Source organism: Citrus sinensis, chromosome 1 (genome assembly GCF_022201045.2).
Source record: "Citrus sinensis cultivar Valencia sweet orange chromosome 1, DVS_A1.0, whole genome shotgun sequence".
In the NCBI taxonomy this organism is placed as follows: domain Eukaryota; kingdom Viridiplantae; phylum Streptophyta; class Magnoliopsida; order Sapindales; family Rutaceae; genus Citrus; species Citrus sinensis.
In genome coordinates, this window is record NC_068556.1 from 12,799,242 (window position 1) to 12,871,330 (window position 72,089).

Here is a 72,089-nt window from a genome sequence, read left to right on the forward strand (position 1 = left end):
GATAGAGGTCCTACTAGAGGAGAGATCAATGACTACTATAGGGATGAGTATGATGAAAGTAAGGACTCAGTGGGTAGCTATAAGAGAGATGGACAGGGTAGGAGAGCTAGGAATAGAGATGATGGATTAAGTGGCATAAAGATAAAGATTCCACTTTTTCAAGGTAATTACAAAGAAATGAAGAGTTGCCATGATTGGAGTAAATATGGAGGAAGATAGAGAAGCTACCATGGCACGATTCTTGAATCGTCTTAATCGGGAGATTGCAAATATGGTTGATTTTTAACATTATGTGGAGATTGAGGAGATAGTCCAAAAGGCCATCAAGATTGAGCAGCAGGAAGCCACAAGCATCTACTGCCCCTAAGTCGAGATCTGAGCTCTCCAACCACAATTCACAAGGTAACATCGTGACTCCCACTACTAGGAATCATAACATTAAGTGTTTTAAATGTCAAGGTAGGGAGCATATAGCAAGTGAATGTGTGAATAAAAGAGTTATGGTATTGTAGGACAATGGTGAGATTGCAACTAAAGATGAAGCGAAAGAAAATGAGATGGCAACATTGGAGGACGTCGAAGATGAAGAGTATACAGCCCCTGGGGAATTGACTTTAGTAGCTATGAGAGTTTTGAGTGTGCAAGTAAAGGAAGATGAAGCAGTGCAACATGAAAACATTTTCAAAACAATGTATGTAGTATGATTATTGATGGAGGAAGTTGTACTAATATTGCTAGTACTATCATGGTAGAGAAGTTAGGGCTTCCGACAATTAAACACCCACGGCCATATAAACTACAATGGTTGGATGACAGTGGTGAGGTGAAAGTGAACAAGCAGGTGCTAGTGACTTTTCAGATTAGCAAGTATGAAGATGAGTTGTTATGTGATGTAGTATCAATGCCAGCTGGACACTTGTTACTTAGGGCACCTTGGCAATTCAACAGACGTGTGAAGCATGGTGGCTTCACCAACAAGTATTCATTTGTGTTTGATCAATGCAACATAATTCTTGTTCCATTGACACCAAAGCAGGTTTATGGAGACCAAGTAAGCCTACAGTGAGAGAGTGAAAGTCAAAAAGAGGCCGAGGAGAAAGTTAGAGAAAAAGCCAAGAAAAATTTAGCCATTGAGAGAAAATCAGAAGGAAAACAAAATAATTTCTACGGGAGACCGAGTAAGATAAAAAAACGTGTTTTTTTCACATTAGCCGATGATTATACTATTTTTACAAAGAGGCATTTTTAAACACTAATGAATTTGATCCTACTTTGCCTAGTTCTATTACTTCTCTCTTGTAGGAATATGAGGATGTCTTTCCCAAGGAAACACCACATGGCTTACCTCCAATCCGAGGGATTGAGCATCAAATTGATTTCATACCCAGTGCAACCATTCTAAATCGACCAGCCTATAGGAGTAACCCGGAGGAGACAAAGGAACTTTAAGGGCAGGTTAATGAATTAATGGAAAAAGGATATGTAAGAGAAAGTATGATCCCATGTTCAGTTCCGGTTTTGTTAGTTCTTAAGAAGGATGGAACATTGAGGATGTGTGTTGACTATCAAGTCATCAACAACATAACAGTAAAGTATTGACATCCCATTCCAAGGCTAGATGATATTCTTGATGAATTGCATGGGTCTTGTGTATTTTCTAAAATTGACTTCAAAAGTGGATATCACCAAATTAGAATGAAAGAAGAAGATGAATGGAAAACTGCCTTTAAAACAAAATATGGTTTGTATGAATGGTTAGTCATGCCTTTTGGTTTGACTAATGCTCTGAGCACCTTTATGAGACTTATAAATCATGTTTTGCGAGCTTTTATTGGCAAGTTTGTTGTTGTTTATTTTGATGATATCCTCATTTACAGCAAAAATATAGACGATCATGTAGAACATTTAAAATTTATTTTAGATGTGCTTAAAAAAGAAGCATAGGCAAGGATTTCACCAGTTGACCGTCACAAAACTGCCTTTTGCATCCCTGATGTCCATTATCAATGGACTGTTATGCCTTTTAGACTTAAAGTCGCTCCCTCCTTATTTCAAAAAGCCATGACAAAAATCTTTAGTCCTATTCTTCATCATGCATTGGTCTATATTGATGATATTTTATTATTTTCCTCTGACCATGAGAGCCACCAGAAGCTCCTTTTGGATTTCTTTCACATTGTGCAGGCACATGGCATCATGCTTTCCGAAAACAAAAGCAGCATAGGCAAGGAATCAATTGAATTTCTTGGCATGGTGATTAAAGATGGCCAATATCAGCCTAGTCCACACATTGTAGTTGAATTATTAAAGTTTTCGGACACACATCTCAACAGAAAGTAGATCCAACAATTTCTCGGGATTGTTAATTATGTCCGTGATTTTATCCCAAAAGTTGCAATTCACACAAGTCAGCTGTCATGCATGCTCAAAAAACAGTGCCCTCCATGGGACCTTACTCAAACAGAAGCTGTCAAGAAGCTAAAGGTGATCGCACAATCCCCTCCTCCCCTCAAGATTCCCACAAATGGACACCGCATCCTCTAGATTGATGCCAGTGATGATTACCGGAGTGCCATTCTTCTCGAAGAAATCAATGGCGTGCGTCATTTCTGTGCACATGCAAGCAGACAATTCAAAGACTCTGAAAAAAACTACTATGTGATCTACAAAGAAATCTTGGCAATCAAGTATGGAATTAAAAAATTTGAATTTCATCTAATTAGCCACACATTTCTTATCAATTCTTCTTTTCCCAGAATCTTTGACTTCAAAAACAAGTTGCTCCCTGACTTCACTGTTCAACACATAAAAGGCAACCAAAACCTCATTCCAGACTTCCTCACACGTCCAGCTATAAATAAACCCTCCCTCATTTCCTCAATCCAAACCATTCCAGTCATAACTATGAATCGCCAACTTCCTTTCAAAGCTCTTAACTAGAGAAACTTTCCCATGAACATCTCTTTCTAATCGGCTTACCAGCTGCAGGATTTTGCAAAGAAATTCCTTTACAGGTTCTTCTTTAATGTTCAAACCAAAAAACCCGACTGTTTTCCTAATCTTTGCATGGAACACCTGTTTCTCACAGGCCTCACTCTCTCCTCTCTGTCCATCTGTGAAGATGAACTTTGGTACATGTGGTGTCTCACCGCCTTGTATGCTACAAAGTTGGTTCTTCCCATCAAACCAGTCCTAACTCACCTTACCACTCCTGAGTTCTCACCAGACATCCTATGGACTCTTCTTGAATGGTATTCCCCACTCACTTGGTGGCGTAAACAACTCCAACATTTGATTACTTTTCATGGATTAGACAAATGCCAGAACAAGAAGCTAACATGTGGACTACAGTCTTCATTGTCCACAGGCCTTACTTCCAGCACCCAGAAACGTGGAACTACTGGACACAAGACATGGCATACGAATGGAGAACTTATCCTCATCCATATACCCTCATTCATGACACATCTATTACTTCTGTTCTCAAAGCCTACCTTATGGAACTAAACAATGTTCCTTCCCCGGCCACAGACATTCACCACACCTCTATTGGACCATCACACACTCTTGAAATGTCTTTATTGGTGTGCTTTGCTTTAGAATCATTCGAGAGGTCCTGTTCTCAATGATTTTCTATAAATAGCACCTTTAGCTTCAGTTGAGGGGGGCTCATCAAGAAATAAAAAATCCAGTTCTATACATTATGTTTCCCTAAAAACTCTCTCTCTCTTCTAGGAATCAAAGCAATTATTTAGATTAATAATGATACGCTCACCTCCAAAATTTCTAAACTGAATATGCTCTGCACTTGCCTTAAGCCTAAGGAATCTGTGCATCAGAAAGGTCCTGATTTTATAAAATGACGGTATTTTCTCACAACGTTCACCCTCTTTGAAGGCCCTGAGTGCCGAGTGTTCGGGTGGTATCATGAAAAATTATTTTCAACTATGATTTCGGATTTGGTATTAAATGGATAAGTGTATATCGGCTAGAAACCAAAACTTGCGGGCTACTGGCCCTAAGAACAGACTTCATTCTATTATAGATCTGGTGTAACAACGCCACGTACAACTAACCACTGGCATCACTAAGAATTCATAGTGTCCATAACGGGTTCTAAATGTTGTTTTAGGAACGTCGACATCTTTAATTCTAAGCTGATGATAACCTGAGCGCAAATCGATCTTAGAAAATACTTTCGCCCCCTGGAGTTGATCAAACAAATCGTCAATATGCGGAAGTGGATACTTATTGCGTACCGTAACTTTGTTCAACTGCCTGTAGTTGATGCAGAGTCTAAAAGTCCCATCTTTTTTCTTAACAAACAAGACTGGAGCTCCCCATGGGGACACACTAGGTCTAATAAACCCTCTCTCCACCAACTCTTGCAATTGAACCTTCAGTTCCTTCAACTCTGCTGGAGCCATCCTGTATGGTGCCATAGATATAGGAGATGTTCCAGGGACTAAGTCAATAGAAAACTCAACTTCCTTGTTAGGTGGCATCCTAGGAAGTTCATCTAGAAATACATCTGGAAATTCTTTTACTACTGCAATAGCCTCCAATCTCAATTCTCGAGCCTCTGTATCTATCACATAAGCTAAATAAGTTGATCATCCTTTTCTTAGCAACCGCCTTGCACTAATGGCAGATATAACACATGAGGGTAGAACTTTGCGCTCCCCATAGGATTTCACTTCAGTTTTCCCTGGCTTTTTAAACACAACTTCCTTTTTAAAACAATCTACTGTAGCATAATGAGATTCAAGCCAATCCATGCCCAAAATAGCATCAAAGTCATGAATGTCTAAGGAAATCAAATTTGCCTCAAATTCATGTTCACCCATACCAATCATACAATCTCGATACACACTCTCAGCAAGTAATGACTCTCCGATAGGTGTACGAACAACTAAACCACAATCTAACAGTTCGGGCTCTCGCCCTATGTGCATAGCAAAAGTACAGGAAATGAAAGAGTGTGTGGATTCAGGATCAATAAGAATATGAGCCTCGCGGCCAAGGATAGATAATATACCCATAATAACTTCTGGTGTAGCACGTGCCTCATGCTGCATCAAAGCAAAAACTCGAGCTTTAGTATGAGGTCGACCAGGCTGACCTCTCTAACCTGGAGCAGTCGTCTGACTCCTAAAGGTAGATGTAGAACCTCCTGTCTGCACTCCCTCTGACCCTGAGTCTGGCCAAAGTAAGGCCGATACCGTGAGGCTGTCTCTCCGGCAGAGCTATCACCTTGAGATAAAGTAGGGCATAATCTCCTGATGTGTCCAGGCTAACCACACAAATAACAAACTTTGTCTCCAACGCGTCACTGCCCCTGATGATTCCTGCCACATGAAAGGCAAGAAGTCTGTTGGACAGTCCTAGAACGATCATCACGATATCCCCTACCACTGCGGTCATACTGTCCCTAATTCCTGGTATTACTCCCCACTGATGGTTGCACTGAGCTATGACTGACAGCCTGTCTCGAGTCTCCCCTGAAGCCTGTACCCTGACTCCTTTGCGTACTATCAGAATAACTCGTAGGAATACCCCTCTCTTGGTTGGCCTACTACTAGAGCCACCCTATGCCCAGCTCTGGCTACGCTTCTGCTTTAGTGCATGAACTCTACGTCCTTCTGAAATATTGTGCTCTACTCTCCTGGCTGCCTCAACTACCTCTCCAAACTCAGTATATCATGACGCAGTCATGATGGTGTGAATCTCAAATCGGAGCATCCTCGAACCATCTGCATCTCTCTCTCTCATCACCAACTACAGATGTAGCAAATCTAGAGAGGTCTAAAAATTTAAACTTGTTGGCCTCCACTAATCAAAACCTCGTGAACTGACTGTGTAGCTGTTGCAAATCACCTAAAACCCACGAGCTTTCCGCCCACTCACTGTTGTGAAATTCTGCCCTTTGCCGTCGGCTGACACCACCATCACATTCCCTTCTAGCCACACATCCCAAACCATCAATCACCACAAATCACTAGCCAAAAACCACCACGAACCACTTAAGCTGTCATTAATTCAAGTCATTTTCTAGCCAAACCACCACGAGTCCGGTAATCTACGCCCACCATCGTGTTCCTCACTACCAAATCCATCAGCCATAACAAATCCAAGAGTTAAGCTTTATTTACAATTTTCCCATTAACTTTAAATTTTTAGTTGAAATATTCGAAGGGCTTCATGCTTTGGAAGCTTGATGGAAATTACAGTCCTGGATATTTTCTTTTGTGGTTGGATAAGGTTGATTAGGAATATATGATTAGATTGCTGAGGTATGATCAAGTACAATTTGTAACCGATTTTCTATTAACAAGAAGTGCTTTAGAATGATGGACAAGAGTGGAAAGGCGTTGATTACTTTTCAAAGGTCTTTTCAAAATTACTTCATGGATGCGTTATGCGTATAAAGCGAATGTTGAAATCAAGATTCACTCCTCATAGATATTGTCTGGCACGACAAGGTACGAGATCAGTTTCTGATTATGCGTTTGAGTTTGGACAATTTTATGGATGCAAATATTATTATGAACCTGAAGAGGATATAGTTATGAGATTTGTGATGGGGCTTTGTTTACAAATTCAACAAAAGATGTCTATTGTTGTGCAAATTTTATTGTATTCACAAGCGCAAGAATCTATTGTAATATAAATTTATGGTGATAATTGTCGATCCACGAGGAAGTAGATTTAATTGTGTGTAGGGTTAATTTTCTAAGGATGTATGTGAATTGGCTAGAGATGATTTTTGAGCAATACTAAGATTTAAAATAAAAATGGCTGGAATAAATTAAGGATGAAAATAATTCAAATAAAAACTCGAGTCTCTATATTCACACTCAACACTTCACCATGGCCTTAATATTCCTTTTTAGTTCTAATTAATTTATGAGGGCTTATTTCCACTCCTCATAAGCCTCACTCTAATAAATATGGTATCAAGCGCTCAGTTTGCCAGCGGGTAATAATCTTCTACTAAGTGTGGTGTCAAGTATATATTATGTTAGATGATAATAATCTTCTATCATAAACATGACAAGACCATCCTCTAAATAACTTAGATGCATTCTCTACCAGCACTGAGTCAAGACCAACCCCCAAATATTAGAGGGGAGTCTCTTTCCAATAAATATTGTGTAAAGTGCTTATTGTGCCGGATAGTAACGATCTTTCACTAACAGTTAGTATACCATGAAAATTCTAGACAAGATACACTATCTGTTAACAATGAGTCAAAACAACCACAAAAATCAAAGAGGAAAAGAAAATAAACTTGCCAAATTAAGCCCATGGATCGTATTGAGGCTTCACCTTAAACCCAAGCTTGAAATAAAACAAGTCACTCATGATTGAACTAGGGGTAAAATAGTAATTTTATTAAAGTACATAGAAAATACAAGATGGAAGGAGACTTATAAAAAATGGAGCTTAGATTTGGATTCAAGGTGCATTTCAGATTGAAATTGAGCAGTTGTAACTTAAAAGTTGCAGCACTAAGGTATTTGGTAAACACTGGCTACTCTAACTTAGAAGCTATGTTGATTTGATTTTTCACTTGTATGATGAAAAATCTATTATATATTTTAATAATTTTGTCAAAATTATTATTTAAAATTTATATTTACTATATATTATTAACTTTTATTTCATAATTACAGTTTTTCTCCACAACAGCTATAACTTTTTAAGTTACAGTACCTCAATCCCAAACATGATCTTAGACCTATTAAATTAGGGGAGGAGCCCCCTATTTATAGTTACAATGACTAATCATGGCCATCAAATGAAAACAATTTATAACAGAAGCTGCAATAATACAATCAATCAAAGGCATCTCACACTTATAAGCTAGATTTCACTCTGAATAGAAAACCACACATGCACAGCTCACACAACTTTCTTCAACAAAATACTAAGCAAGTAAACTACAGTTTGTGTCGTGCATATTATAAGTTTACAAAAGAAAAGGCCATCAAATCATCTCAACAAAGGCATGCAAAAAAGGTGATTTTTACTTTAACTTTAGACTTCCAAGTTCTTTTTCCAACTAAATACTAAGCAAGTAATGGGTGGTTGCGTGATACATTTCGTTACTTGATAGAAAATGAGGACAAGAAATCATCTCATCAAACTGACAAATAAAAAAAATTGAACAACATTTTACGGACTCATGATCAATTTATAATAATCCTTTAAAACTGAAACAAACAATTTGAAGGACGAAAGTTTCACTCACCTCATGCGCGGCTTCATAGCTAATGGCTGGTTGTTAGGTCTTCATCAATATTCACTAACAACAGTCCGTTCAGCAAGATTTCTTGATGATGTGACTGTCGTGCTTGATTGGGATTGGTTCGTTTCCATTTTGCAAATTTCTTCAAAGCACTGGAACGCAAGTATGATAGATGCTTCGATTTTGGTACAGGAAAGAGGAACATAGTTTTGATTTGGAGAAAAAGAACATAAATTTGATAAGCATTCATGCTTTATTACCTAGTGGATATTATTGTGTATCAGATACAAACAGTTTCGAGTTTCCTAAGTGCAAATGCTGAACAAGTTCGAATTTTATATTCATATCGCGTGCAATTACCAACTTGCTCTCCATGGCTAACGATCTACCCAATTGTATACAAACGGCAGGTTTTTAGAAATACGCGGACATTTTCTATTAAATTGGAAATATAATAGAACTTAGAGGACAACAATAAAAGTAAGGGTTTAGTTCTATCGGAGCATCTCTAAAAAAATATATTAAACTGATAGTGTGAAAAAGAACTTATTAAACTTTTAAGAGTGTTTTTACTTGTCATATAAAAAATGAGAATAAAGAATGAAAATGATTGACATTATTTATTTTCTTATTTTGTACTTATGAATGAAAATGAAGTTTGTAGAGCCACTAAATTTGAAAATGAGGAATGAGAATTCTATTCCCCTATGGAAATATGAGAGTTTCACTTTCCTTAAATATATTTTAAATTATCATCATCATCATCATCATTATTAAAAATATTTTTTTTCATAATAATAATTTCAATTATTACAATAAATAATGACAATAATTAATTAAGAATATTTAAATAACTCGAAACAATCTGTTATAAATTTAAGACAAAGTAAATACATCAACGGGTATATAATTCATTTTGATTCCAATTATTTTAGTTTAAGTAAAAAATTTATTTTGATTCTCATTTCTCACACTATTCCACCCCATCACAATTACCAATTAATAAATACACCATAAAACTCAACACAATTTGTGCAAAACAAATAAAATCCTAAATTTCATATCATACTAAGCTGTTGTGAATTACTAAATGATTTTTAAACTTTAGTTAGAGCCACTTGAGTTCGAATCCTAGTAAAAGTAGGGAAATAAAAAACTAATTTAATCTATATCCATCCCACTGCCTTTGGAAAAAAAAAATTTGAAAAAAAATTACTGAATTTAACTTGTCCTCGCATTCTCGAATGTTCAATATGCATATGCCGAAGTTTTGAAGTTTCAAGTCTGTAAATTCACTTAGCATTGGCATGCATTCTAGCAGATCCAATGTTATAAGTAAGCGAGACGAGGTCAATCCAAGATAACCTTATTAATAATGAGCAAATACAGCTAATTAGGTTATAGGAGCGGGGGAAGAAAAGTGAAAAACAAAAAGGAAAACAAAAAACAAAAAACCAAAAAAAAAAAAAAATCAAAGGACTTGAAACGTCCAAGTAAAACACCCAAGGGCAACAGTTGTCATACCCAATCAAGAATTACGGTACAAACAGTCCCAGTATATATCAATCCCAAGCACATTTTTGCATCTTTAGACTTCTTATTTCATACAACGAATATGTCAGAATTCATTAGGTACTTAACGAATGTGATCAAAGTCATACAGTGTACCCAAGGGCATTCAAATTGTTTTGGTGTCTACTGAAGTCTGTCAATCTAACAATAACTCTTCCAAGAGAAAATGTGAATGGATTCATCAGGTCTCAGCTGGCAGCAACTCCTCATTGTAAGCTCATAACTGAGGCAACCTCAGAAATGAAAAAGGCAGAAATTGTTTGAGATCCTTGTGTGAGACAATCAATAAAACCCAATAGTTTGCATGTCAACACCAGTCACCTCCCCTCGGAATCTGAAAGCAGCATTGAATAAACAGCAAAAAGTAAACAATGGATTTGTTCCGTAGTGAGCTAGGGCCAACTAGTAACTTTTTCTTCCAAAACTTTGCAACAACATACAGCTTCAGAGGGGCAACTAAACTTCATGATGATCTGAGAGAAATAAATTTAAGTACTTATCCATATTTAAGTACTAGAAGAAGAAATAAATTACAAAAAGCCAACACTTTAGAGGTTAGGTACATAAGTGAAAACCATAAAAAGTTAAAAACAAAACATGACAATCTAATCTAAGTTCAGTGAATAAGGTAGTGTTTACTTGCTGGAGTGGGAGTGTGGAGTCCTCCCATTCCAGTGTTTACTTACCTTAAAAAATGGGGGAGTGGGATTCCCACTCCCATGGGGGGAGGTGGGAGTGGGAATCCACTCCCCCCTCTTCCCATTTTATACTTATAATTAAAATTAAAATAAATAATATCATATTTATTTTATTAAATTTAATAAAATAAAAATAAATAATTATTTATTTAATTAATAATATAAAACATTAATTTTAATAAATATTAATTATTTATTTAATTAATAATATAAAACATTAATTTTAATAAATATTAATTATTTATTTAATTAATAATAATAAATATTTTATTCTAAAAAAATATTAATTTTGTACTATATTATCAATAATAATATTTCATTTGTGTTGCTATTATTAATAATTTTTATTCACATAATTTAAATTTAAATTAATAAAAAATTATGATTTACATAATTAAGAATATTAGTAATTATTATTAATTTATAAATATAATAAAATATTTATTTTATTTTCCAAATATATTTTTTATTAATTTTTTAATTACAAATTATAATTCTGTACATAAGGATAAAATTATAATTTAAAACAACTTACTCCCAATCCAAGACAAAGTAAACAAATAATTGGGATTCTAATTGACAATTCATACTTTCATTTAGTCTAAGTAAACACCCTACTCTCACTCCCACTCCACACTCCTAATCCAAGGATTCCCACTCCAATCCAAAAAGTAAACGCAGCATAAGAGAATTCTCATGGTTCAACTGCAAAGTTGAGCGCTTGGCAATACTTTAATATGGATCAACAGAAGCCCTAAACAGAACAGTATTTTTGATACAGAAGGATGAAAATATGAAGCCAAAAGAAAGTCAACAAGTGAAATATAGGGAACAGAAAGATAAAAATATGAAGCCGAAAGAAAGTCAACAAGTGAAATATAGGGAATTTTTTTTTTTTTTTCTATACATATTTTCCTTGGTGAAACCTCCGTCCCTTTGTTATCTGTTTGTTGATGTAAATTGAAAATTAGGACTTGGAAGATTCAGAGAGAAAGAATACCATTGTCATTGCCTGACGTTTCACTTTCCTTTTTCTTTCTAACATGTTCTGCCAGGAACTCCTGAATTGATCTCCAATACTGATCACCACCAGCCAACCAAGTATCCATATGCATGCCAGTAGGAAATTCCACAAATTTGCAATGCTTGTTACGAGCAGCTGCTTTAGCATACAGCATTTGCATGTGTGATGGAGGAACCATCTCATCTTGCAACCCAGAGAGAAAAAGGATTGGCTGCTTAATCTGTAGAAATGATGAAGGTAATAGCAGAATAAAAGGAAAATAAGCATCCAGATTGTTTGACATTCTCTAGTGATGCATGGAATATTCAGAAACTAGGTTCACAATTCCACTGGATTATACATCTTAAGACCACATGCACTAGGGTAACCAAATGTCCGACATCACAGCATGCTATTTTATTTATTTGGATATCAAAGTGCAATACAGTTTTGGACAGTTTGTGATACATAACAACAGCATAAAACTAAGAAGTCTCACCTCACCAACAACATCAATTGTACTCCAAGGAGAGCGTACAAGAAAATTAAGAATTCTTGGACCTTTTGAACCACTGCCCCCAATAAACCACTTCAGGAATGGCAGAAGAACTCCAGCCATGTCCAGTATTGATGTGAAAGTATTCTCCAGTATCAGTGCAGCGACCTGCAAATGCAAGCCAAACCACATCATAACAAACTAAAGGATTATTCCCTTACAAGAGTAGAGATTTTTGAAGATCAAACAACAGGGCAGAAGAAAAACTACAGAGGTACCCAAACGAAACAGACATGATTAGTCATAAAAGAGCTACAACCTTCAAAATGATTTTGAAGGCTAGCATCCTCCCTAAATTTCAACTCTCCTTGTAAGCATTGGCTCAGGAAAATTAAATATTGGAGAAGTGATTCAAAGAAAGTTTCCTAATTTTTGTCTCTCTGCTTCTTGGCATGTGATGTGCAATAAAAGTGCAGAAACTTCAAATCATCTCTTTCTTCATTGTTTTGTGGCTTCAAAGTTGTGGCATAAGTTGTGCAAAGAAGCTAATATTTTGAGGGTCATTCCAGGTTCTTCTGATTCTCTACTTATGAGTATTCCTTTGCTTTTGGCAAAGGAACAAAGGCTAAAAGTGCTAGGAAATGTGCAGTGGCAGCTCTGTTTTGGGTAACATAGGAAAGAAATGTTCGTATTTTTTAGGGAAAAAATGCAGATAATGCTGAAAAATCATGGGACAGAGTTTGTCTTCTTGATTCACTTAGGGATTCAGTTTCTAAGGAATTTCAAGATTCATCTTTTTTTTCCCCCCAATTCATCTACACTGCAACAGGGTTTTCAGATAAGGAGTTATGGCTGATATCCTGATTCTAGCCTTGTTTAGAATTTGTTTATATTTTGTAGGGTGTTAATTTTGTGGTTTTTTCTATTTTTATTTTGCTTGATTTTTGTTTATTAATTATTATTTCTGTAAGTTAATTGGAAACGAATCTGGATTTCAATTGATTTGTTATTAATTCTGCATAAACGAATTAAATGAACTGTAGGCGAATCCAAATTCGATTCGGCTTGTTTAATTTTGTATACTAAACAAATTGAATTTGAATCCATCAAATTTTGACAATTCGGTTGCAATTCAATTAGAATCTGATGATTTTGCCACCCCTAACTTTTGTATAGCGCAAATAGTCCTAGTTTTTGTTCTCTTAGTGGACAGCTGGTTCACTATCTGTTTTAAATCTTCTACATTGCTAAATTTTTATGTTCCTTATTAAAAAATAAATAAAAAAAAAATAGCTCCAACTGCCATGAACTCGAAGTATTTAACTGAATCATACATATTGTATCCAGACAGCGGATTTTCGGCTAGAACATATCAAGAAATCATATCAGACGGCACCTAACTAGCTATAGAAACATCAGACTGTTATTTCTTTTTAGCCATATTTGTAGCAATTAGTTCATTAAATTCATAGGAAAACAACCTGATTAAATAAAATCTAGGAGAGGCTTATATACCCTAGAAGTCGAACAGTGTAGTATGGACATTATGTTATATTATAGATACAACATAAAAAATCAATAAATGTGACAGATGAAATCTTACAGTGAAGAAAATTCTTGCTTTGGTTATATCCAGATAAGGGGAATATAGAAAAGAAATAATCAGCTGATGTCTTAGTGGGAAAAGAAATGTGTTATAATACACTCCACAGAAAAGACTGAGTCAAGTAAAAGCAGTTCTTTTGTCATCGCAGTCTCTTCTGGGGAAAGGAATGCAATTAGAACCTATTTCAAAGAAGAGTGTCAACCACTTGGGGACATATAAGTAGATCCCACTTCATTGTTCCATTTTATATCCAGAGTAAAACATTTCTAATATCAAAAGTCGAATAGAAATAAGAGAAATTCATATAGAAATAAGGGAAATGTAGAAAGAAAACAGGATAAGAAATGGGAAAGCTCAAGAGAAGTCTTGTAGAGAAGGATATATTCAGTTCTGTTCATTAATGATATTAAAGATGTCCCATACAATGAGCACCGGGCTCCTAATTATAGGGGAGAAAAGTAAGCCTATCAAACTAAGAAAAGAATGATAATAAATTATAACCCGAAAATATCCTTAAAATCTTAAAAAAATAAAACAGTGACTATTAGAAAGAGGTATTATTAAATTAATAAATAGAATGTTAAGAAGACAAAGTACTCCTTATTATTATAATCTAACTAGGGAATTTCTGCATCTGCATTTATATGCAGGTCTCTAAGTTGTCCTACATAAAAAAACAAATTTTTTAACTTGAATAAATATTGTGGCCAACCCATATAATGAGATCAGAAAACCTGAAAACTTAAACCTTGGGCTTTCCATGTACATGTAATGTATCATCAGAAAAGGTAGGAAAAGAAATGACACCAGCACTCTTTTAATTAAGCAAGTTGATACCTTATCCGGATTATTCTTAGTAAGCACAGCTCCAACGGCACCTCCTAGTGATCTCCCAAATACAACTATTCTAGTCGTGTCTATATCGGTCCTTTGAGAAAGATGCTCCAATGCTGCCTAACCAGAAGAAAGAAAAACATAGTAAATTAGAACATCAATAGAAATTTAGAACAATAGAATTTGAAAGTCAAAACATATGAATCAAAAGATGAGCACACCTGAGCATCCCTTGTAATTCCATGCTGAGAAGGATAGCCATCACTTTCTCCATAACTGCTAATATAAATGAACCATTAGCGTCCATCCACTTAGACGAGCTCAAGTATTCCAGATACTAAAGGTAAAGAAACTTATAGGACAATAACATTTGCATATGATAAAGCAGCACCCACCCACGATATGAAAGCATGAATACATTGCAGTGCAACCTTTGTAACATTATGCGAACCATTTCAAGACGGTGTGCAATATCTACAGGTCAACAGTTAAGGCCAACACAATGAGAAAAAATATAATAAACAGAACCTATCGCCAACTAAAAGTCCATGAAAGATGCAAGCTAAAATTAACAAAAATGTAATGAAAAATCTCAAAATAATGGTGATTAATAGAAGGATACTGCCAGCATTTTCTTGAAAAAACAAAATGGTTGGACCTGCAAAACCGATAGCATTATTTACCCCATGAACACTAGCAATATTTCATAAAGCCTGCTGTCTGCTTTGAGGGAACAAAGAAACAGAAATCAAAACTACATAATTTCATGACAAGAAAGGTTATAAAAAATGAACCAATGCACGGCAACTAGAATGCACAAACAATGATTCCAGAATGCACAAACAATGATTTTCAACCAAATATTATGAATGAAATCCGCCAATGCCTTTTATGACAATTTCTGTCAAACTATTTACCTTGATTTTCAAAAACAACTGAAAATTGAAATGAATTAGCTGAATATGGTAAATGACATAACTGTTGTCATTCATTTGTTAGTCCGCAGCTAATCATCATCAAAAGTCCACCATATATCATTTCCTATTCCAAGTTGCAACCCATTAGTTTCAAAAGTTTTTTGCTGTAACCCGACTGAATAAGAAAAGTTTAGGAAACAAAACCAGTGGGTGAGCATTTTGTATTCACGCCCAGTATATATTAAGCATATTCACATACTATAAACCATATAATATTCAACTAGAGCTACCAATCAACTTCTAAACATTAATTCCAGCAACGATCTTAGAAAAGAAAGATCATATCTAATCCAGAATTGAACTGTACTCGAGTGATTAGGGAGTTAAATTCAAATTCAAATTCAAAACCAAATCGATAAAATAAAGAAACCAAAAAACCACGTCAAATTCCAAAAAACGAACTGCATGTAACCAATAGCTTCGGCTATAAAATTTGATCTCGAAAAAGTAAACCCTAGCTATATTAACCACAAACAAAGAGTAAAGAAAAGCGAATAAAGTATTGGGATCGGACCTCGGCAATCGGGAAAAAGCTTGATGAACCAGGCGTGGAGACGAACGCCATCAGAGGATCGGAGCCAGACATCCTCGTAAATAAGCCGGAGCCGGGACGGGGTAATCGAGTAGGATTTGGTCAGACCCGGCAGAACCGGAACGTAAACAAGCTTCTCTTGGAAAGCCACCAACAGTGCCATCCCGGCCATCACTATGCCACCCACTCCGTACAACAATGCATTCACGAACGACACCATGCTGCCGTCGTTTTTTGCTGTTCAATTTTTATTTATTTATTTACTTTAAGTTTTGTTTACAATTTCTAGTGTCACTGTTGGTTAGTTGGTAACGTAAAGCTCTTGGATTACTTGGGAGAATGGAACGAGAAATGCCAAAGAAATCAGGGGCTGTATTTGTGTTTGTGGGTCCTCTTTTGAGAATGCGGCCATGTGGGTCCAGCATCACGGTTTTTTGCTTAATTTTTATAATAATAAAAGAGTAATGATATAGCCACAAACTCTTATACAAACTTATTTTGTACAAACTGACGTGGCATTAATTCATTGGTTGAATGAAAATATAAATTAATAAAAACAAATCATGTGGGCCAAGTGATATTTAATTCAACCAATCTTATCATGCCACATCAGTTTGTACAAAATAAGTTTGTACAAGAGTTTGTGGCTGTATCATTACTCATAATAAAATTATGACGTTCACAGGCTGGCTCATGAGGTAATGTGTTGGGAGAAGTTTAAGTTTGACTGGGTTAAGTGCAATGTAGACGCTGTTATTTTTGCATCTCGGGGAAAGATTAGTTTTGGTTGTGTGTTTCGAAATTTAGAGGGTTTTTTCTTGGCAGTGAGATGTGTTGGTATGGCAAGAAATTTTGGAGCAAGGGAGGCTGAAGCTCTCGGCATCTGAGAGGCTCTTAGTTTCCTTGTGTTATTATAGAGATGGACTGCCTACAAGTGTTCCAAGCTTTGGTTGAGGAGTTTTCAGGTCCTAATGGCTTTGGTCTAATAATTGAAGAATGTCAAGCTTTAACTATGTCTATAGGAGAAGTGCAATTCTCGTTTGTGCGTCGGTCTGTAAATTTTGCTGCTCACTCTGTTACGAGGGCAGGAGGTTGTATGTCAGATCCCTAAGAGTGAAATTTTGTTCCACCTCTATGGTTATTGAACAGTTTGTAATTTGTTTTACTTAATGAAATTTCTTTCCTTCAAAAAAAAAAAATTATGCTTGACCCTAATAACAAATTATGCTAAATATACAAAGTTTTTGGGTCATTTGTCATCCTAAAAATATTGTTGGATACATAAAATAAACAATTAACAAGTGAATATAGAGCAAAAACAAAAGGACTTAAAGTCTATTAAAGGTCTCCAAAAAAGAAAAAAAGAAAAAAAGAAAAAAAAAAGTCTATTAAGGGTGGCTTTAGTATGCCGGAAAAGAAAATGACATGGTAATATTGGATTATATTTAATATTATCTTCGGTTTAGTACAATACAAGATTAGATATTGGATTGTAATAATAATCTTTTTATTGTTATTATTAAAATTATTTTAAAATAAAATAAATATTTATTTAGTCATAGTTTAATTAAACTATTATGATTTTCAAAACTCAATTAATATAAAATAAAAAATATTTCTAATTATAAAATGTTTTAATATATTTATTTATAATATTATAATTTAAAATTAATTACTATTACTGACTAAAACATTTTGTTTTATTTATTATACAATCAACATCAATGTTAATGATAATAGTTAAATATAGACCATAATTTAAATAAAATTTTATTTTCATTTATTAAATACGTTTCCAATATTTACATCATAACCATTTAGAAATTTATAGCTTATCCAAATTTAATTAAATATTTTGAAAATTAATTTGAAATTATAAAATCATCTGATAATTATATAAGTTAAAGTAGAATTATAATTTAATGCAAAAAAATGAACTATATATTGAAATTTTATGGAAATAACATAAATTAAATTAATAATTTTTCCAAAATATCGATTGTGTTATTAAAAATTAATCATGATATTTATTATAATTTATTTTTTAAATTATTAAAATTAATACTCTTATTACATTTATCACATATCAATATAATTTTCAATAATTATAAATTATTATGTTTAATTGAGTTAATAATATGGTCCTAATCTAACTAATCCATGGCATCCGTGGGATAAATTTTCTTTTGTAATTGAGAACTTTAAGTAAGATCTTCCCACACCTGACAACCACTCTGATGCTCTTGTGGTGTTAGCAGAATCAAACTAAATTCCAACCATCATCCAAATCCCCAGACAGATCCCTCACCATGAACTCATAAAACTCATGCCTCTAGAATGGATTTCAAATTATGAGAAGTTCCATAACAATACAACCTCCATTCAGACATCAGAAAGTATGTTTGAAAGAAGGCCAGATGGTACTATCAAAATGACTTTTCAGCCTCCACCAAGTACCTCTCAGCCAAAACCTAATGCTCCTCAAGAGCCTCCAAGGTTATCATTTACTTATTCTTCAATGATTACAACTGTTCAAACATCCCAAGAAGATCTGCCAATCACAGGATTTAACTTAGAAGGGTACCCAGTATACCCTGCAAAGTTAAATGGACACTTTTTATGGGATGCTCCAGGATCTAGAAGGTGCGACCCAAATTGTCCCTGTTGGGATAATTGGGAAGAGGACGATCAAGATTCCAAAAGGAAAAGAAAACCAAAAAAGAAAATTCATTCTCCTTGTAACCACACAGAAGCAAACCCGCCATATGAACCTCCACCTCCACCAGCTCTGTTACCCATATACAAAAAAGAACTCAAATGGATTGCAAAACATTGCAAACCTGAAACCTTTTCACCAAATCTAAACCAAACCTCTACTCCTCAACTTGTTGTCTGTATGATGTTTTCTTCATCATCTAAAGATTATTCTTTTAATTTCCCATCCTTATAATCCCAATCTGATTCACAAAGAAATGTTGTGACAAAACCTTTCATTCCTTCAGCCATAACCTCTACTGGTCACCTAGAAGAACCTAAACCATTTGAATCAGTCCTCAATTGGCAAACACAGAATGCTAGAGCACAAAATGATATATTGGTGGACATCCACAAAAGGGTTGACAAAATCAATTTACGAACTGACTAGATTGAAACCAAGGTTGACTCAATAACCTTGCAAATGCAGCAAATCTATCAAGATTTACAATCCAGAATCTCCCAACTTGATGCAGACTTAAAAGTCATGCTTAGTCAAAGATACTATGGCCCTGAGTTTGACCAAAAGGAGAGAGAAATCAGACGGCTAAAGGCAGAGCTTGATCAGATTGAATCCGAAAAACACAGGCCTACACTCTTCACCAAATCACCTCTCATACCTACAATCAGTCCAACCTACCATCCTTTCAGTCCCATACTATTTGGAATGACACATACTCATTTCAAAAATATGCCACAACCACCTCAGCCAAAGCCAAAACCTAAGCCCCAACCAAGACCTATCAAAATTCATCAACCAATCTCCACTACCACACAACAACAAGATTCTCCAGAACATACTCCTGTTTTTACCCCACAACCATCTCAATCCAAGGATAAAGAACCCATGCATCAATATGCTTCCCATCACATTGAAGTTTCCACTGATTCCACAGAAACTGATACTTCTGTGATAGAATCGGATACATAATCTTCACCTTCAACCACTGATTCAGAAGGTGCTTATGCAGATATTACTAAACTTTTGATGGCACAACTTGAAGAAACAGAACCAACACAACCATCCCAACCAGAATCATACTTTGAAATACCCTCAAACATTGATGAGCCAACTGAATCCTCCACTCATCAACCACCTCAGCCTCAAGCTCAAAATAGCTACAAACCATCAAACGGTCCATGGTTTACGTTTGATGACATTCCCACAGTCAAATGGAGAGAGAAGTTGTCTGAAATGTCAGCCTGGGTAGATCTCCAGATGATAAGATCAGGTGCAACAATAGAATCAGTCCTCAAGGAGTTTGTCACCCGTTTCACGGGATCTCTGAGACACTGGTTTGACAGTCTTGGCCCCTACAGACAATTACAGTTTGTGCAATTGCCAAACGTCTCTAGTGCTCTTGCTATCCTGCATGAACAATTTATTGGAGAATCATCTACAGTTTTTGAAGCAGCAAGACGAGATTATCTCAACATGAAGTGTTGTTCTTTGAATACTAAAGATCTTGATTTCCATTACAAAAGAATGTCAATTCTGTTCTACAAGCTTAATGGTTTCAACGATCACACTCTGAAGCATGTGTTTCTGGCTTCTTTACCTACGGATTTGCAACAAGAAATCCAACGACAACTTACAGTGCACAACCTTAACCTTGACAACATCTCATTGGGAAAAATCTTTCAGATAGCTAAAGGATGCTTGGAAAAACTCTATGAGCAAAAACAATTCTTCAAAGAACTAGTCAAAGACAAAGAGCCTTTCAGAAGCAGTCATCCACGGAAAAGGTATTTCAAGAAGATCAGGCATCCAACTCCCTTTTCTAAACTAAAATCTAGGAAATGGAAGAAACCATACATATTCTTCAGAAAAAAGATAATTCTCTTCGAAAGAATAGGGCAGGAAAAAATCTAGCAGATGCTTTATTTGCGGGAAAAAGGCCATTATGCAAAAGATTGTCCAAACAAAAAAAGAAAAGGCAATTATATTGGTAAAGCATTTACAAGCTGTTACTGAGTATTCTGCTGAAAAAGAAGAAGTAGAATCTTACTTCTCAGAACAAGAAGACCCTATGATGAAACAGTGTTCACACTGGAAAACTCATCTGATAATTCAGAAAACGATGAGTTTCAATCTATTTTTCATCAACAATCGTTGTCCCTAAACACTACCATTCCAATTCCCTCTATCAAACTCCAAATCCTACCTTCAAAAATTCAACGACCCATACCAGTAATAGGATTTCTAGATACTGGTGCCCAAAAAAGTATGATGAATTCAGACATTCTTCCAGCTCAAAACTGGAAACCTCATACAGAACATTTCAGAGCAGTAGATGGAAAAATGTTCACCACAGAATTGATTACCAAAAAACCCATTGGTATTCATATCTTCCCAAATTATGTTATCTGGACAAAAATCATTGGTTCAAAACTCCCTAATAAGGATATCTTAATCAGGGTCAGATCCATGTTCAAATCTTTCACAGAGATTCTTCAACTCTACAGTCTGTCTGAATCTCCACCATCTTACTAAGATATCTCAACCAAGCTCCAAAAATACTGTCTAGAATTTCATTATGACTTCATCCACCCAAATCCTTTGTGGAAAAACAAGTCTTTCTTTATTAAGTTACCTTTCAAACTGAACGAAGACATCAATCCTACTAAGGCTACTCATCCAGGAATGAGCCCATCTGACTTAGCCTTAGCCCAAAAGGAATGTTCACAACTCTTGGCCCAAGGACTTATCGAACCAACAAATTCTCAATGGGCTTGTCAAGCGTTTTATGTGGAAAAACTTTCGGAACTTGTTAGGGGAAAAAAGTGATTAGTCATTGACTATCAACCCTTAAACATGTTCTTACAAGATGACAAGTTTCATTTACTAAAGAGACAAAGCATCTTTACTTATCTAAAAAATGCCTAGATCTTTTCAAAATTTGACCTCAAGTCAGGTTTTGGCAAATTGGCATTGAACCCTTAGAAAGATACAAAACCGCTTTTTGCATCCTTAATGCTCATTATCAATGGACAGTTTTACCCTTCGGCTTAAAAACTGCCCCCTCCATTTTTCAAAAAGCCATGGTCAAAATCTTTCAACCCATCCTGCATCATGCATTGATTTATATTGATGATATTTTGTTGTTTTCAGGCACACATGAAGAACATCGCCAATTATTAAATCATTTTTTTGATATCATCCAGACTCACGGAATTATGTTATCAGCCAAGAAAAGCACCATTGCAACAGATAATATTGAATTCCTTGGAATGATTATTAAAGACGTTACTACCAGCCAGGAAAGCACATTGCCCAAGAATTGCTCCACTTTCTAGATCAACAACTCACCAAGAAACAGATACAGCAATTCCTTGGCATCATCAATTACATCAGAGACTTTATTCCCCATGTCGATCACCATACCAATCAGCTTTCGGCTTTATTAAAGAAAAAGCCACCAGAATGGAATGACAACCACACACTTGCTGTCACCACTTTAAAAAAGATTGCTCAAAATTCGTCACCATTAAAGCTGATCACAGATGGCAATCAGATACTCCAGACAGCTGCAAGTGACGAATCATGGGGTGTTATTCTTTTTGAAGAAATAAATGGCAAAGAAAGCTTTATTGCTTATGCTAGCGGGCATTTCTCTGACACACAGCAGCACTACCACAGTGTGTACAAAGAAATCTTAGCTGTAAAGAATGGTATCAAGAAATTTCAATACCATCTTATCGGCTATCATTTTCTTATCCGAATGGACATCTCAGCATTTCCCAACATCATGAACTTCAAAGGGAAAACAGTTCCAGAAAAGATGTTGCTTAGACTCAAAGACTAGTTCTCAAAATATGACTTCTCTGTGAAGCATATAAAAGGAACCCAGAACCTCATTCCAGACCTACTCTCAAGACTTGCAAAACCAATATCACCCTTGCATTGCATATCCACAGGATATCATTTTCCCATCATTTTCATGGCTACCTCTCTACCAAACCAAGCCTTAACCCACAAGACTTTCCCTCTCGGAAAAACCTTTTCCACAGTTTTTGACATCCAAGAATTTCCAAAAAGATATGTTTTTAGGTTTTTCATTAAAGCCTACATGTTAACATATTCATTTCCTTTTTCAACTTTCCACCCTGAAAACTTGCTTCTCACATGTTTAAACATTTACCATTCTAGAGATGTGACTGAAGATGAGTTATGGTACATCTGGTGCCTAACTGTTCTTTATGCCATAAAGTTAATTCTCCCTGTCAGAACTACCCTAAATCATCTCATGAATCCTGACAAATCAACCTCATTGACCTGGACCCTTCTTGAGTGGTTCTCTCCACTTCCTTGGTGGAGAAGAAAGTTACAGCAACTATCCACGATCTACAACCTTGATCCAGTGCCTGAATCAGAAGCAAATATGTTCACCTCAGTGTTCATTATCCACAGGCCATATTTCCAGCATCCAAACACCAACTCTTTTTGGACTCAAGATCAAGTGTTTGAATGGTTCACAACACCACACCCAGCAATCCTTGAACAAGACAATAACATCCAGAAAAACCTTCAGAATTTCCTTTGCCACCTCAATCACCAACCTGAACCACAAAAAGACATATTCCATACGTCTTTACATCCACAACATGACATCATTATGATTCCAACTCCTTCGTCCATTTCAAAACCCAAACCCACAGGTATCATCATCAAAGAAGAAAAATCAGATTTCACATATTTCTTATTCCAAGACGCTCAAGACCCTTGGACTGACTTCCTACCCTTAAGCCAGCATCTCCAACAGCTCCAAGATCTATCGCAACTGGAAGAACCTTCATTATCTAGAGCTAGTACCAGCACTTGTCTACCTAAAGTTCAGCCAACCAATCAGATAGTGACATTCCCCTCTCATTGTCCAAAAGCACAATATTGCCCATGGCCACCATGTGGTCCCACGTGCAAGCATCCAAAGAAAACGTTAGCAAAAGACGACACAGATAGCTCCTCTGACGAAGATTACATGAATCTTTCGTCCCCATAGCTATAAGTTTGTCGTGTGTAATTATTAAAGTATGCTGAGTCATGCTTTAATTATTAAAGTTTGCTTTTATTACTTTTACTTTTATAAAGTAAAGTTTGTCGTGTGTAATTATTAAAGTATGCTGAGTCGTGCTTTAATTATTAAAGTTTGCTTTTATAAAGTAAAGTATCTTGATAAGGGTCCTGTCTTATCAAGCTTGTCTCCTCCTCATCCTATATATAGGATGATTTATTCCTTTGTAAATCAGGATCAGAGATTAAGAAATAAAAGTGTGTGTTTCCTAAACATGAAATTCTAAACTTTCTTTCTTCTCTCTGTTAATGAAGTTCTAACATTCTAAGAGAAAACGGGAAGATTTAAATCTGTTCATTTTGATAAGTTCTAACATGAAATTCTAAGAGAAAATAAGGAAGTATGCTCTGCACTTGCCTTTCATAAGGATCCTGTGCATCAGAAAACTTTTAAAGATTTTTATCTGGTTTGGTACCCTATTTTAAAACAAAAGAGTATGTTTTGGGTTGAATAACCTAACATAAATTTTTTTAAAATTTTCTGTTTTTCATCTGAGTATATCGGCTGGAAACCCAAGCATGCGGACTACTGGTCCAAAGGATGATCTTTTCGTCATTGCTTTGGTCTAACAACGCCACGTACTTCGTTGCATATTCTGAGATAAGATAGATTTTGTCTAAAATATATTAAACGTAGAAATTCAATTAGAAATAATAATTTATAATTATTAAAATATATTGATATATTATAAATGTAATAAAAAAATATTAAGTTTTTAGAATTTGGTGTACAACACTAGCATGTACTACAGCCCGTAGAAGTAGATTATATGGTTAATAGTGATGGTAAAATCTGGATTTGAATCCAGATTTGCATTGATATTTTGGGATCCAGGTCCGCATTATTTATTACGGATCCAGATGCGGGTAATATTTATATGGATTTCCTATAGATATTGATATTGATATTGATATTGCATTGATATCCATAACAGTGATTTTGATGATAACAAACTGGATTACAATGTTGGAGTCCTTGAAACTGACTAATTTTTAGGCCATATAATGTTTTTAGACAAGAATAAGATTATGAAAATAAACGGATAACCGTTAATCCTAAGTCGTCAAACCGTTTTTAAAAGGAAGATTTATAATTTAAATTCTTGAAGATAACAATGAACTGTTTATTAGAAAATGGTTAATAAAAAAATTTGAAAGAGTAATTCAACTGAAAATGGCGAACCGATTACTGGAAATGGTTAGTTGATAGGTTACTGGAATTAATCGGCAAACCAATTATTGCAAATGGTAAGCCGACTTCGAACAGATTGGCTTCTGGAATTAAATGGCAAATCGACAATTCGAAACAATAAACTGACTATTCAAATTAATAGTAACTTGCACAAGTTAAAATGGTAATCCGACTTCTAATTATCAACAGTCCGATTATGTTCAAAAGTCAATAACGGCTAGTTTTTTGCTCATAATATAAAAGGGTTCAATCAAATTCAAATTATAATAAAATTCTACAATTGGCATTAAGCTTGTTCTTGCATATTCAAACTATATTGAGTTCAAATTTGTTCATTCTTTCATCAAATCACACATTGGGCTTTCATTTGTAGACATATACTTTGTGTGAGGGAAGAATTGTGTAATCTTTATTTTCAATTCAAGATTGAGTAATTGTGAGAGTGGGAAACACTTGGAATCTTGTTGTAAAGGTTCATTGATACCTTCGAAGTCAATTATAATCTTGTTGAAGCCTTAAGGTTGTAAAGCTTGGATAGTGAAATCCTCAAGCGTGATGAGCTTGTAGGCGTGGATGTAGGTGGGCTTTGCCGAACCACGTAAAAATACTGTGTTTGTTTTTTTTTCTCTTCTCTAATGCGAATCCCACAATGAAACTTTGAAACCCATACTTAATTTGTAGTTTCAACTGTCTAATAAAGTTATACCCAGATTTATGACAAACAAAACCTTGACCCAATGTTTAAGAAATCATGAACCAGAGGTATAAAGAATGATATTGACGCCACACTCAAGATGTAGATGAGAAGGTGAGTGATAAGTCTAGTTTTGGAACCCCACAAGAATGCAAATTCTTGATAAGTTCACTAGTTCTCAAAAGAATCAAAGAAAGAATAATTCTTTCAAATTCAAATAATATTAATCTCTAATTGTTCTTACATAGCAAGGTTGCTGAGTTTAAATAAACTAATAGAAACCCAAGATCCTAAATATACAAGTGAAAACATTGGAACAACCCTCCAAGTAGGTTTGTCAAAGGATGCTTCAAAAGTCTTTACCAACCCATCATAATTAATGCTATCTTTGACAAACTTAATGCTAGCCTACTATAATTAATGTTATCATTGACAAACTTAATGTTAGCCCACCATCATTGATGGTAGACTTACCTTATAGATTGACAAACTTGAATCAAAACAAACAAATGAAGTTGAAAAACAAAAGAGTCGTTGAAAATCCCAAGTCTGAACAAGCTGTAATGAATTGGTCATAACTCCTTCTAGAGAACTCCAAATCTAGCTCTGTAAAATGCATTAGAAAGATAAATTAATTATATTTTCAACGGTATATAGCTTGTACATTACTTATGGCTCAATCAATACCAATGTTATTCCGAATTTGACATTTCTGCATTTGATCCAAATTGTGTATTTGGCTGCCCAATAGCTTGAATAATGCCCACAATGTCTTGTCTTCTCTTCAAGCCCAATTCATGATGTCTTGCATCTTGAATTGCATTTTCAATCTATATTTTCTCAATTAATCCATTTAGAGCAGCTTGCATCTTTTGGCTCTAGCTCTTGTAATTAGGCCTCCATGAATGTGCAAAGGATCACTTGAGGCTTTAATGGTATTCCCTTGATGGTTCTCATCATTCTGTTTTTCCTCAAAAGGATTTGTCCTACATTAATTCGTGCAACCACTCACATTATACTCACCAGGAAGATCCAATTTGTAGGCATTGTCATTGATTCGTGCAACCACTTGAAATGGACCATCTCCCCTTGGAAGCAACTTGGAATGCCTTTGTGCTGGGAACCTCTCCTTTCTCATATGCACCCAAACCCAATCTCCAGACTAAAAAACCACTTGCTTACGTCCTTTGTTGGCTTGAGTAGCATATTGTTCAGTTCTCTTTTCTATGTGTTATCGTGTTCTCTCATGCAATTGCTTGACAAATTCAGTTTTCTTTTTACCATCCATACTAGCACGCTCATCAATAGGTAAAGGTAATAAATCCAAAGGAGTTAATGGAATCTCAAATGGTGAAAATTTAGTAGCTGAATGGACAGTTCTATTGTAAGCAAATTCAACATGTGGCAAACATTCTTCCCAAGTTTTTAAGTTCTTTTAAATAATGACACGCAACAAAGTAGACAAAGTTCTATTTACAACCTCAGCTTTTCCATCAGTTTGTGAATGACAAGTAGTAGAAAACAAAAGTTTAGTACCGAACTTACCCCACAAAGTTTTCCAAAAGTAGCTCAAGAACTTAGCATCTCGATATGAAACTATGCTCTTTGGTACTCCATGCAATCTGACTATTTCCTTGAAAAATAAATTAGCTATGTTTGTTGCATCATCAGTTTTGAAAACCTATCAACAACAAAAACAGAATCATCTCCCATTTTTGACATAGGTAAACCCAAAACAAAGTACATAGAAATATCAACCCAAGGTTCATTAGGTATGGGCAGAGGGTTATACAATCCATAGGGTAAAACTCTAGGCTTAGCATGTTTACAAGTGATACACTTCTCACATATTCTTTCAACATCACGTTTCATGAAATGAAATGTGCCATCTTTGAAAACCTATCAACAACAACAAAAATAGAATCATTTCCCCTTACATAGAAATATCAACCCAAGGTTCACTAGGTATTGGCAGAGGGTTATACAATCCATAGGGTAAAACTCTAGGCTTAGCATGTTTACAAGTGATACACTTCTCACATATTCTTTCAACATCACGTTTCATGGAATGAAATGTGCCATCTTTGAAAACCTATCAACAACAACAAAAACAGAATCATTTCCCCTTACATAGAAATATCAACCCAAGGTTCACTAGGTATGGGCAGAGGGTTATACAATCCATAGGGTAAAACTCTAGGCTTAGCATGTTTACAAGTGATACACTTCTCACATATTTTTTCAATATCACGTTTCATATGTGGCCAAAAGAAGTGTTCTTTTAAAACATCTAAAGTCTTTGCAGTGCCAAAATGTCCCATTAAACCACCCCCATGAGCTTCACGCTCAAGCAATTCACACAAAGAACTATGAGGGGCACACAATTTATTTTCTCTAAATAAAAAGCCATCATGCCTGTAGAACTTACCAAATGAAAATTGCTCACAAGCATTAAACACATTAGCAAAATCAGGATCATTAACATATAATTCTTTAATGTACTCAAATCCTAACAACTTTGCATTTAATGTAGAGATAAGTGCATACCTTCTAGATAATGCATCAGCTACCACATTCTCCTTACCTTTTTTTATATTTGATCACATAAGGAAATGGCTCAATAAATTCAACCCATTTGGCATGTCTCTTATGTAACTTACCTTGCCCTTTCAAATGCTTTAAGGACTCATGATCTGTGTGTATAACAAACTCTTTAGGTAGAAGATAATGTTGCCAAGTTTCCAATGCTCTCACAAATGCATACATCTCCTTGTCATAGGTAGGATAGTTTAGGGCTGCTCCACTCAATTTCTCACTAAAATAAGTAATTGGATGCCCTTCTTGCATCAAAATAGCTCCAATACCTATACCTGAAGCATCACACTCAATTTCAAAAGTTTTAGCAAAATCAAGTAAAGCAAGTAATGGTGCAGAAACCAATTTCTCCTTAAATTAGATTAAATGCCCTTTCTCCCACATGTTTCTTCACAATTTCAGTTAATGGTGCAGCAAGGGTGCTAAAATCTTTCACAAAGCTTCTATAAAAACTAGCCAAACCATGAAAACTTCTTACCTCACTTACACTTTTAGGTGTAGACCACTTCTGCATTTGATCCAAATTGTGTATTTGGCTGCCCAATAGCTTGAATAATGCCTACAATGCCTTGTCTTCTCTTCAAGCCCAATTCATGATGTCTTGCATCTTGAATTGCATTTTCAATCCATATTTTCTCAATTAATCCATTTAGAGCAGCTTGCATCTTTTTGGTTCTAGCTCTTGTAATTGCGCCTCCATGAATGTGCAAAGGATCACTTAAAGCTTTAATGGTATTCCTTTGAATTATTATTATTTATTATTTATTTACTAGTTGTTTAATTTCATTAAAAAATTTGAATTAGTTGTTGTGTTATTTGCTTTTTTTTTTTGAAAACCCAATTGACCTCCCCTTGGGTTACTTAACCATAATTTCATTTAGTATTGTTGCAAGGTTCTCTTATTAGTTGAGTCTAGAGTTAAAGATCCATCACAACCCAAAATAATTCTACCTTTAAGGAAGGTCAATCCACTATTAGACCACTATTGTTTGATGGAAATAATTACCATATTGGAAAACTAGGATGATAATTTACTTGCAAACTTTAAATTATGAAATATGGTAAGTTGTTTGTGATGGTCCATTCATGCCAACGATTTAAAATGAAGAAGGGGAAGAAATCTAAAACCTTTATGTGAATGAAATGAGGGAGAAAAGAGAAAAGCTACCTTAAACTCCAAAGCTATGAATGCCCTATTTTCTGCTTTCGATAAGAAAGAATTTCATAGTCTCAGGTTGTTCTAATGCATATAAGATTTGGAAGAAACTTGAGGTAGTTTATAAAGGTACAAATCAAGTCAAAAAGTCTAAAACCCAGTAGATATAGTAGGCAATACGAATTTGTTCCAAATGAAACAAAATGAGAGTGTTCATTTCATGTATACTAGATTAACAGACATTGTAAACACTCTAGAAGCCCTAGGAAAAACCTTTTCAAATAACGAGAAAGTTAAGAAAATCATTAGGTCATTGCTAAAAGAATTGAGATCTAAGAGAACTGCCATTAAGGAAACCAAAGATTTAAACACTTTATCTATTAATGATCTAAATTGGCTCACTTATTTCTTATGAGAAAGATTTAGCAATTGAAAAAGGTACTGATGACAAGAAGAAGAAGAAGAGCACTGCTCTTAGAGCTTCAAAACCTGAAAGTGATGAAGAAAGTAAATTCAAAGATGAAGATATGGTGATCATTGCCATAAAACCCAGTGAGCGAAGAAAGTTCAGAAACTTTAAAAACCAAAAGGAAAAGAAAGAAGCAATTATATACTTTGATGCAAGAAGCCTAGACACATAAAATTAGAGTGTCCTCTCCTCAACAAGGTAAAAGAGAAAGTTATGGTAGCAACATGGGATGATATCTGCCTAATAAGGACATCTTGTTAGGATTTGATATCATTCACCAGATAAAACACCTCATGAAATGTCACACCTAGCACTTATGGCAATAGGAGAAGAAGATGATGAGGTAAGTGATCTTCATTCTTATGTGAATTGTTTGAAGCATTTATTGAATTGCATAATGACTTAAAGAAGATAGGAATAAAAAAAGTTTCCCTTAAAAAGAAAAATGTAGAACTTTCAAAATGAGAGTAATATTTTAAATGAAAATATTAAGATCCTAGAAGTATCAAACAAAAGTTTGCATGAAGAAATTTCATCTTTATAAAAAAAAGAATATTTCATTTAGGCATGAAGATCTACTTATAAATGATTTGAAAAAGGCCTTTAAAAAAAATGATTTGAAAAAGGAAAATGGAATGCTTAAGAAAAAAAAATGATGAGCTTAATGATATTGTCTTAAAATTTACAAATGAGAAAAATATTTTTGATAACTTGCTTGGTTCTAAAAAATGTGTTTGTGATAAAGGAGGTATATTATAAGAATTACTTTGTTAAGGCGGCCTCCATTAATGATCAAATCACATGCCATTGTGGCAATAGAAATGATCAAATCCTATTAAGAGAAATGCATATTATGAAATCAAATGTGTTTAGATTCCAAAAGGAACCATTGCTAACACTCAAGGACCCAAAAAACTTCGGGTACCTAAAACTTGAGATTTCTTTTGCAAGGATCAAAGAAGAAGAAAAATAAATGGTACTTGGACAGTGGATGCTCAAGACATATAACAGACAATTACTCTTAGTTTTTGAGTTTTACCAAGATCGAAAATGGTGGAAAAATATCTTTTGGAGATAATTCAAAAGGCAAGATTATTGGTATTGATAATGTCGGTAAAGATTCTTAGACACTACTTAGTATTAGTCAATTGTGCGATAAAGATTATAGAGCCATTTTTGATAAAACAAAATGTGTTATTGAGAATGCATGTGATGGTAAAATTTTGTTTGTTGAAAAAGGATGTGTTAATGTATACACAATTGATATAGATTGTGCATCAACTCAAGACAAATATTTTTCTGCATTACATGATGATATTTGGTTATGGCATAGAAGGCTAGGTCATGCAAAACATGGATTTGGTTTCAAAAAATTCAAAAAAATGACCTAGTTAAAGATCTTCCAAAAATTGGTTTTTATAAATATAGGATTTGTGAAGCTTGTCAATTTAAAAAGCAAATCAAAACTTTTTTCAGAAACAAAAATCATATCTCTACTTCAAAACCACTTCAAAATTTTCATATGTATTTATTTGGACCTTTTGGATATGCAAGTTTAAGTGCATGCATTATGCATTTGTAATTATTTATGATTATTCTAGATACACATGGGTATTGTTTGTAGCTAATGAAGATGATGTCTTTGATGCTCTTAAAATATTTTGTAAAAATGCTCAAAATGAAAAAGGTTATTAGGAGTAATCATGGTGGAGAATTTGAAAATCATGATTTCAAAATTTTTTGCAATAACTTTGGCATAGAACATCAATTCTCATCACCAAGGACTCCACAACAAAATGAAGTAGCTGAGAGAAGGAACAGATCTATTCAAGAAATGGCTAAGACCATGTTGAATGAAAATACTTTACCAAAATATTTTCCGAAGCCGTCAACACCGCTTATGTTTTAAATTATGTTGATTGGACCTTATCTCAATAAAACTTCCTATGAACTTTGGAAAGATAGAAAACCCAACATTGGTTATTTTAAAGTTTTCGGATACAAATGTTTATACTGAATACTAAAGACAATCTTAGTAAATTTGATCGAAAATCCAATGTTGGTATCTTTCTTGGATATTAAAAAATACAAGCAAACCTTATAGAGTGTATAATAAAAGAACATTGATTGTTGAAGAATCTATGCATGTTACACTTGATGAATCTAACCCTTCCTCAATGGAGAAAGTTATTGTTAATGATGATGCAGATGAAGAGTTATAAAAGCAAAAGTCTTCAAATGACAAACAAGATAATGCACCATGTGAGAATCAAGAGGAGCGACAAGAAGAACAAACTAATATGTAGCAAAATGAAGGTAATTCTCAAACACTCCCCAAGAAGTGGAGGTATGGTTCTTCTCACCCTAAAGAATTAATCTTAAGAGATCTTTCACGAAGTGTTTGAGGATTGAGTTTAGGTTAGTGTTGAAATGACAATGACTTTCTCAAATTTTAATTCTTTAGTTTTGTTGGAGAAAGGGATGGTCATTAAAAGGAAAATTGGTAATTAGATGAACTATGTAACACTCCATTTAAATTACGTTTTAATATAAATATGAATTCTAAAAAAATAAGTTTTACATAGCAAGCAAAACTTCTTTACAAAAGGTAGGAGACATACAGAGATTCCTTAATATTTTTCTCAAAAACTTTATTATTATTAAAGCTAAGATATTTATTTTTGATTGAAACAAAGTTGAGCCCAGCTTGCTCTACTCATCGTTACTTGCAATGTAAGGACTTTATGAGCATGCCCAGTATAATAACACTTTGATGCATGTATAAATTATTATGCATATAAATGTTACAAAACAACTTTGTTAGGGCCCTAGGTATGTTGCACTACAAGGCTAGCACTTTTATTCTTTAAATAATATGCCTTTGGGCCTGATTAGTTGATCTTTTGGGCATTACGTATCGCCGTCCCCAAAAGATTACCTTTTACTAAGATTACCTTTTCCCAATATCTTGAACTTTAAGCAGAAAGTTGTCCTAGAAAAAACCCTACTTTGGCTTAAAGAATGGTTTTCAAGATATGATTACCATGTCCAGCATATAAAAGGAGATCATAACCTCATTCCAGACTTACTATCCAGACCTCCAAAATCAAAACCTTCCCAGTTCTTTTGTATCACTTCTCAGATTTCCTTCCCGATCATTGCCATGGCTAGTTCACTCCCTAAAACAGCTCTCACCCAAAAGTCTTTCCCACTCAACATTACTTTCCAATCACCTCACTCGATTCAAGACTTTGCCAGGAAATTCCTCTTTAGGTTTTTTATAAACATCTATCATATGAGTAAAGAACCTATGTTTTTTCCCAGTTTTCATCCTGATCATCTTTTCCTCATAGGATTAGTACTTCCACCTCACAGAGATATTACCAAATATGAACTTTGGTATACATGGTGTCTTACTGTTCTGTATGCCACAAAAATGGTTTTTCCTGTTTTACCCCTTCTGAATAGACTCAATAATCCAGAGTTATCCACCTCCCTTACCTGGACTCTTTTTGAATGGTTTTCACCATTACCATGGTGGCGCAAGAAGCTGCCATAGATTGCTGACACACACCACCTTCTCGACCTTCCAGACCAGGAAGGACAACAGTTCACTTCTGTTTTTATCATTCACCGTCCATATTTCCAACATCCTTATACTAGAGATTTTTGGACCCAGAATCAGAGTTATGAATGGATCAACACTTCCTTGAAGAACTTCCTTATGGAACTCAACCATATTCCTCCAGATCAACCAGAAATCCTCCACACATCTCTTGGACTAAAACATGAAATGTTTATGATCCCTACAACATCCTTATATTCCCAACCTCCCAACCATGGAATCATCATAAAAGAAGAAAAGCCAGATTACACTGACTTTTTATTCCAAGATTCCCAAGATCCTTATGAAGATTTCACTCCAGTACCTTCACCATCACCATATGATTTCCCTGGATCATCCTCTTCTCAATATCCGTCGTTTTCAACCCAACCAGAACATTTCCCTCAGCAAACTCCTCTCTCACCAAAAGCCCGAGATTGCCCTTGGCCATGTGTTCCAGGATGTTCTCATCCAGAAAGAATCCTCAAAAAAGACAAGGACCCTGATCGTGACCCTGACAAGACTAAATCCTCATATGAAGATGGAACCATATCTCTTTAAGAGATTTGTCACTTTGTAATAATGTAAAATAAAGTACTTTATGCTTTAGCTTTTTAAAGTTGTTTGTCCTTATGTAATCATGCACTTTACTTTTGTCGGCCACTACTGTACCAGTGAGCCCTACCTACTTTTGTAAAATAAGTGTGCTTGTATGCCAGCTGGAATGATCTTGATCTAGCTTTTGTCTTTGCCCCTCCTTATCTTTATATAAGGAGAAGTTATATAAGGACAATTTAGGTACGTGACTTGTTATCCGACAGTGCAGACCAGACTAGTGCCTATTCAGGATCACCTCTGGAATTTACGTCGTCGGTTTCCCGTCGATATACTCAAATGGGAAATCGAAAAAACCTTTAAAACATTTTTCATCTCGGGTTATACAACTCAAAACAAACTTTCCTTTAGTCTAAAACAGGGTACCAAACCAGATAAGAAAACAATCAAAAGTTTTCTGATGCACAGGATCCTTACTAGAAGGCAAGTGCAGAGCATACTTCCTTAGGTTTCAAAATGAACAAATTTAATTCTTTATTCTTTTTCTTTCTCTAGAGAGCTTCGTTTGCAGAGAGAGGAGAGAGGTTTAGAGATTCATGATAAAAACACACGAGAGTTTATTGCTTCAAACTTCTATATTCTATTTCTTACAAGAGAGGGGAGAATCCTTTATATAGGAGAATTCTCAGAGAAGATAGGACAAGACCCCTATCTTTTTTTCAAAAGTAAAAACAAAAGATACGACAACATGGGTCCTTGAGATCATGACTTCTCAAGTGATCATGACCTGTAGCACACCTTTTTAGAAAGTTAAGCCCATCGATCAAGACTTTTAGACAAATGGACAAAAGATAAAGCAGGCGTACAAAGACTTTTACAACTGGCAAAAGCCAAAGCATAAGGCAAGCCAAGACAAAATCATAAAGTAAAGCATAATTATTACAACAAGACAAACTACTTTATTGAAAGCAACAAGACAAACAACTTTATGGAGAGCGAAGATTCATGTAATCTTCTTTGGATGAGCTTTCGGTTTCATCGGGGTTAGTGTCACGGTTGGATTTTGGGAAAAAAGTCTTGGAGAGCTTTGGATGCTTATAGTGGGGACCACGGCAATGGGGATAAGGACAATCTCGTCGGTATCCTGGCCTTGGCGATGTTTGAGTGGCTTTGTCAACTTTGGAGGGTGTAGCGGTCGTGTCAGCATTGGGAGGTTGGGATGAGGATCCTGGTTCGTTCATGGATGGTTGTGGAAACTGTTGGAGATGTTGGCTGAGGGGAAGGAAATCTTCCCAGGGGTCTTGGGAGTCTTGGAAAAGGAAGTCAGTGTAGTCTGGCTTTTCTTTTTTGATAATGATTCCCGTGGATTTCGGTTTGGATATGGCGGATGGAGTGGGGATCATGAGGAGGTCATGTTGTGGGCCTAAGGAGGTGTGGAAGATATCTTTTAGTGGCGGAGGTTGGTGGTTTAATTGGCAAAGGTAGTTGTGAAGGACATCTTAGATTTCATTTTCAATGACAGCTAGATGTGGTGCAGTGAACCATTCATATACCTGGTCTTGAGTCCAAAAGAGTTTTGTGTCTGGATGTTGAAAGTATGGCCTGTGAATGATAAAGACTGAGGTAAACATTTGTGCTTCCGAGGCAGGCATACGTTCAAGGTTGTAAATTTCTTACAGTTGTTGGAGCTTCTTTCTCCACCATGGTATTGGGGAAAACCATTCAAGTAATGTCCAAGTAAGAGAGGTGGCTTTGTCTGGGTCAAGGAGATGTTCCAATGTGGGAGTAATTGGTAGGACTAACTTAGCGGCATAAAGGACTGTTAGGCACCAGATGTACCATAACACATCTTCAGTGGTTTCTCTGGATGGATCAAGGGTTAAACCTGTAAGGAACAGATTTTCTGGGTGGAAGGAGGAAAATGGAAAGGGTTCGGTTACAAGGTAGGCTTTCATGAAGAAGCGAAAGAGAGCTTTTCTTGTAAACTCTTGGATGGCAAAGACAGAAGAAAAGGTTTTATTAAAGGGAAAAGTTTTCTTGGTGAGAGCTTTTGGGGGTAGTGATGTAGCCATGGAGATGATCGGAAAGTGGTATGTAGTGGAAAACAGGGTGAGAGGTTTTTCTGGTTTTGAGATTCTGGATAGCATATCAAGGATGAGGTTCTGGGATCCCTTTATATGCTTGACCGAAAAGTCATATTTGGAAAACCAATCTTTTAATCTGAGTAACATTTTTTCGGGAATAGTTTTACCTTTGAAATTGAGAATATTGAGGAAGGCTGAACTGTCCATACGGATGAGAAAGTGGTGTCCAATCAGATGATACTCAAATTTTTTGATGCCATTCTTTACCGCTAAGATTTCTTTGAACACGCTATGGTAATGCTTCTGTGTGTCAGAAAATTGTCCACTAGCGTAGGCGATAAAGTATTCTTTTCCATTGATTTCTTCAAGGAGGATGGCACCCCACGATTCATCACTTGCGTCTGTCTGTAATATGCGCTTTCCATCAGTAATCAACTTTAAAGGAGGCAGATCTTGCGCAATCTGCTTGAGAGTAGTGACAACATTTGTGTGGTTAGCATTCCATTCTGGAGGCTTCTTTTTCAGTAAAGCTGAGAGGTGGCGAGTGTAGTGGTTCACATGTGGGATGAAGTCTCTAATGTAATTGATGATGCCAAGAAACTGTTGAACTTGCCTTTTGGAAAGTTGCTGATCTGGAAAGTGAAGCAATTCTTGGGCAATGTGTTTTCCTGGCTGATAATGGCCATCTTTTATGAGCATACCAAGGAATTCAATATTGTCGGTAGCAATGGTGCTTTTCTTGGCCGATAACATAATTCCATGACTTTGGACAATATCATAGAATTGAGTTAACAACTGATGATGGTCATCATGGGATCCTAAAAAAAGTAAAATATCATCAATGTAAATTAATGCATGATGCAGAATAGGCTGAAAGATGTTGACCATGGATTTTTGGAAAATGGATGGGGCAGTCTTGAGGCCAAAGGGTAGGACGGTCCATTGGAAGTGGGCATTTGGAATACAAAAAGCAGTTTTGTAACGTTCAGAGGGTTCAATGCCTAATTGCCAGAAACCTGATTTTAAATCGAATTTTGAAAAGATCTGGGCATTTTTGAGAAAAGTAAACATGCTTTGTCGACGGGGCAAGGGAAACTTGTCATCTTGTAAAAACATGTTTAATGGCTGGTAGTCAATGACTAGGCGTTTCTTTCCTCGGACAATTTCAGAATGCTTTTCAACAAAAAGGCTTGGCAAGCCCATTGAGAAGTCGTGGGCTCAATTAGACCTTGGGCTAACAATTGGGAACATTCTTGTTGGGCTAGGAGTAAGTCAGAAGGACTCATTCCTGGGTGGGTAGCTTTGGTTGGGTTAATATCTTCATTGAGTTTGAAAGGTAACTTAATGAAGAAAGATTTATTTTTCCACAATGGGTTTGGATGGGTGAACTCAGAATGGGACTCTAGACAGAAGCTCAAAAGCTTGTGTGAAATATCCTGATAGGGTTGAGGGGTTTCAGACAGATTGTAGAGTTTTAGAATGTCTGTGAAAGGCTTGAACATGGACTTGACTCGAATTCCATTGGGAAGGATTTGGAGGTGTTTGATCTGGTGAAGGATGTCAAAACCTAACAAGAGATCCTTATTAGGAGGGGTTGAACCGATAACTTTGGTCCAAATGACACAATTTGGGAAGATTTGGATACCAATGGGTTTTTTGGTAATTAAAGAGGTGGTGAAGAGTTTTCCATTGACAACTTTGAAATGTTCTTCATAGTCTGTCCAATATTCTGGTGGAAGAAGATGTGGGTTTAACATGCTGCTTTGGGCATCAGTGTCGATGAGACCAGTTGCTGGAATGGGCCTTTGGAACTTCGAGGGCAAGATTTGGAGTTTGATGGATGGTATAGGAATAGTAGTGTCAAGGGACAGTAACTGTTGGTGGAAAATGAGTTGGGACTGATCACTGTTTGAATCATCAGAGGAGTTCTGCAGTGCAAACACTGTTTCATCATTGGGTTCATCTTGTTCAGAGAAATAGAATTCCAGTTCATCCTTTTCTGGAGAGTAATATGTAGTTGCTTAAAGATGCTCAACTAACCGAATAGATTTTTCTCGCTTGTTGGAACAGTCTTTGGCATAATGACCTTTCTTCTTGCAGATGAAACATCTGCTTGATTTTCTCCGTTTAAAGTCTCTAGAAAAAGATGACTTCTTTCGGAAGAATCTGTAAGGCTTTCTAGATCGGCGAGGTGTGGATGAAAATTCTGCATTTCTGAATTTCTTAAAATGCCTTTTCTTTTTAGGACTACAATCACAATCCTTTTTCTTTTTGCATTTGATCTGCAAATAAGGCTTTTTGCAAGCACTCCGAAATGGTTCTTTGTCTTTCAACAGTTCTTTGAAAAACTGTTTCTGCTCGCAGAGTTTATCGAGACAAGTTTTGGCAAGCTGGAAGATTTTGCCAAGGGAGATGTTGTCAAGGGAAAGATTGGATGCTGTGAGTTGTCGCTGGATGTCGGGTTGGAGTTCATCTGGAAGAGAGGCTAGAAAGACATGCTTTAATGTCGGTTCATTGAATCCATTAAGCTTATAAAATAGCAAAGACATCCGCTTGTAATGGAAGTCAAGATCCTTAGCATTAAGGGAACAACATTTCATGTTAAGATAGTCTCGTCGTGCAGCTTCAAAGACTGCAGAGGGGTCTCCAAGGAATTGCTCATGGATAACGGCAAGGGCACTTGAGACTTCTAGTAATTGAACAAACTGCAATTGTCTGTAGTTGCCTAAAGAATCAAACCAATCTCTTAGAGCACCCATAAAATGAGTAGCAAACTCTCTACGGACTGAATGAGTTGTGACTCCTGGACGTAGCATTTGAAGGTCAATCCAGGCAGACATTTCATTAAGGCGATCACACCATTTATGAGATGGAAGATCATCAAATGTGAACCATGGGCCATTTGAAGATTTTTGACTGGGTGAACTGGTATGGGCTTGAGCTGGAGGGGGTTGGTTTGTGGGAGAGGATTCAGGCATTTCTTCTTCAACTTCTGAGGGAATATCAACATATGGTTCTGTATGGGAAGTTTGGCCTTGAGGAGGTTGATCAGGTTGGGCCATCAAGATTCTGGTGATATCAGCATAGGACTTTTTAGAATCACTAGTGGATACTGAGGATTCTGTGTCAATCTCAGTATGGCTATCAGAAATAACTAGATTTGAATTAGAAGTTTGGTCATCTGTAATAGAAGAGTGGACAACTGTATGGGCACTAAACTGGTGCATTGGTTGTTTATCTTTGGATTGAGATGGTGGTTGGGATTCAATTGGTGGAGGAGGTACTGGTGGCGATGCCGGAGTGTGACCAGGAGAGTGTTGGCCAGGGATGGTAATAGATGACTGATGAAATGTAACGGGTCGTGGTTGTGGTTTAGGCTTTGGTGTAGGCTTAGGTGGTGGTGGTAAGGGATTGTCTCTGAAAAGAGTATGGGTCATGCAAAATAACTTGGAAGGATCATACTGTCTAATGGGTGAAAGCATAGAGGCAAAGGGATGATAAGTTGGGCCTATGGAAGGGATAGGCGGTGACGTGGTAAAAAGGGTAGGTCGTTGTTTGTCAGATTCAATCTGAGCAAGTTCAGCTTTTAAGCGTCTGATTTCCCGTTCCTTTTGGTCAAATTCTGGGCCATAATAGCGCTGGGCAAGCATAGCTCGTAACTTAGAATCGAGTTGGGTAACTCGGGACTGGAGATTTTGGTGGATCTGCTGCATCTGTGCAGAGATGGAGTCAACTTTTGTCTAAAGTTGTTCAGTTCGTAAACTGATGTTCTCAACTTTGGAGTTGATATTCAACAAAGTATCATTCTGTGCTCTGGCATTTTGGGTTTGCCAGTTGAGGACTGATTCAAAAGGTTTGGGAGGTTCTAGGTGGCCAGATGAGGTAATTGGTGAAGGGACAAAGGGTTGGGACACAACACTTCGTTGGGAATCGGTGTGGGTGTCTAAAGGAGGAAAAGAGGAAGAATAGTCTGAAGAAGTGGATGAAAACATCATACAAGCCAGTGGGGGTTTTGGAAGTGAAAGTGGTGATGGAGTCTCAGATTTGCAATGCTTTACAATCCATTTGAGTTCTTTTTGGTAAAAGGGTAATGGAACTGGTGGAGGTGGAGGATCTTGTGGCGGTTTAGGATCATAGTGGTGGCAGGAAACTGGAGGTTTTTTCTTTTTGGGTTTCTTTTTCCTTGTGGTGGCATAATCATCATCCTTGTCCCAATCATCCCAGCAGGGACAATTTGGGTCACACATGCCTGAGCCAGGGGCATCCCATAGGAAATGGCCATGTTGCTTGGCTGGATAAACAGGGTAACCTTCAGAATTGAACCCTGAGATGGGCAGATCTTCTTGGGTTGTCTGAACCTTCGTGCATAACATAGCAAGTTTCAATATTCCACCCTATGGATAACTAAAACCTTCGTTTCTATTCTTTAATCCTAAGATTCTTTAGGTTTAGAACTCTTATCCTTGTTCAATGTCTATCTTCTGCAAGTATGCTCTGCACTTGCCTTGAAAAAGGATCATGTGCATCAGAAAGCTAGTCAGACTCTTATTCTTTCTTTGTTATGAGACAATAGATGGAACCCTGCCTTTAGACTAAGTGACCAAGGAGAGTCTGTGTCTTTTTGGGTTGTCTAGGTTCTTAATTCATCGTAAGATACGGAATGTCTGGTATCTCGCAACCACGTCATTCTCGTTTTCTAGGTATATCAGTTGGAAACCCGAGCATGCGGACTACTGGTCCAAAGGATAACTCTGTTATCATTGCTTTGGTATAACAACGCCATGTACTTAGAATACCCACTTGGTATCCGAGCCTAACACTGTCTGGCGGGTGGGTGGGCAGGTAGTTGTTGTAAATCCCACATCGCTTGGGTGCACTGAGTGAATGATAAGCTCTTATCCCACATCGCTGGCAAGCCAAAGCTCCTGGTCGCTTATAAGTGCTGGGCAGTCCTCACCCTTTGAGAGCTCTTTTGGGGCTGAGTTAGGCCCGGCCCAAGTTGGTATCAGAGCCAAGGCCCGAGGGCGAGGGTAGAGTGAATGATAAGCTCTTATCCTACATCGCTGGCAAGCCAAAGCTCATGTTCACTTATAAGCGCTGGGCAGTCCTCACCCTTTGAGAGCTCTTTTGGGGCTGAGTTAGGCCTGGCCCAAGTTGCTAGGCAGTCCTCAACTCTTGAGACATCCTTTTGGGGCTAAGTTAGGCTTCGACCCAAAATTCAAATTTTTTGATACCATTTTTCACGACTAAGATTTCTTTGTAGACTGTGTGATAATGCTTTTGTGCATCAGGAAATTGTCCACTTGCATAGGCAATAAAGTGTTCTTTTCCATTGCATTCTTCAAGGAGGATGGCCCCCTGTGACTCATCACTGGCGTCGGTTTGCAGGATTCTTTTGCCATCTGTGATAAGTTTCAGAGGTGGAGGATTCTGGGCAATCTGCTTTAGTTGATTTACAGCATCTGAGTGGATTTCTGACCAGGATGGTGGATTCTTTTTTAGAAGGGCAAACAACTTGCTTGTGTGGTGATCGACATGTGGCAGGAAATCACGGATGTAATTGATGATTCCAAGAAATTGTCGGACTTGCTTTTGGGTAAAGTTACTTTCGGGAAAGTGAAGTAACTCTTGTGCAATGTGGGGTCCAGGTTGATAATGGCCATCTTGGATTTTCATGCCAAGAAAGTCAACAGAGGTAGTCGCAATCGTACTTTTCTTGTCAGAGATCATGATCCCATGTTCTTGAATAATCTGAAAAAACTGTTGAAGTAGCTTGTGATGTTCATCATGAGTACCTGAAAAAAGAAGCAAATTGTCAATGTAAACAAGGGTATGGTGGAGGATTGGCTGAAAGATAGTGGTCATGGCCTTTTGAAAAATGGAAGGGGCTGTTTTGAGGCTGAAAGGAAGAACTGTCCATTGGTAATGGACATTTGGGATACAAAAAGCAATTTTGTATCTTTCAGAGGGATGAATGCCAAGTTGACAAAAAGGGTGTGTCTGTTGGGTAGTGGAAATTTTTGATCTTGGAGAAAATTATTGAGTGGCTGATAGTCTATGACCAATCGTTTTTTGCCACAAAGAATTTCAGACATTTTTCAACATAAAAGGCTTGACAAGCCCATTGAGAATTTGTGGGCTCAATGAGGCATTGTTTTAGCAATTGGGCACATTCTTGTTGGGCCAAAATAAGGTCTTGTGGGGTCATTCCTGTATGGGTAGCTTTGGTTGGGTTGCTGTCTTCATTTAGTTTGAAAGGTAAGGATATGAAGAACTTTGGGTTTTTCCACAACGGGTTTGGATGGGTAAAAAGGCTATGGTTTTCGGTAAAATTTGAGAATTTGATCTGTAATGGCCTAGTATGAGGGTGGTGAATTGACTAAAGAATAAATCTTTAGAGTGCTGGTGAAGGGTTTAATCATGGATTTGTAACGGAGACCAGAGGAAGTAATCTTGACATTTTTTGCTTGATGTAGGATATCAAAACCTAGGAGATCTTTGTTTGGCAAAGATGAACCAATTAGTTTTATCCAAACAACACAATTAGGAAATAACTGGATTCCTATTGGATGTTTAGTAACTAATTTAGTTGTAAAGATCTTTCCGTTTGTTGCTTTGAAGTGTTCCTCTTGAGTTTTCCAATACTCAGTAGGAAGAATGGAAGGATCAAGCATGCTTCACTGAGCACCAGTGTCGAGAAACCCAATGGTTGTGATAGGTTTATGATATTTGGAAGGGATAATTTGGATTTTGACAGAAGGTATGGGTATGGTACGATCATGAATGAGAATGGAGGAAGGTTGGATTGTGTAGATAGGTTCAAAATCAGAACTGTCACGATCACTGGATTCTGCTGGTAAGGCAAAAACTGTATCATCATTTGGCTCTTCTTGTTCAGAAAACAAGTGTTCAACTTGGTCTGTGGTTGGGGAAAATTTTGTAGTGGATTCGAGGTGTTGACAGGACAATCTTTGGCAAAATGACCTTTCTTTTTGCAAATGAAACACCTACGTTTCTTTCTTTTAGGAAACCGTTTGGAATGGGATTGCCTTTTTTTGAAAAAGCAAAACTATTTGGTAAGCCGTTTCCTGGATGGAAATGGGAATTTGGATTTCCTGAAGTGAGACTTTTTCTTGGGTGAGCAATCACACTTCTTTGGATCTTTGCATTTGATAGCCAAATAAGGCTTTTTGCAAGCAGATCTGAAAGGTTCTTTGTCTTTGATGAGTTCCTGGAAGAACTTCTTTTGTTCACACAATTTGTCAAGACATCCCAGAGCAATCTGGAATAATTTTCCAATGATAATGTGGCAATGTTGAGCCTGTGAGTAGCTGACTAACGCTGAATTTCTGGTTGTAATTCTTCTGGAAGAGATGCCAGAAATACATGCCTGAGTGTGGGATCATTGAATCCATTCAGCTTATAATAGAGCAAAGACATTCACTTGTAGTGGTAATGAAGATCTTTTGTGTTGAGAGAACAACATTTCATGTTGAGATAATCACGTCTTGTGGCTTCAAAAGTAGCACTTGGTTCTCCAATAAATTGATCATGGAGAACGGTTAAAGCCTGAGAGACATCAGAAATCTGGATGAACTGAAGTTGTCTATACTGTCCAAGACTGTCCAACTAATCTCGAAGAGAACCCATAAACCGAGTACTGAATTCTCTTAGAACAGATTGGGTTGTTGCATCTGGAACTAACATCTGGAGATCAATCCAAGCAGACAACTCTTGTAGTCTTTCTCTCTATTTTGTCAAAGGGATATCATCAAAAGTAAACCATGGACCATTGGAAGGTTTGGAAACTTTTGGCTGAGGTGGAATTGACTAAGAAGATTCACCAATTTCACCAGTTTCTTGGTTTTCTTCATCAGTGTCAACGGGTTCAGTTCTTGGGTCAGGGTCAATGGCACCAGACTGTTCAGTAGGTTCTGCCATGAGGAGTTTGGAAATATCAACTAGATTTGAATCAGACAAATTGGATGATTCAATGGATGATGAATCTTATTGTGAAGGGGAATTTTCAGTAGAGGAATCTAGAGATGGTGAATTGGAAAGTTGTTGAGCATAATACTGGTACATGGGCTGTTTTTCTAGAGAAATAGTAGTTTGGATTGGTGGTGGTTGAGTAGATTCAGGTAAAGAAGTTGGTGATGGAGAGGGTAATGGTTCAAATCTGAATGTCTGAGGATTTTGCTGAGGAATGGGTTTTTGAACTGGAGCTGGTTTTGGTGTCTTCTTTGGTTTTGGTTGAGATCGTGGATGTGGAGGAAACAAAGTATGGGTCATATGTTCGGGAGGAAAAAGATGGCGAGAAGGGATGATAGGTAGGATTAATTACTGGTAATGGAGCAGAACTTGTAAACAGGGTAGACTGGACCCTTTCTGAGTCAAAGCCCTTATCTCAGCTTCTTTTTTATCAAAATCAGGACTATAGACTCGTTGAGCAAGCATAGCCTGAAGTTCAAAGTCAAGTTGAGTAACTCTGTTATGAAGATTTTGATAAATCTGATTTAACTTACTGAGATAGTATCAACCTTTTTTTCAACCTGGTTGGTTTTGTGTGTAATGTGGTCTACCTTATGATGCAAGGTAGTGAGTGCTTGGTTCTGTGCAACAGCATTTTGAGTTTGCCAGTTTAAGACTGCCTCAAAAGAACGAGGTTCTTCCAAATGACCAGCGGGAGTTACTGCAAAGGGGACGTATGGTTTGGAGATGAAATTCTTTTGTTGGTTAGTTTGTTTTTCCAAAGGTGGGAACTGGGCTTGGTATTATGTAGATGTTGATGGGGAAAACATCATACAGGACTGTATTTTGGTAGTGGGACTAACATGGGTAATCTCAATGGGTTGATTGAAGTCTGCAGCTGAGCAAAGCGGGTTCATGTTTTCAGATCTAGGCAAGATCTTTATCATAGATGGGTAAAGGTGCTTGAGAATCAGGCTCAGGTGGATCTTCAGGATGAGCAGCATGATAGCGGCAAGCCGGATAAATGATCTTTTTAGACTTGCACTTGCGTCTTTTTGGTTCGTCATCATCTTATTTAATATCTTCCCAACAAGGACAACCTGCATCACAGTTGCCAGAGGCTGGGACATCCCTAAGAAATGTCCATGGAGTTTTGTTGGGTAGATAGGAAAGCCTTAATAATTAAAGGCTTGAATAGCTAGGTTTTCTTGTTCTGTGTGAACAAAAGTGATCATTAAAGAATAGGTAAAAGATAACTTGGGTGGTTCTGAGGACGAACTGGGTGGTGGTTTGAAAGTAAGAAGAACAGTTCCATCTGAATTTTTCTGAAAATGACTTTCAGAAGTTTGTATAGGTTCGGAATTTTGATGAAATTGTTCATAATTGGACAACCATTCTAAAGGCATGAGTTTGATCAATTCTTGTCGGGGAATTTGCCTTGGGATTTGAATGACGGTTGGGATCTCTTCAGATTCTGCAAGAATCATAAGAGCTTCTGAATTTACAGTTTGTGGAGTTGGCAAATCCAAAGCATGATTTTGTAGTTGATAAACAAGCTGATGGTATAGGGTAGCTATTTTAGCTAAGGTGATTTGTTCAGCTCCTTGAAGCTGGATCTAAAAGGTAAGTAAAGCACTTCCGGCATGGAGGGTGGTTAGGACTGTGCCAATGATGGCATGCTGATATTGCTTAAACCTGGTGTCAAGTAAAGCAATTCTAGCTGTGACAGGTAAGCCTTTTCTCCCATGAAGAGTGAGAATAAGACGAACACCTCCAAGGTAAAGATGTGTATAGCCTTCACGTTTCCATGCAGAGATCAATTCTGAGGGGATCTCAAGAGTGACATATTGTTCAGCTGTAGTAGCTTGCAAAGCACATTGATTGAGTCAGGATGACTGGATATATTCCTTCGAATGGGGTCTGATACAAGTGATAGGGACTGATCACTTGGTGGAAATCAGGGTTTTGATACTTCTGGTAAAGGACGGTTTTTTATACAAGTGATAGGGACTGATGAGAGGTAAAGAGGATTCATTGATTTGAACAGATTCAAGAACATAGGAGTATTCAACAAGATTTTCTATTTTACTGGCTGTTTGTTTAGTACAGGATTTAGAAAAAGAAAGAGTAGAAGAAAGAGTAACTGGAGAAGACGACGAAGCAGGAGTAGTTGAGGATGATGATGAAGTCATGAGATTAAGATTTTCTATTCTTTAAAGCTTTGATTCCTAGGTGGTTAAACTCTTATAACCTATACCAACATCTGAGAATTTCGTGTATGGCTCTGATACCAGCTGGGTATTCTAAGTACGTGGCCTTGTTATATCAAACTAGGGATAGTCCATGAAATGCATGCAATCAATGCAACTTATATCATAACATGTGAAGTTCATAACAACAAAATTAACATAGTAAATAAGAAAATATCATAATATAGGCGGCATAGACGACCATATCACATTATAATAGTTATCACAAGATAAAGGAATTGTTAAAATTGAAGTTAAGAATTTTGTCCCTACGTTGCAGTTGAAGTGTTACTTACCTCTTGACCTTGACTTTTCTAGACTTTTCTAAATTGAGGATTTCTCTACTCTTAATGTTATAACTTAGAATAGAAGAAGGTAAAATTTCTAGGTTACATTGAAAATGAAAGGGGTAGGGGGTATTTATAGGATTTCTTAAGGCTAATGGATTGTTAGGATTTTCCCACCATAACTCTTGATAAATGGTTGAGATTATCCTTCATAAATATCTTACTAAATTCTAGAATTCTTAACTATCTCTATAAACTTCTCTTACATCATCACTCATGTTTGGAATTAAATATTTTATATTATTATTTTTATTGTTATTATTATTATTATTTTAATACTTAACGGAGATTGTTAACTTAAAGTAAATTCTATTATATTTAAGTTAATAAATTTCTATTATATTTAAGTTAATAAATTGTACCTCACAAACTCTGCATCAAAATTGATGAAATGCAATGGTCAAAATAGTTTTGCTTCAATAAGATAACCATTATTTTGTTTCTAGACAATTCCTCAAATATTTAGCAATAGGACTAAGATTACAAGGTAATGGTTCTTCAGAAAGGAGAAGAGGAAAAAAAAAAAAGAAGAGAAAAAGGAAAGTATTGGTAGCATGGGGGAGATCTGGCTCTATATAATAAGATATGTTAGAAGAGCATCATGGTAGGTAGAGATAATGTTTCACCTAGTTGAGTATAAAAATAAAAATAAAAACAATTAGTAAGATATAGTAGTTTCATACTAAAAGATTTCACCTGAAGCAATTAAAACACACTTTTGTTAAAATATAAAATGTTGGTAGGGTGGGGGAGATATGGCTTTATAGAACAAGATATGTTAGAAAAGCATCATTTTATGTAGAGTAAACAGTCAGGGTAATGTAGTAAAAGATTTTAAGTACCCTTCAATATCTATTTCTCTTAGCTACCTATTCATTTTGAGCTCGGTGAAATTATCAATAAATTTACTAGAAGCTACATGGTGCAATTTTTTTCAATGAGTTTAAAGTTGTACAATTAATATCCTATCAAAGAAACGGTCCATAATAATTGAAAAAAAGGAAAAAGGAAAAAAATTAAAAATAATTTTTGGCATAAATATCTCAAATAGGATTAATTATTACACTAGTAAATTAGCATTACACTGTTCATGGGTATTACAACCTAGACACTTTGCTAATTTGTTTTTTTTTTCAAGCATAAATGTGATAAACAGTTAAAACTATCAACATCCAAAACTAAGTAATTTAACATTTATGTTGGCAATATTTGTAAATGATTTTTTGAAGGTGAACTAGGAATTTGTTTTAACAACAACTTACGTTTTCCTTAGAATTATCATTATCAATTCCAATTTTATTCTTATCCACATCAGTACACGTTGTGGACTTGTGGTGTTCTTTTATCTTTTTTGGATAAACTGTGCATCAAAAGTTGATGTTTGATTTTGTTGAGTTTGTTTTATGCTTTTTATAATAGTGACAAATAACATGTTTAGCAAAGCAAAAAGAAGTTTGCTAGCATCTAACTTTATGGAAAATTTTCAATGGCCAGACAGTTGATTTTTTTTATATATCTTTTTATGTTCATTCTACTTCTGTCTTAGATATGGACATGAGAAGAAAATTTGTTTTTTTTTGTCATGTAGCAAATGAAATTAGGGTTCATGCCCATCATACTCAAATAGGTCTAAATCAAATGAAGACATTATTATTGGTATTGGCCAATTAGTTTTAGCATTTTGCTAAGCCAACACTGACATTTTTCAAAATATATTAGGAAGTAGTGAAGACCATGATTACATTGTTAAAGAGCCTACTTCGATTTGACTTTTGGCCTTAAATTTAATGGTAGAGAAGCCTTCAAATTTAAGGGCTTGCAAGACATTACGAAATGATGGTGACTATAAGTTGGCATATGTTAGAATGCTTTTGTGTGAGCATGAGAGGATAGGTGGAGTTTGATTAGGAGTTTGCATTTCTAACTTAACAATGATTTTTACTGTATTTTTGCTTCGCTCACACTATCTCTTGAAGTCACTTTACGATCATTGAAAGTTCATGTCCATGCATTTAAAAAAAAAAACAAGAAAACAAACAGATCCCATGAATTTACAAAACTATCAATGCTATTCAGAATTATAACATTATCATTGAAAATCAGGATAATGCCAGAACACATAAGGTTAGACCTATACAAGCAAATATGGAGAAAATCATCGAAGATATACAATATGATTAGGATGAAATAGAAATTCATCATCCGGACACAATTATACCACCTATCCTAAATTAGATGGACCTATTACAACAAATAATCAAATCAATGGAGTAAACTTGTAAGGAGAATTAGGCATTAAATTCTCTATTATAGTTACTTGAATCACAAGTGCCTTCACATTGAGTTGTTCTAGATGTTGTTCCAAGCCCCGGAGCTACAATGCAAACTAAAGCCAAGATGGACATAGATGAGGAAGATTGAGAGTTCTAAAGAAATACAGAAGGGAAATTAGAAAGTCTTGGAAAAGTCAGGGAAAACTCTCCAGGCAAGGACCACAACAGAAGATGCAATTTTGGTTGTTTAAAAGATTAGCATTAGCCCATTTTCTCAAGAGATTCTTTTAGCAAAAAAATCTTTGAAGCTCAGACTATAAATGATAAAGCAATTTGATAGAAAGATAGACCTAGAAGATCATTTGTACTACTTCCAGGAAAAGATGTCTTTCTAGACAGATGCTAAAGCACTGATATATCCAACTTTCCATTCATGACTTCAAGGATCTATGAACATAGTTCATTGTACAGTATTATCGGAATCGAAAAGAACAGAACCTCTAACCTGTTTTCTCTCAAACATGGGCTTAATGAGAAAATTCAGGATTTTTTTTACCCTAATTTAACAAGGAATTGATCATGATCAGGAAATATGATACGCATGTCGTGCCCAAACATATAGAAAAGTAGTAAGAGTGGACACTGATTATGGAAAATAATTAACCAAGAAGCAATACATATGACGGAGTGAATAAACATCAAGTCAGAGGAATATATATGTCTTGAAGAAGATGAGGCACTATAGCATCACTAAATAGCTATGATAGAGAGTAGTATAGCTTCAATGAACTATCGTCTAGGTAGATCATTCGGGGTAAAATGAGAACTACCACTGCAAAGCTCCAAGAGACTCTAAAAAAAAAAAAAAAAAAAAGAAGTTCGACAACGGTAGCCTACTCTTACTTAACAGGCCAATCTCTTAGTTTTGGCAGGAGAACAGGGTATTAGGACAATTTTGGATGCCAAACTCAATCAAAATGGCAATAGACACTGATCACACCACTAATGAATGCCAGTCATTGAGTATTTAGATCAAGCACATCCTCTGACAGCTTATTTTTAGAAGTAGAAGTTAAACCTAAATCCCAGAATTAGGTTCCATAATCCCCTAGAAACAGAAGACAAGAATTTGAATTCAGAGGACAATGCTACCAAGCCTAGAGTGGTGGCATCAATTAGAGGGCTTTAAAAGATTATGGGTTAGCTGGATACTCATTTGAAGAAGAACTTCCAGACGATCTAGTGAGATCAACTCAGATAATAGTTTATCTCAACCTCCAGATGTAGTCAACCTTATTCATGGATCAATCGAAGATTACCTCAAAGACCCAAAGAATTAAGAACTGGTAAAACTGTCTAGAAATTGATGCAGTTAACTGTTAATGAGCTTGATTCTGTGGTTATTCATGGATGTCCAACAATGAAGGAATTTGGAAACATTGGAGAGCTTAGTACGTTCGAGTTAAGAAGGTATAAAAATTTAAGATTCTAGAGACATCAGCTTCGGCTATTATGTCCTTATTTGAAGACCTTGCCCCAATAACTTTTTCCAAAAAATATCTTGAAGTCATATTCATATGGCCTACATTAGCCTGCTTATTATCAATATGTCAATAGCAGAGATTCATGTCAAAAACATTTTGGTCGATATGGGAAGCTGTGCAAAAATCTTATATTGAGAAGCATTTAAGAATATAAAACTCAGTGGAAGAACCTCGAAACTGTTATGCACCCCTATTCGCCTTTGAAAGGACCTGATTGATTACAAAGGCATCATTAATCTTTTAGTTAAAGCTAGTAACAAAATTAAGAATACTGATTTCTTAGTGGTGGATGCATCCTCTTCTTATAATGCTATCTTAGGACGACACTGGGTCCACTACATGGAAACAGTTCCTTTAACTATACAACAAATGGTTAGGTGAGTTTTAGTAATAGACGAGGCACAATTGACTTCCGAAGAGACTAATGGCAGCTCCAGAATGTTATTCAACAGCGATTTGCCACAGTCGCTATAGCACTTACAATCATTTATGAATAATTCATTGGAGAACCAGCTGCAGCAAATGAGGCATCCATAAAAGAATTTCATCAGATGAAATGTTCTCTCAAGCGCAACCATTTAGAGATGCATTACAAGAGAATGAGCATGCTTTACTACAAGTTAAACGGATTCAATGATCCAACTTTAAAGCATGTTTTCATTGCTTCACTTCCTCCAGAATTTCAGCCCAAACTCCAGAGGCACCTTACAGCCTTCAACCTAGACATAGCCAACATCTCTTTTGGAAAGATCTTCCAGTTGACTATGTTATGTCTTGACAGATTGTGTGAACATAAAGACTTCTTCAAAGATCTCATTGAAAACAGACAACCTTTTGCTTCAGCCTGTAAAAAACCATACCTCAAGATCCAGTGCAAAGATGACAAAAAATGCACTTGTTCCACCAAAAAGAAAAGCCATTTCCACAAGCATTCTCACAGATCCTCCTCTTCCAAGAAAAACAAAAAGCCATACAGATACTTCAAGAAAAAGGATCCATCACAGTTTAGAAAAAAGAAACATAACCGCTATTTCATTTGTAAGAAACGAGGTCATTTTGCCCGAAATTGTCCAAACAAGTCTGCTAAAGTTATTCGCCTTATTCAACATCTACAACAATCCTCAATGCTTTCTGATCATGAAGATATTGAGTCCAATTTCTCTAAACAGACAGATTATGATGATCACACAGCATTCATCCTCACAGAGTCAGCAGATGATTATGAGATAGATGATATTTCTGTTATTTCTACTATTTAAGAAATTAATCAGGTCCACTTTAAACCCTACTGTCCCTTCAGTAAAAATTTCAGTCCTTCCATCCAAGTTTTATAAACCTACCCCTGTTATTGGTTTTCTTGATACTGGTGCACAACGCAGTATGCTAAATCCCACAGTCCTTCATTCTTCCTGTTAGGAAAATCATACTGAATTTTTCAAAGCAGCCAATGGTGAAATCTTCAAAACTTCACTGATTACCAAAAAATCCATTGGAATTTAGTTTTTTCCAAACTGTATCATATGGCGAAAAATCGTTGGTTCGGATTTACCAAACAAAGATCTTCTCATAGGATTTGATATCCTTCATCTAGTAAAAAATCTCCACATCACACCAATTGGAATTAAGTTCAAACAAATGTTTTTGCCTTATACAGATATTCTTCGTCTGTATACTCTCTCTGATACAACCCCTCTTTATACCTCTATCACCCAAAAACTTCTTCAGTTCTGTCCTGAAAATCATTCTCAATTCAGTCATCCTTTCCCTTTCTGGAAAATGACAAGTTCTTCATTCAACTCCCCTTCAAGTTAAATGAAGATATCAATCCAACAAAAGCAATTCATCTAGGAATGCCACATTCTGACCTTCTTTTAGCCAAACAAGAATGTGATCAATTGCTCCAGCAAGGTCTCATTGAGCCCACAACTTCAGATTGGGCATGTCAGGCTTTTTATGTTGAAAAAAGGTCTGAGTTAGTTCAAGGAAAAAAGAGATTGGTAATTGATTATCAACCTCTAAATGCTTTTCTTAGAGATGAAAAATTTCCTCTACTAAAAATCCAGTCCTTATTTGTTCATCTTCAAGATGCAAAAATCTTTTCCAAATTTGATCTTAAAGCTAGTTTTCGGCAACTCGGCATTTCACTTCCTGATAGACTTAATACGGCCTTCTGTATTCCCAATCCCCATTATCAATGGACAGCAATGGTAAAATTATTCTCTCCCATACTCCATAATGCTCTGGTGTATATAAATGACATTTTGCTATTCTCCACCAACCACCAGACCCACCAAAATCTACTTTCAGATTTCTTTGACATTGTGCAAACACATGGCATAATGCTTTATTAGAAAGGAATTAATCAACTTTTTAGGCATGGTGTTACAAGATGGTCACTACCATCCAGGACCACACATTACAGAAGAATTGATAAAGTTCCCAGACACAAATATCAGCAAAAAGCAAATTCAACAGTTCCTTGGAATTGTGAATTATTTGAGAGACTTTATTCCCAAAGTTGCGGTCCACACCAACAAATTGTCGCACATACTAAAGAAACAACCCTCACTATGGGGCCCTGAACAGACAGCAGCTGTCAAACAACTCAAAAGGATTTCTCAATCACCACCGCCACTTAATATTCCCACAACAGGACAAAGAATTCTCCAGACATATGCCAATGATGAATACTGGAGTGCCATTTTCTTGGAAAAAATCAGAGAAACAGAGTCCTATTGCGCTCATGCAAGTGGACAATTCAAGGATGCAGAAAGAATTATCATGTCATTTACAAGGAGATTTTAGCAGTCAAGTATGGAATCAAGAAATTTGAATTTCATCTAATTAGTCATAATTTCCTTATCAAGATGGACAATTCCTCTTTCCCAAAGATCCTTGACTTGAAGAACAAATTGCTTCCAGATAAGTAATTACTCAATTTAAAAGCTTGGTTTGCCAAGTATGACTTCACAGTTCAGCACATCAAAGGTGATAAAAATCTAATCCTTGATTTCCTCACCCGTTCATCTATAAATAAACCTGCCCTCATCACTTCCATTCAAACTATACCTATCATAGCCATGAATCATTCTCTTCCTTTCAGAGCTTTAACCCAAAAAACTTTTCCTCTCAATCTCTCTTTCAGTTCAGCCTTCAAATCCAAGATTTTGCCAAAAAATTCCTTCCCAAGTATTTTATGAATGTCTACAGAACCCAACCACTCCGTTTTCCATCCCTTCACCTAGAACACCTTTTCCTTACAGGATTCACTCTCAATCCAACCTTGACCATCTCAGAAGATGAGTTATGGTATGTTTGGTGTCTCACAGTCCTGCATGCCACTAAACTTGTTCTCCTTGTTCAACCTACCCTCAGGTACATCACAACTCCTGACCATGCACCTTCTCTCCTCTGGACATTACTTGAATGGTTTTCACCTCTGACATGGTGGCGTAAACAACTCCAAAACATTTCAATCCATCATCAGCTAAACAGGCTTCCTAACCAAGAAGCAGATCTGTTTACCTTAGTTTTCATTATCCACAGGCCATATTTCCAACACCCAGTCACTAAGGATTACTGGACACAAGACCAGGCATATGAATGGAAAACATTCCCACACCCATTTCCACTCAACAATGATCCAACCATAATCTCAGTTCTCAAAACCTACTTTCTAGAACTCAATAATGTCCAACCAGCTCCACCAGACATTTGTCACACATCCATAGGACCATCTCACTCCCTTGAGTTTTTACCAAGATCTAGTGAACACACTCCTGGTTCAAGTTCCGGTCCGAAAGGTATTCTCGTCAGAGAAGAACGCCCAGACTAGACAAATGTCCTTTTTCAAGATGCTTAAGACCCATGGGAAGACTTTCACTCTCTACTCCCATCCCAAGAATCCCAAAGCTTGCCTATTGGGATAACGTCACAGCCAGTTACGGTCACTGTAGAAAAAGATGAGCTTGATGAAGATTGTTTGATCTACCAACAAGTTCACAAATCTCAAAAACAATATGTAAAAGCGACAGGAGACATATCTCCATCCAAATATCCCTCCACTCCATAAAGCCTCAAGTTTTTCACATGACTACAAAAGCTTTCTGGGAATCTTGGCTTTAATAAAGATGACAGGGGTCTTGTCCTGTCTAAAGTATGTTTTTTATGTTTTTCATGTGTGTACGTTTTCTTTATGTCTTTTGTCATTTGCTCTTAAAGATAAGGGTCATGTCTTATCTCTTGTTTTCAAAAAGCTCTATATAAGAGCTCTCAAGTCTTTGTATTAATCAGAACATCTTCAATAAAATTTGAAAGTTTGTTCATAATTATTAGATGTCTCTCTAAGTTCTTTTCTTCTTCTAGGTAGCGAGTTAACACTTGAACCATTACTCTAAGAGCGTACATCTCTATTTTTATACTGAGTATGCTCTGCACTTACCTTTGAGTAAGTCCTGATTCATCTTCAAACCAGTTTATCATTCACTCACAACGTTCACCCTCTCCAGGAGTCTAAGAAGTGACTTGTCCTTGGGTGGTATTGTGGGCAATGGTTTTCTCCCACTGGTTTGATATCTAACCAAAGAACAGTTTTGACTACTGTTGTAGTTCTGGTATAACAACGCCATGTACTCTGACCCTGACTGGTATCAACCCAGATCAATAAATCACAGTTTCCTGTCATGAGTCCATACCATCTGTACAAATAGAAAACTTCCTTCACCAGAAGCATTCAAACCTTGATTCCGCTAAAAGACCATTACCCAAAGAATACATCCAGTCAATGTGCTCTCTAAGCCTCTCAGAATGAACAATATGTTACACTTGAAATACTTACTGATCTCGTAACCAACTGGAAATGAGAAGGGTATACACACCTTCACCTTGGAGGTGTGAGGTTAATCCTCACTCTACATGGAAGAAAAGGTTTGCCTGTTACAGCCAGAATTGCTCTGCTGGATACCAGATTCAAGCAATACCAACATATTGTCATTGGAACCGTTTTAACTACACTCCATGCTGGAAGTGTATTGTTAACCTTTTATCCCAATTTCAACATGTCCCTTGAAGACCCAAATCTTCCAACCACCATAAAAGTTTAGATCCAGCTCCAAGGAGCATACCAAATAGCCACTTCAAAAATAGCCACTCTCCATCATCAAATAGTGTATCGATTGTAGAATCATGCACTAGACCTCCCCACTGCACAAACAACCACAGATGCATTGATGATCCTTGCAGACACTGATACAATCCCAACAATAATCCAAATCCCCAAATAAATCCAAAAGCAAGAATTACTTAAACTCAGGCCCCATCAATGGCTTTCAAATTATGAGCAGTTTCACCAGAATTCAGAGCCAATTCAAACTTCTGAAGCCATTTTTGAAAGAAGATCTGATGGCCAAGTTAAGATGTCCTTCCAGACCCCAGGACAATCTTCAGATCCCGAAGCTCCAAGGCTTTCATATACTGCTATGATTAAAGTAGTAACTACGGGACAAGAAGAAAATCTTCCACTTTATAGATTTTCTTCAGAAGGATATCCAGTTTATCCTAACAAAGTCAATGGACACTTCTTATGGGATGTTCCAGAAGCCCATATGTGCAACCCTGATTGCCCTTGTTTAGAAGATCCATATGACGATGATGAAGATATCAATCCAACAAAAGCAACTCATCCAGGAATGCCACCTTCTAACCTTCTTTTAGCCCAACAAGAATGTGATCAATTGCTCCAGCAAGGTCTCATTGAGCCCACAACTTCAGATTCGGCATGTCAAGCTTTTTATGTTGAAAAAAGGTCTGAGTTAGTTCGAGGAAAAAAGAGATTGGTAATTGATTATCAGCCTCTAAGTGCTTTTCTCAGAGATGAAAAATTTCCACTACCAAAAATCCAGTCCTTATTTGTTCATCTTCAAGATGCAAAAATCTTTTCTAAATTTGATCTTAAAGCTGGTTTTTGGCAACTCGGCATTTCACCTCCTGATAGACTTAAAACAGCCTTCTGTATTCCCAATGCCCATCATCAATGGACAGTAATGCCCTTTGGCCTCAAAGTTGCTCCTTCCTTGTTTAAAAAAGAAATGGTAAAAATATTCTCTCCGATACTCCATCATGCTCTGGTGTATATAAATGACATTTTGCTATTCTCCACCAACCACCAGACCCACCAAAATCTACTTTTAGATTTCTTTGACATTGTGCAAACACATGGCATAATGCTTTCTGAAAAGAAAAGTAGCATTGGAAAGGAATCAATCTAGTTTTTAGGCATGGTGTTACAAGATGGTCACTACCATCTAGGACCACACATTGCAGAAGAATTGACAAAGTTCCCAGACACAAATCTCAGCAAAAAGCAAATTCAACAGTTCCTTGGAATTGTGAATTATTTGAGAGACTTTATTCCCAAAGTTGCAGTCCACACCAGCAAATTGTCGCACATACTAAAGAAACAACCCCCACCATACTTTGAGAAGTGCCTAATGTGCTATCGGCATACCTAAATGTAGAACGTTGAAAATTCCTCATATAGCTTGGATTGTGGCAAGGAAGCCATAGCCAATGGAGAATTCTTGCTAATCCCTTCACTCCATACTCAATGCAATCTCAAACCCACTATCTTAGATGCAAACACTAATACAATTGATGAAATCCAAGACATAACAGTAATCAACATGGCTAGTTGTCATAGGAATATTAAGAATGAGTGTAATAAGAATGCTTGATTGCAAACTTTTAAAAAGGAGACTTAGTACTCTGGTAAGCCATGGATATCTGTAAGGAACTCAATGCGAAAATTTTACTAAAACATAGGAAGGGCCATATCAAATTAGTAAAGTAATTGGTAATGGAGCTTTCAAGTTACTCACACTTGAAAATAACAAGTGCCTATTATTGTACTGCTTGTAATTCCAAATTTCATTTATGTACAGTCTTTATAGTTGTAACATTCCAAAAGTAGCCTAGCACTTGATTTTTTATACAGATAGAACTCAACACAACTGAAAATATTATTCAGATTTTGGATATTGTTTTACTCACATTATTATCATTTTCAAGTTTTACTATCCACTTAATATAATTCAGCAATCAAGAATCAAATATACTTGTATAAAATCAGACATCTTACTAACAAATATCAAATAAGAAAAATTAAATCACATCTGGATATTCGATGCAATGGGATATCTACATGACTAAATAGTTATCAAATGGAGCAACCAACATATATCCAAATAAATGATGTGATGCAAAATTTGACCTAGCACTTAACGTAGATAAAATAAATATTGTACACAGTATGCAACAATGTTGTTTAGAAGGTATTTTTGTTAATTCAAATCAAGTACAAGAATTAGGAGATTTTGACCTAATACAAAACCTCTAACTACCTTGATCCTGCTAATTCCCTAATTCATCCTCATCATAATCCCAAAATTTAAAATCATCCAATTTAGAACCATCCCAGTATTTATCCGATGGTAGCCCAGATTTGTCAATCAAGTTAATTCGATGTATTTTCCAACCCATATATTGATATGACCAATTGCGCTCAAATCTGAATTCTTCATCCACTTGTCGAGGAATCTTGTCTTTCTTATAACATCTGGCATGATGAGAACCCCTCTAGATCTATCTAGAAAAACCCACAACTAGATTGATAAGAACCCAAGAAAGCCAATATGATCAGAATTAAGATAAAATATCCAAACCCTTGAAAACCCAGATTGCTAAATAGGATGCCATAATGGCTAGCAACTTCTTTGATAAGTCGAAAGTTCTTTCAAGAACAAGTTGAGAAAATCCTCTCCATGATATCAAACTCAAGATTGTCAAAGGTACGTTCAAAGAACATAAAAGATGTTTATATAAGGTGGCTAACCCTAATTTAACTTAAAAACACGAAAAAACCCTTAAAATTAAAACCCATAGCTACATGGGTCGTGGCCTACAGAGCCATTGATCTTAAATGGACCATAACTTGGGCATATGATGACGGATTTAGGGCCCCAATATATCATTCTTGACGTAAGGAATGCAGCTACATATTTAGAATTGATTTTCTAGCCCTTTATTTTACTTCAAAAATCATCCTCTCCGATGCTCACCACCTCGTTAGCTCGCATCAAGTATACCAAGGCCAATGCCTCCTCTTTCAAGCCAACTTGAATATTGGTCTCTTGCAAATTAAATTTGAATTGAATTTGTCCAAAGTAGGTTGAACAAATCCTTGCATTGCTTCCTTGATCTTCTTAGCTCGTGCTCTCGTAATTGGCCATTTTGAAACAAGCAATGGATCTTTAATGCTTTGACCACCTTGGATCACATTATGGCATGTCATCCTTTCCAGTAATAATGAGCAGTATGTGCAAGAGCCAAACAATTTCATGGTGGCCTTTGCAATCTCCTTAACCCTTGTAGCTCTAATCTAGATGGTGTCTATTTCATCCTTTGTCTTGACAAGATCCTTTTTATACTGCTGCTTCTTTTACTTTGTTGTTCAAAATCTTCCAAAGCCCTTTCAACTACTCTAGCCCTTATTTCTAGCTTTAAACCATATGCTTGAATGACTCATGGCCAAATTTTAGGTGTTCTATCTCTTGTTACAATTGCTCTAAAAAGCCCAAACACTGCAAGAGCTTGATCTACTGTTGATTTCATAAAGCCTTATTTTTCTATCTAAGACTCTGCATTTCAACTTATACCCTTTGGATCTCTAATTTTTGTTCTACAATAGCATTCTGGGAGGCTTCCTTAGATTTTCGCTGAAGTTAGTCAATTTCAAATTTAGATTGAATTCGAATGAATCTGATTAGATTTCGATGGTTCAGTTTGGGACAAAACATCTTATTCCAATCCAAACTTGAATCCAACAGATCTTATCCAAATCATTTTGAATTGGATATAGATAAGATGAATATTTTGAATATATTAAGGTTTGAATTGCTTTGGATGAGTTCAAATTTGGATAAGTTCAATCAGTTTGGATGATGCTTTCAAATCCACATCTTAAAACCTATCAACTCCACTAGCTCTATTATTATTTCCATCAACAAAAGCATGGTACATCAATAAGAAAGTAAGTGTAAGCAGAACCCATTCCAAGAAAAGGATTAAGAAAAAAGAGAAGATTGGCAAGTTTGAGAATGATAGTGTTGTAAGGAGAGTAGAGTGACAGAGAAGAAGCCCTAGAAGATGCTAGTAAAGATAGTAGCAACCATGTGAGTAGCATAATACTTACTATAGAAGGAGGTAACAACGGCAAGGGAGGAGACGATAATGAGGATTTCAAGGACATGGAGGAGGATGAGGAAGAAGCCGATGAGAAAGAAGAAGAGACGAAAGGATGGCCATTGTTGTTGCTATTATTGAGAGATGCTAGAGCTTGACTTGTTGATGATTCGAAGAGATATTGATGATGAAAATAAATGAAAAGATTTTGTTGATTGGTTTTTGTACTTTATTATTTTATTTAACTATTTCATTTTTTAGAGTAAGTGCAATATGATCGGATCATTTAGATTGATCCAAAATTGAGCCAATCCGAATCAAATCTAATCGGATGAAATAAATTATACCTGATTGGATTATGGGAAAAATCTGAGTTTGGTCTGAATTTTTTTAGATTAGATCGAATCTATCCGAATCAGATTCGATGCCCAACCCTAATTTTTGCAATCTTTCCACTTGGGCAATAGCATGATCACGGTTATCATTAGCCTTTTTTAATGCCTCCGACAATCTTTTTGCTCAAGTATCAACTTTTACAAAACCAATTTCACCAGAATTGACTTTCTTTAGCTTTCTTTTTCTAAAACTCCAATGGCTAATGCCAGCTCTTGACTGTAGAACTCATGGGTTAATTCATGCACTTGCCTATCAATATAATACAATTCATCTTTTAGCTGCTGGGTTTCTTAAAATCTCCTGGCAATACCTTTAGTAGTTTCTTGAAAGCCCTACACGTATTAGCAAATCCTACTTACTATAACAAAAGAGCAAAACATTTATACTTCAATGGCGATGGTTGCCTGAGTTAACCCTTAGACGATTCCAACAATTCCTCCAATGACATTGTTTCTATTGCTTCCACATCCGCATTAGTCCATAGACCTAACATGACACCTAAGCACACTTCCGAGTCATCTCGCAGTATCTATGATATTAAGATGGGAAAATAATTTCCACACCTTCTAAACCTCCAAACCCAGGAATCATTATTGTGCAAATATTATTAAATTCGCAAGCACAAGAATCTATTGTAGTATAGATTAATAGTGACGAGTGTCGATCCATGAGGAGGTGGATTTAATTATGTGTAAGGTTAATTTTCCAACTTTATATTGGTTTGATATGATTTCAGAGCAATACTAAGATTTAAATTAAAAAGATGACGGGAACAAATTAAGGATGAAAAAATTCAAATGAAACACTTGAGTCTTCGGATTCACACTCAACATTTCACTATAGGCGTAATATTCCTTTTTAGCTCCAATTAATTTATGAGGGACGTACTTCTACTCCTCATAGTCCTCATTCTAGTAAATATGGTATCAAGCACTTATTGTGCTATAGGCTTAATATTCCTTTTTAGCTCCAATTAATTTATGAGGGATGTACTTCTACTCCTCATAGTCCTCATTCTAGTAAATATGGTATCAAGCACTTATTGTGCTGGGGGAAATAATCTTCTACTAAGTGTGGGGTCAAGTGGTGATAATAATTCTACTGTCGATAATGTGGCAAGACTGTCCACTAAATAACTTAGGTGCATTCTCTGTCAACACTGAGTAAAGAAGAGCCACTAATCCTAGAGGGGAGTTTCTCGCTAACAAATATAATATAAAGTTCTCGTCGTGCCAAACAGTAATGATCTTGGACTAGGGAGCTAGTATACCATGCAAAATCTAGTCAACATTATTACTTTCTGTCAACGATGAGTCAAAGTAATCCACATAAATTAGAGAGAGAGTTAATAAACTTACCCAACTAAGCCTATGTATCATGCTAAGGCTTCACCTTCAACACAAAATTGAAATTAAATTAGTCACTCATAATTGAACTAGGGGTAAAATATTAATTTTATTAGAATCATAGAAAATGCAAGATAAAATGAGAATTACACAAAATAGAGTCTAAATTTGGATTTAGAACTGTCAAATTATAGAGGGAGGCTACTATTTATAAATATAATGGGTAAATCATGGCCATCAGATAAAAAAATTTGAACGCTCGGGATTACGCCATGTGGCAAACTCTAATTGGTTGAAACACATCATCACGGTTGTGATTTGATGAATTGCACACATCATACACACATTTTTTGTTCTAATAATATACTGCCACATTATCGTTCAACACTACATCAGCAATTTTCGGTCTAATAGGATGTTGCCACATCATCGGTCAATGACATGTCATCTAGGACCCACCAAAATCTTAAATTTATAATTTTTCCCTTTATACCCTTTCTATGGTTTTTAGCTATTTTCAGCTCAAAAAATGCTATCTATTTTGCTGTCTGATTTTTCATTAATCGTAAAATGACTAAAATACCCCTGAAATACATAAAATACTAAAATTATAACGAAACACATAGAATAAAAGCTTAAAGAACTTAAATACATAAAAGTAGAATTGCTAGTGAGACTTAGAGTATAAAATAACGATTTTATCCTTTATAAATATGCATTCTCCAACACTCAACACACCCCCCAACCAGCTTATTTCTCCAATCCCAAGCAAATTAAGTGATAATATCCAGCAAACCCAAATTGATTTTTTTTTTAGCAATTGTGTTTAATTCTTTAATCAGATTCATGACAACAATCAAATAAACATATAAGCATTATCTCCGACTTTGAAAAGTCACACCCACATAAACCATTTACACGAAGTAGTTGAGTAAACTCATGTAAAATGATCAATTATCAAAGCTATATTAAATAAGCTACTTTCAAGAATGACATGCCAAATCCCAAAATCTCACGGGTAAGAATGACACTGTCAAAAGTAAATAAACCCAATAAAAATAGTCACTCCAAGGAATGGTAGATTGAGAAAAAATAATAGAAAAATAGTATCACGCACTCTCACCAAGATGAAGGAATAATGTCCATAGCTTAGAAAAGAATATGATCTCAAATCTAACGAATGATATAGATATATATCACCACATCTTTTAGTCCATATTACCAGCTTTTACTTTAGAGTATAGTTCCCTAAAATTAAGTAGGACTTTTACGAGAACGTAATGTAGGATAGGGAAATTGCTATCACCCAAAAACATTGAATACCAAAGGGTGGAAGAGGTGACACACAGGGCGAACTGCAGTGTTTTTTATCTGATTGGTGGTGATAACACTGTTTTCTGATGCACAAGATCCTCGAAGAGGCAAGTGCAGAGCATACTTAGTGTATGGGTGGAAATGAACGATGATGATGGTCTTTCCTTTTCTTATCAGGATTTCAAGAAAGCAGGGAAGGAGATTAGAAAGCCATAAATGTAGATAATCGTCGTCTGAATCATAATCATCAGAAATGGCTATTGAGTTTGGCAGGATAGATGGGATATCCATCTATTTTAAAGGCAGAAATGGGAATATCCTCCTGATTTGTGGAAACAGCAGTAATCATCAAGGAGTAGGAAAAAGAAAGTCTTGGGGCTTGTTCTGTAGGAGGCTTAAAGGTCATCCGGACAATTCCATCCGGACACTTTTCATAAGAGACTTATGAAGTTTGGACAGGTTGGGAGTTTTGGTGGAACTGCTCATAATTAGAAAGCCATTCAAGTGGCATGAGCTTGAGCAGATCTTGTTTTGGGATCTGTATGATGGTTGGTACAGACTCTGTATTACCTAAGATCATTAAAGCCTCAGCTGATGTATGTGGCAAATCAAGAGCATGGTTCTGAAGTCGGTATACCAACTGATGGTGCAGCATTGCCATCTTGGATAATACAATCTATCAGCTCCCTGAAGCTGGATCTAAACTTTTAAGGCTGTGGGTAGATTGGGATCTTGAAGAGAGAGGTTGAAATTTGGGTAGAAAGTAAGTAGTGCGCTTCCAGCATGAAGGGTTGTAAGGACAATGCCAATAACAACATGTTGGTATTCTTTGAAATGGGTATCAAGAAGAGCTAACCGAATAGTTACTGGTAAACCTTTTTGGCCATGAAGGGTGAGGATTAGTCTGATACCCCCAAGGTGAAGGTGCGTATAACCTTCCCATTTCCAGGTGGCTATAAGCTCAAAAGGTATGTCAAAGGTTACGTATTGTTTTGCTTGGGTGGCCTGAATTGAACATTGATCCAATCGGGAAGACTTGATGTATTCTTTTGGAAGAGGGCGTTTAGTAGAGATGAGAGTTTTGATACTTTGGGTAAAAGAATTTGGTCGTTTGTAAATATGGTATGGGCTAATTAAGGGCATGGATGATTCACTTATCTGGGCTGACTCAGGGATATAGGAGTATTCCACCAAATTTTCTATTTTTGAGGCTGTATGTTTAGAACATGAAGATGGGAGGGAAAGAGTAGATGAAAGAGTAACAGGATTGGGCGCAATGGAGGATTCTGAAGAAGATGATGCCATGAGATGAAAAATGCTTTCTTGTTATCACTGAAAGAATAGAAAGACCTATCACATTTACCACTTCTGTGAAAGAATATCTAGACATTTTTTGAGTTAGAGGCAGAATTTGTGTTTGTCTCTTCGAGAGCAAAAATTGTTTCTTCATTGGCACTCTCTTGTTCTGAAAACAAGGACTAAATATCATCATGGGTAGAGATGACAAAGGAGGTTTGTAAATGATGGAGAAGACGATTGGACTTTGCCGGCTTATTTGGGCAATTTTTTGCAAAATGCCCTTTCTTTTTGTATATGAAACAACGACTGTTTTTTGGGTTCTTGGAAGAGAAGGGATCTTTCCTTTTGAAAAACCGATAGGGTTTCTTTGGTTTGGAATAAGACTTCACTTAATCTTCAGATGAGGCTTCTTGCAAGCAATTTTGAATGGTTGACGGTTTTCCGTCAAGTCTTTGAAAAATAGACATTCAAGGCAGCTCACTGCTAGTTGATAAATTTTTCCAAAAGATAAGTTGGAAATGTCTAATTGATGGAGGTTCACTTGCCTTTGTAATTCGGGCTGAAGTTCTTTTGGCAAAGAGGCAGATATTCCACGAAAGTGGTAAATGTGATAGGTCTTTCTATTCTTTCAGTGATAACAAGAAAGCATTTTTCATCTCATGGCATCATCTTCTTCAGAATCCTCCATTGCGCCCAATCCTGTTACTCTTTCATCTACTCTTTCCCTCCCATCTTCATGTTCTAAACATACAGCCTCAAAAATAGAAAATTTGGTGGAATACTCCTATATCCCTGAGTCAGCCCAGATAAGTGAATCATCCATGCCCTTAATTAGCCCATACCATCTTTACAAACGACCAAATTCTTTTACCTGAAGTATCAAAACTCTTATCTCTACTAAACGCCCTCTTCCGAAGCAGAACAGTACGTAACCCTTGAAATACCTTTTGAGCTTATAGCCACCTGGAAACGGGAAATCACCTCGAGGGTCAGCTGTTAACTCAATTCTATGATAATAAAAGATGGTCATTATCAGCTAGGAAAGCATATTGCCCAAGAGTTGCTTCACTTTCGAGATCAGCAACTTTCCAAAAAGCAAGTTCAATAGTTTCTCGGCATTATCAATTATATTCGTGATTTCATCCCACATGTGGAACACTACACTCGCCACCTCTCAGCTTTATTGAAAAAGAAGCCCCCATAGTGGAATGCTGACCACACAAATGCTGTCACTACCCTCAAGCAAATTGCGCAAAATCTGCCTCCCTTAAAGTTGATTACTGATGGAAAGCGCATACTACAGACAGACACAAGTGATGAATCATGGGGTGCCATCCTCCTCGAAGAAATCAACAGCAAAGAACACTTTATCGCTTACGTTAGTGGACAATTTTCTGATACATAGAAGTATTACCATAGCGTGTTCAAAGAAATCTTAGCGGTAAAAAATGGCATAAAAAAATTCGAGTATCATCTCATTGGACACCACTTTCTTATCCGAATGGATAGTTCAGCCTTCCCCAATATCCTCAATTTCAAAGGTAAAACTGTTCTCGAAAAGATGTTACTCAGATTAAAAGATTGGTTTTCCAAATATGATTTTTCGGTTAAGCATATAAAGGGGTTCCAGAACCTCATCCCTAATATGCTCTCCAGACTCTTAAAATCAGAAAATCCTCTCACCTTGTTTTCCACAACATACCACTTTCCGATCATCTCCATGGCTACATCACTACCCCCAGAAGCCTTCACCAAGAAAACTTTCCCTTTGGCCAAAACTTTTCTTCTGTCTTTGCCATCCAAGAGTTTGCAAGGAAAGATGTTTTCCGCTTCTTCATGAAAGCCTACCTTGTAACAGACTCCTTTCCATTTTCCACCTTCCACCCAGAAAATCTGTTCCTTACAGGTTTAACCCTCGCTCCATCCAGTGAAATCACTGAAAATGAGTTATGGTACATTTGGTGCCTAACTGTTCTTTATGCCACCAAGTTAGTCCTACCAATCACTCCTACTTTGAACAATTTCCTTAATCCAGACAAAGCCACCTCTCTTACCTGGACATTACTTGAATGGTTCTCCCTAATACCATGGTGGAGAAAGAAGCTACAACAACTATCAGAGATTTACAATCTTGAACGTATGCCTGCCTTTGAAGCACAACTGTTCACATCAGTATTTATCATTCACAGGCCATACTTCCAACATCCAGACACAAATCTCTTTTGGACTCAAGACCAGGTTTACTGCACCTCACCCAGCTGTCCTTGACAATGAAATCCAATCCACCCTCCACAACTACCTTTGTCAACTAAACCACCAAACTCCACCACACAAAGACATCTTCCACACCTCCTTAGGTCCACAACATGACCTCATCATGATCCCCACTCCATCCACCATATCTAAACCAAAGTCCACAGGCATTATCATTAAAGAAGAGCGACCCGACTATACTGACTTCCTATACCAAAATTCCCAAGACCCATGGGAAGAATTCCTTCCCCTAAGCCAACATCTCCAACAGTTAACAAGGCCACCTAGATGCCAAGCCCCAAGTCCCGGTCATCACCCTCCAAATCAGGATACCGACGAGATTACCCTTATCCACCTTGCCGTGGTCCCCACTGTAAACATCCAAAGCTCTCCAAAATCTTTTTCTCAGCAACCTCTCGTGACACTGACCCCGATGAAACTGACAGCTCCTCTGAAGATGACTACATTAATCTCCACTCTCCATAAAGTAGTTTGTCTTGTTGTAATAATTATGTTTCTCTTTATGCTTTTGTCTTGTATAATTATTAAAGTTTGCTTTTACTTTAAGCTTTACTTTTGTCAAAGTCATGCTTTAATTATTACGGCCCACTTTGTCGCTTTGTAATAATTAAAGTCGTGTCATGATGTTTCTTTTTCTTTTGCTTTTGTAAAAGATAAGGGTCTTGTCCTATCTTCCCGAGAATTCTCCTATATAAAGAATTCTCCCCTCCCTTGTAAGATAAGAAGCTTTCAAAACGAAATAAACTCTCATGTGTTTCCAAAAACACCATGAATTTCTAAACTCTCTTCTCTCTCTCTGCAAATGAAAATCTAGAGAAAGAAAAAGAATAAAGAATTAAATTTGTTCATTTTGAAACCTTAAGGAAGTATGCTTTGCACTTGCCTTCCCGTAAGGATCCTGTGCATCAGAAAACTTATGATGATTTCTTAAATGGTTTGGTGCCCTGTTTTAAGACTAAGGAAAGTCTGTTTTGGGTTATATGACCTTAAAGGAAACGTTTTAAGTTTTACTGTATATCGGCTGGAAACCAGAACTTGCGGGCTACTGGCCCTAAGGACAGACTTTGTTCTGTCGTAGATTTGGTAGAACAACGCCACGTACAGCGGTTTTACTGTACCTTTCTATGGTATCAGAGCAGTTTTGCTTTCTACATATCCGTTTTTCATGACCAACATGGTATGATTTACTTCTTTGTTCTACTTTGATTTCTAGTACTTCAGGAGCATAGAGATTTTCTTATTCATGGCTTCCACTTCATCTTCCACTTCTTCCAATCCTGTTACTCTTTCTTCTACTCTTTCTTTGCCCAAATCTTGCACTTCTCATACCACCAATAAGATAAAAAACCTTGTCGAATATTCCTACATCCCTGAATCAGCCCAAATCAGTGAGTCCTCCTACCCTCTCATCAGCCCTTACCAGCTATATAAACGCCCCAGTTCCTTTACCCGTAGTATTCGCACCCTGATCTCTACCAAATGGCCACACCCTAAAGAATATATCCAGTCTTCTCGCCTGGATCAATGTGCTCTCCAAGCAACCTCTGCTGAGCAATATGTCACTTTGGAAATACCCTCCGAATTACTTTCTAATTGGAAAAGAGAAGGTTATACCCATCTCCGTCTTGGAGGAATCCAATTAATCCTTACCCTTCATGGGAGAAAAGAGTTACCGGTCACAGCTCGCATTGTTATGCTTGATACCCGGTTTAAACAATACCAAGATGTTGTTATAGGCACTGTCCTTACAACCCTCCATGCAGGAAGTGTTTTACTCACTTTTTATCCAAACTTCAACCTTTCTCTTCAAAATCCCAACTTGCCCACAACCTTGAAAGTTCAAGTCCAAATTCAAGGTGCAGAACAAATTTCCTCCGCCAAAATTGCCACTCTCCATCATCAACTGGTCTATAGGCTTCAAAATCATGCCTTAGATCTACCCACTCCAAAACACCACTCTGACACCCTCATGGTGTTAGCAGAATCTGACCAAATTCCCACAATCATCCAGATCCCAAGACAAATTCCCCGTCATGAACTCATCAAACTAATGCCTCTTGAATGGATCTCCAACTATGAACAGTTCCATAATAATACAGCTCCAATTCAAACATCTGAAAGTATGTTTGAAAGACGACAAGATGGCACAGTCAGAATGACTTTTAAACCACCTCCAAGTGCTCCACAAGAGCCTCCTCGGCTCTCCTTTACCTATTCTTCAATGATCACAGCTGTTCGGACAGCCCAGGAAGATCTACCCATTACAGGGTTCAATTCTGAAGGCTACCCTGTTTTATCCAGCAAAGCAAAATGGCCATTTCCTATGGGATGCCCCTGGCTCCGGCATGTGTGACCCTAATTGTCCCTGCTGGAATGATTGGGACAAAGATGATGATTATGCAACCACAAGGAAAAGGAAACCCAAAAAGAAAAAACCTCCAGCCTCATGCCAACCCAATGAACCCAAATCACCAAAAGATCCTCCACCTCCACCAGCCCCATTACCCATCTATAAAAAAGAGCTCACATGGATTGCAAAGCATTGCAGATATGAGGTTCCATCTCCTAACTCAAATTCACCACCTATTGTACAACCACTGGCTTGTATGATGTTTTCCTCTACTTCTTCAAGCTACTCTTCCTCCTTTCCTCCTTTAGAAACTCACACCGATTCCCAACGAAATGTGGTATCCAAACCCTTTATCCCTTCAGCCATAACCTCGACTGGTCATTTTGAACCACCTAAACCTTTTGAATCAGTCCTCAACTGGCAAACTCAAAATGCCAGAGCACAGAACGATACTTTGTTAAATATCAATTCAAAAGTTGAGAAAATCAATTTACAAACTGAACAACTTGAGACGAAAGTTGATTCCATCACTGCCCAGATGCAACAGATTCACCAAAATCTCTTGTCCAGAATTACTCAACTCGATTTCGAGTTACGAACCATGCCGGCCCAGCACGATTCTGGCCCAAAATTTGATCAAAAGGAAAAGGAAATCAGACGCTTAAAAGCTGAGCTTGCTCAGATTGAATCTGACAAACAAAGACCTACCCTTTTTACCACATCACCTCCTATCCCTACCGTCGGTCCAACTTATCATCCATTTGCCTCTATGCTTTCCCTTATCCGATAGTATGATCCTTCCAAGTTATTTGGTATGACTCATACTCTTTTTCGGGATAATCCATTGCCGCCACCACCTAAACCTAAACCAAAGCCTAAACCACAACCGCGACCCGTCACAATTCATCATTCATCCATTTCCATCCCTGGCCAACAATCTCCTGGTTATACGCCGGCATCACCGCCCGCACCTCCATCACCATCTTTATCCCAACCTCCTCTCCAATCCAAGGATAAAGAACCTATGCACCAGTTTAGTGCCCAAGTCGATCACTCATCTTCCCTAGATGACCAAACTTCTTATTCAAATCTAGCTATTTCTGATAGCCATACCGAAACTGACACAGAATCTTCAGCATCCACCAGTGACTCTGAAAAGTCCTATGCTAATATCACAAGAATCTTGATGGCTCAACCCGATCACCCTGCCCAAGGCCAAACCTCTCATCCAGAACCATATGTTGATATTCCCTCAGAAGTTGAAGAAGAAATGCCTGAATCTTCTGCCACAAACCAACCCCCTCCAGCCCAGGCCCAGCCCAATCCACCCAGTCAGAAATCGTCAAATGGTCCATGGTTCACATTTGATGATCTTCTTTCTCATAAATGGCGTGACCGACTTAATGAAATGTCTGCCTAGATTGACCTCCAAATGCTAAGGCCAGGAGCCACAACTGAATCAGTCTTTAGAGAATATGCTACTCGTTTTACGGGCGCTCTAAGATATTGGTTTGATTCTTTAGGCCAATACAGACAATTACAGTTTGTTCAATTACCAGAAGTCTCAAGTGCCCTTGCGGTTATCCATGATCAATTCCTTGGAGACCCTTCTGCAGTTTTTGAAGCTGCACGCTGAGACTATCTCAACATGAAATGTTGTTCACTCAATGCTAAGGATCTTGACTTCCATTATAAACGAATGTCCCTGGTGTTCTATAAGCTTAATGGATTTAATGAGCCGACATTAAAGCATGTCTTTCTAGCTTCCCTTCCAGACGAACTCCAACCAGACATACTGAGACAACTCACCACATCCAATCTTGCCCTTGACAACATCTCTCTTGGCAAAATCTTCCAGCTTGCCAAAACTTGTCTCGACAAAATTTGCGAGCAGAAACAGTTTTTCAAAGAACTGCTGAAAGATAAAGAACCATTCCGGAGTGCTTGCAAAAAGCCTTATTTGCAGATCAAATGTCAGAAGAAAAAGGATTGTGATTGCAGTTCTAAAAAGAAAAGGCATTTTAGGAAATTCAAAAATCCAGATTTTTCATCCAGACCTCGCAGATCCAGAAAGCCTTACAGATTCTTCAGAAAGAAGTCATCTTCTTCTAGAGACTTTAAACGGAGAAAATCAAGCAGATGTTTCATCTGCAAGAAAAAAGGCCATTACACCAAAGATTGTCCCAACAAAAGGGAAAAATCTATTCGGCTGGTTGAGTATCTTCAAGCCACTACAGACTACTCTCCCGAGAAGGATGAACTAGAATTCTATTTTTTTGAACAAGATGAACCCAATGATGAAACTGTGTTCACACTGCAAAATTCCTCTGATGACTCAGACAGTGATCAGTCCTAAGTGATTTTCCACCAACAGTTACTGTCCCTTGACACTACTATTCCTATACCTTCCATCAAACTCCAGATCTTGTCCTCAAAATTCCAAAGGCCCGTCCCAGCCATTGGTCTCATCGACACTGGCGCCCAACGAATCATGTTAAACCCACACATTCTTCCATCACAATACTGGACCGAGTCTGAAGAACATTTCAAAGCCGTCAATGGCAAACTATTCACCACCTCTTTGATTACCAAAAAACCTATTGGTATTCAAATCTTCCCAAATTGTGTCATTTGGACTAAGGTAATCTGTTCAACCCTTCCTAATAAGGATTTCTTGTTAGATTTTGACATCCTTCACCATATCAAACAACTCCAAATCATTCCCAATGGAATTTGAGTCAAGTCTATGTTCAAACCATTCACAAACATTCTGAAACTCTATAATCTATCTGAAACCCCCCAGTCCTACTAGGATATTTCAACTAAACTTTTGAGTTTCTGTCTAGAATCCCATTCTGAGTTCACCATCCAACTCCATTATGGAAAAACCCATCTTTCTTCATTAAATTACCTTTCAAACTCAATGAAGACATTAACCCGACCAAAGCTACTCATCTAGGAATGAGTCCCTCTGACTTACTCCTAGCCCAAAAAGAATGTTCACAACTATTAGCTCAAGGTCTAATCGAGACCACAAGTTCTCAATGGGCTTTCCAAGCCTTTTATGTTGAAAAGCATTATGAAATTGTCAGGGGAAAGAAACGCCTAGTCATTGACTATCAGCCATTAAACATGTTTTTGCAAGATGACAAGTTTCCTTTGCCTCGCCGACAAAACATGTTTACTTTTCTCAAAAAATGCCCAGATCTTTTCAAAATTTGATTTAAAATCAGATTTTTGGCAATTAGGCATTGAACCCTCTGAACGTTACAAAACTGCCTTTTGTATCCCAAATGCCCATTTCCAATGGACAGTCCTACCCTTTGGCCTCAAAACTGCCCCATCC

General features: G+C 36.7%; 1 protein-coding gene across 4 annotated transcripts; it reads right to left on the bottom strand.

The window, feature by feature from the left end:
• Window positions 1-9,739: 9,739 nt before the first annotated feature.
• Window positions 9,740-16,306, bottom strand: LOC102608865 (alpha/beta hydrolase domain-containing protein WAV2). 4 transcript variants are annotated; one of them, XM_006490749.4, is made up of 9 exons: window positions 15,952-16,305; window positions 15,083-15,118; window positions 14,856-14,934; window positions 14,682-14,736; window positions 14,464-14,580; window positions 12,024-12,188; window positions 11,522-11,765; window positions 10,264-10,296; window positions 9,740-10,157 (listed from the first exon to the last, which is right to left on the bottom strand). In XM_006490749.4, exons 1-8 carry the CDS (start codon window positions 16,187-16,189, stop codon window positions 10,280-10,282), a joined length of 951 nt encoding a protein of 316 aa, XP_006490812.1. In that variant the 5' UTR covers window positions 16,190-16,305; the 3' UTR covers window positions 9,740-10,157; window positions 10,264-10,279. The 4 variants fall into 4 exon arrangements, with proteins under 4 accessions (XP_006490812.1, XP_006490810.1, XP_006490811.1 ...); XM_006490747.4 differs by having other exon boundaries at window positions 9,740-10,296; window positions 15,952-16,304; XM_006490748.4 differs by lacking the exon at window positions 10,264-10,296 and having other exon boundaries at window positions 15,952-16,303.
• Between the last annotated feature and the right edge of the window lie 55,783 nt (window positions 16,307-72,089).

Excerpts from the sequence above, each read along its gene's own strand:
- LOC102608865 (XM_006490749.4), bottom strand. The coding sequence starts at position 16,189 with ATGGTGTCGTTCGTGAATGCATTGTTGTACGGAGTGGGTGGCATAGTG. Across the intron at positions 14,935-15,082 it reads TTTTCAAGAAAATGCTGGCA|ATATTGCACACCGTCTTGAA; the intron begins GTATCCTTCTAT and ends GTTGACCTGTAG. Across the intron at positions 14,737-14,855 it reads TTCATGCTTTCATATCGTGG|TTATGGAGAAAGTGATGGCT; the intron begins GTGGGTGCTGCT and ends TTATATTAGCAG.